Source organism: Chanos chanos, chromosome 5 (genome assembly GCF_902362185.1).
Source record: "Chanos chanos chromosome 5, fChaCha1.1, whole genome shotgun sequence".
Taxonomy (NCBI): Eukaryota; Metazoa; Chordata; class Actinopteri; order Gonorynchiformes; family Chanidae; genus Chanos; species Chanos chanos.
The window spans coordinates 5,627,483-5,699,571 of NC_044499.1; the positions used below are offsets into that span (position 1 = coordinate 5,627,483).

General features: G+C 41.1%; 1 protein-coding gene across 1 annotated transcript; it reads left to right on the forward strand.

Moving 5' to 3' along the window:
• Positions 1-9,521: 9,521 nt before the first annotated feature.
• On the forward strand, positions 9,522-39,629 carry cdh12a (cadherin 12a). Its single transcript, XM_030773539.1, has 11 exons — positions 9,522-9,755; positions 20,309-20,603; positions 22,229-22,348; positions 23,731-23,898; positions 24,833-25,020; positions 30,197-30,450; positions 31,691-31,827; positions 33,374-33,495; positions 35,070-35,184; positions 37,670-37,921; positions 39,121-39,629. Exons 1-11 carry the CDS (start codon positions 9,522-9,524, stop codon positions 39,627-39,629), a joined length of 2,394 nt encoding a protein of 797 aa, XP_030629399.1.
• The last annotated feature ends 32,460 nt before the right edge of the window (positions 39,630-72,089 follow it).

Genomic DNA, 72,089 nt, shown 5'->3' on the forward strand with positions numbered 1-72,089 from the left:
ATGAAAATGAGCGTAAAGTCGGCCCCGTGAGCGTGGTGAGAAAACGACACTGCATATTCATACGTTATTCAAACGATAGCCAGAGATCCAAAGCGTCCACAGACCGCATCCCTGTCTTTTTAATGAAACACTTAGCGGGATCTCCATGCATCGCACAGCGTGGTAAATGACTGCTAAGCATGTTAAAAAAAAAAAAAAGAAAAAAAAAAAGCCGCTTCAGAAGCGGAATTCAAAATAGGTCAGCTCACAATGAGGGAGTTATACATCAAAAGCAGTGAAACTATTAGACAGTAGGAGCGCTTCTATTAAAAATCAGACTCCCACATAAGGAGAGGTCAATTATCAGGAGAAATTTTACAGATTCAATGAATTTCAGTGAAAAGACCCCCCTACCCATAAAACCCTCTAATGCGCGCGTGTGTATATGGTGTGTGTGTGTGTGTGTGTGTGTGTGTGTGTGTGTGTGTGTGCATGAACACTCACAGACACACACAGACGCACAGACGGACTGACAGATAGACAAGACACTTTTCAATTCAATTAGAGCTGAAGATACAAGCTGTTGTACTAAAGTTTCTTCAAATGAGCAATGAAGTCAGTTCAAAACTTGCTGGTGTATCTGACATAAAAAGCTCTCCCATGAAAGACCTCCATCCCTCATGGGGTTTGCAGAACAAAGCTTATCTCTCGCTGCGTGTGTGTAGCTCTGGTGGGTCCTTCACTAATCCAGGGATTGGACAGAGGCAGATAGTGGATCTCTGAAGACCTTGCGAGGGTGTGTGTGGGGGTGGGGGGTGGGGGGGTGGCAACCATTCACATCATCCACGGCAACGCTGCTCTTTCAGAGGCAGACCTGAACGCACATGAGCTAGCGAGTAGTGTGAGAGAGAGAGAGAGAGAGAGAGAGAGAGAGCAAAACTCCAAGCCTGGCTGAACACTCTTCGCTCTCTCTCTCTCGGTCTGTCCCTCCTGACACTGCAGGAGTGAGGAGTGACTCCAGCACTGTGCAGTTTTCTCTCTTTTGCTCTCTTTTTTTTTCCCTCGCTCTGCCTTCACACACGCACTGATGAGAGACTGAGGGGGAAGAGAGAGAGAGAGAGAGAGAGATGAGAGGAGAAAGACCGTGTGAGAAGCTATGAGAATCAGAGGGTTATTTCGCTGGCTAGAGACAGTTCAACGCTTCTAGACATTCGAATGCTGGATTACTGTGGTCGAAATCTTTTGGATCAGGGAAGGACGTGGAGACGGTATGTACCAGTTTAAACATTTTTCTGCCCTTTTCCTTTGAAAAAAAAGAAGAAAAAAAAAAAAGCTAAAGTGTGCTTCAGTGTTTGCAACACGACAATAAGAAACTCATTTTCTAATTGAGTGTTTAGCACAATATCAGACACAAATCCATTGTTAAGATGGATGGATTTGACTGTCAAGATTGTCAAGATGAATAGATTTAACACTTTGTGTGTGTGTGTGTGTGTCTGTGTGTGCATGTCTAATATATATGTGTGTGTGTATATATATATGCATGCACACACACACACACACACACACAATATACATACTACATTAATTTTAGTTACTTTCAGCATATCAAAATGAGATTTTTTTTTTTTTTTTTTTTTTGTAACAGTGACTGAAATCCACTACTGCTGTTACTAATGAAACGTCACTTATCTCTGAAACATCTGCACACATACACACACACACACACATATACACACACACACACACACTGACAACTCAGCTCATTGGATTGCTAGACTGCTCTGTGGTTTAATCGTACTGACTTTGTATGTATATGGGTGCACACTGTTTAATGTGTAAGAGGAAAAGGTTTCTGAGCCACAAGTCAGGCATTGGATTGTTCTGTGTGGACAGTGGATTTGCTCATCAAAGCTGAATTTCAACTTGGACACTAGGGGTCACTGAGTTTTTTTTGGTGATGCGCTGACGTTGTGGGATGTGAAATATTTATCACAGTGGAATTGTGCTGAATAAAAAATGCTGGTAATATTAGTACCAGGAGAAAATTGACTCAGATAGAGAAAACCAGCCACAGGAAACAGACAGATGGTATTTGTTCGTAACTCTCACTAAGTTTGGAGGCTATATTTGTGTGTGTGTGTGTGTGTGTGTGTTTCTCTGTTTTACTATCTGTTTCTTTCCTTATCTGTTTGTGTGAGTATGTGTGTATACTTTGTTTCCTTATGCATGTGTATGTGGTGTTTCATTTAGTTTCCTTGACTCTGATCATGTGCGTGTGTGTGTGTGCGTGCGCGTGCATGTGTATGTGTGCATGTGTGTTTCTCTGTCTTACTGTCTGTTTCTTTCCTTATCTGTTTGTGTGAGTATGTGTGTGTATACTTTGTTTCCTAATGCATGTGTATGTAGAGGTGTTGCAGTTAGCTTCCTTGACTCTGATCGTGTGTTTGTGTGTGTGTGTGTGTGTGTGTGTGTGTGAGTGAGAGAGAGGTAGCGAGAGAGCCTGCCTGTTTTATCCCTTACTTCTGTGTTTACACACACAGACTGTGAAGCATGTGTGCTGAGGTATCCCAGCAGTATAACATCATGTATCCTCAGTTCTAATTGAATTGAGAACATAATATGCCACATCCAGCATTGTCTAAGGAGGCACAATACAACAGTTCCTCCAGGTACTGCTTTACCCTATCTTGCTTTCCCCTCTTTTGATGACAGTTCCCAGGTGAAGCCATTGTTTGCAGATTCCGAACATCACATGTTAGCACATGACTGCCAAAGTCGCTCCTGTGGGTTTGTGTTGGAGGCTCTGCTGCAGTCTCTGTGAGTCGGAGATTACCACAGCATAGACGCAGGCCACACAGACAAACACAATAAGCAACACCTTCTACCTCATCTGCCTTCCTGTCTCTTTGTTCAGAGAGAGAGAGAGAGAGAGAGAGAGAGAGAGAGGGCATTTTCCATTTCAAACGATGGGTGTGTTCTAGGGTTGTGAACTAGTTTAAGACAAATGGCTTTTGTTACATGTTAATTACTATGTAATTCAGTAGTAAGTACATCGTAAGTACATGCCAACTTCCAGAATATGTTACAATGTCCAGTATAACATTATAAAACCTGTGTAATTAACCGTGCATTTGTCCATAGTCCATAGATTTTAGAGATTTAAAATGAGCTGAACATTACATTGAGACAAGTTGACAATAACCTTAGCATTTTTATAATGTAAACACACAGTGGTCTATTATGCAAAGGAGATCTGGTCTATTTCATTACTTAATGGAAGGATTTGTCCTCAGTTACATGGTTTAGACTTAATAAAAATACACTCTCTCAGATGATTCATATGCCTATGAATTCTCCTCACTTGTGTTAACAATGCATGTTTACATCATATTACTGTTTCATTCCCTCAAGCAAAACGACAATGTACGTTCATTTCCGCGATTCTCTTTCTGTTGGTTAAGTTTGACAAATAGCTTCTCGCATTCTCATTATGCTAAATATGCTTTTATTCAAAATATGCGTTTACCACTCTAAATAACCGCTGTCTATTCACTGTAGCAGTTAATTTAATATTTTAGAGCAGAATGATCATGTGTAAATGACATTTTGCAGCAGGTTTCAAACCGAAAATGTTCTGTATTTTTTTTTTTTTTTTTTTTGAGAGCTTTGTGATGCTGCTGGTCTCCCCTGTTTGAAGAAGCACCGAACTCAGGAGGCTTGATAAATCACCAGTGTTTCCTTGACAAAACAGACCCAGAAATGATGGTGTCAGACAATGGAGAAGAGTGAGGCATTTAGCAAGGTCTCACTGTCTGACACTCAACCCCTCCAACCTTCAAAACAAACAGCCTGGGTGTTTCAAAGGGAAACATTGCATCTTAATGTAACTCATTTACTGGAATACTGATTAGGGAAGGCAGTTCAGATCTATCTGACAAAGATAGAACAGACTGGAACATGACGTGGAGTGTGGTGAACATTCAAATTATAGGGATATACAGTCGTCAATAACACGTACACATAAATTTGAAAAATAATAGGTGAATGATGTAAAGCATAGGACATAGCACTTAACAGTCAGAGGTAATCAATATGCTGAAAGCATACTGCTCTTGTTGCAATCTAATGCCAACTGAAATATAGATAGATAGATAGATAGATAACTATATAATTAAAGCTGTTGTTTTTGACTTTGGAGGTGGTTTGACTCATAGGGCGAGAAAAACACACAGACACACACACACACACACACACACACACACACGCACGCACGCACACACACACACACACACACATTTTAGACGGTATCGTTCTGACATCAAGAACTGCCCATCCATTATAGACAGAAAACTGACAGTTGTAAGGGATTTTGATCATAAACATGAATGAACGACAAACAAACTGAAAAACGCTGCCAAGTTTGGGTTTAAAACGGCGAGACAGTTATTTGTTTTCGGAGTAAGTTAGAAACAAGAAGAACAGATGTTAGGGTCGTGCTGAGCACGGATGAATGTGTTAAGAGCGGCTTACTGGGGTAAATGACGGTAAGTCTGGTACTGGTTTTATTTGTGATAAGTGGTCAAGATCTTGAAGGTGAGAACAAGGTCAAACTTGGGAAAAAAAACAAAAAACTTCTAGACCACAAGATGTTGGCTGTAAAGGCCACACTCTGTAGATTCATCGTGATAACTGAAAACTACCTCATAAATGGCTCAGCAGTTTAGAGACAATTTAGTCTCTAAACTGCACAAGCTTAAGTTGCTGAGGAACAGTGTCGTTGTGGAAAACAGCTTTTACTCTACTGAAAGTCTGACAACATACCTGAGCTGTAGTGGATAACTGTCACATGAACCAATTAGTGTAAATCAATGCCTTAAAACATTCGTGTCTATTTTGAAGTCGGTTTTTTGTGGTTGTCATGGTGATTAGCCTGCGAGGTAAAGGTCCTTGGACAATGTTTGCTGCAGTATTTTTAACTACACTAAACAAATCAGTAACAATGCATTAGACGTGACTTGCAGCAAGTCGTCCTTTTTCTGGACCAATTAAATTGTGAAAAAGCATCTTAATTAGCCAATGTCACTTCACAAGCACTGACACGACACGGATGAGCATACATTTAACATACACATTCGCAATTTAATCTCATTTTCCTTCGCCTCTGTTTGAAGCCACTGAATATCCGCAGACGTGAAGAATAACAAAGGCTCCATCAGTGTGTCATCGCTAGCTGGATTGTCCCCATTAGACTGCCTGTAAACACGTCTGCCCCGAGGCTGCTGGGAGACGCTACCATTACCCTTTGACCTTTCTAGTCATTCAGGCAGAAAAGATACCAATGGAGCATGAGGAGGAAGACACCCATATGTTGATTTTATTTATTTATTTATTTTTTTTTGGAACAGAGGCATATTTGTATAAATAGATTTCAACAAAAACACGAGCTTTCCCTCTATAAGCGGAGCTTTAGGGCAGGACTCACACCCACATTCTTGTCTGTAGAGAGTAAAGTAATCTCGTTGCTTTTTGTGTGAAGAGCTGAGGGTGAGATCAGTCAGCAAGCATGAGAGATTTGAAACAATCTTCCACTAGAATGTGTAAAAAAAAAAGAAAAAAGAAAAAAAAAAAACCTCTGGAAGCTCTAAAGAAAGCGCGTGAGCGTGAGCAAAATGAGCCGAACACAGGAAATACAAGTTAACAGGGCGAAATACATAGACGAGGCTATGAATAAAGAAATCATTATAAAGGTGGTCTATATACATTATAGGTCCCCAGGTTTTTATAGCTTATCATTTGGACAGCGTTTCTAATTTTTTTTTGGGGGGGGGGGGGGGGGGGGGCAAAAAGTATATGCTTGTCGTCATATTAACACATCCATTCCCTCACGTATGCAACAACGTGAGTAAGTTATATTGTCATTTAAATGATATTACTTTTGCTTAAACATATCAAAGACACTGAGGCCCAATGCTAATAAAAAGCGTAAAACCCAGTTCTATCCGTAATCCCAGTGTTTTAACATGATGCATGATAGACCATGAAATAGCATAAAAAATAAATTTGAGAAAGCCATCCTTTCACTACCACCTCCTCAAACACACGCACGCACACACACAATCACACACACACACATACACTCACACACACACATATACATGCACACACACACACACACACTCCTCAGTTTAATCATAGTCAAGGCAGAGTTAGCTTAATATAGTTGAATGAGGTTGCCAGATTTAATTAAGTCTTTCCCCCATTTCTCATATCTTGTACTCCTACAGTAAAAGTACACAAGGGAAAAGGTTTCGGAGGACGCCTGACAGGAGAATAAACCAAAATGACTGTATTGTTATTTGACTTAACACGCTGTGAGATTTGTGGGTTTTATCTGTATGTTTGCATTGCTCTAAAGAATCTCCTCAACCTTTAACTTACAGTAATATAGATCTCTTTTTTTCCTTTCGGCCTCCTCTTTCTGTTCTTTTTTCTCCCTCCTTCCGCCTCCCTCCACTCTACTCTGTCTCTCTCTATTCTTCCTCGTTCTCCTCTGCCTTCTCTCTCTCTCTCTCTCTCTCTCTCTCCCTAATTCAATCTGATATTCTAAGCTCAGTGATTCTGTGGGATGGGGAGTCATTGAAATGGGCCAGTGTTTATTCAGTTCAAATGTTGAACCGCGGTCTCTGCGTTCAGTGAGTGTAGGCAGTGTATTCTAATTAGCAGTCTAGCCAACCTACAGATTCTCTTCGGTATAAAAAAAAAAAAAAGAGAGAGAGAGAGAGAGAGAAAACAATCTGCTAAGAGAGATTATTTATAAAGATCACCTGCCGGGCCGGAAATTTTTCTCAGAGCAGGTGCCAATCAGCAGGATGTTCTAATGACCAGATTAACGCTCTGATGGGTCTCGCTGAACAGCTTCCCCGCGTGCCGTCCAAGTTTACTTAATAGCATTAGCGATTAATTAAACACATTTGCCTCGACGGTCTCGCTGAAAAATGAGACATAACGCATGACGTGTAGAACCCCTGGCGGATGCATATGTGTTACTCTCAAGGACCTCCCCCAAGCTGTCCCATTCACACTCTGACAAAAACATTAATGAATACTTGAGCTGTGTGGAACCATATTAAACTCCAGTTTATAAAACAGTTTACCACGTGGAATAACAAATCGGCTGGTATAAATGTAGCGATTAATGGTTACCGCTATATTGTTACAGCCAATGGAGTGAGAATGTGTACACCTGAGCATTCAAGTTTGTTGGAATGGAATATACACATAGACAGATGATTTCTACACACGGTATATATCACTGAAACTACATAAGTACAAACTTTCCTACGTAGCCAAAGCACACCTTCTCTTATCAAGATCTAAGCTAAAGGGAGCTGAAATTAATTAGTTTTCAGAGGCTGAAAATGTGGTCTTCTCACAAGTTTGTAACTGGCTAAAGGTAAAGTGAGAGATACTGAATGCAGAGAAAGATGTCATTTATAAAACTGTTTGTCAATGAACAGTTAAATAACATTTAATAATTTACAGTAGAAAACAAACGAGGTTGCATTACAGTAGCAAGAAAAAAAGGGAAAACCAAGTAGAAGTGTAATTAATTTTCTAGACCCGAACTAAACCGAACCAAAACATTGAGTGAGGGGCCAAATTCCATTACAAAAAGATATTAGAAAAAATACAGGAATTAACAACGACAAATGTCATTACCTTGTCACTCTGGTGTGTTGGAGTCTGTAGATTGTCCCTTTAGCCAGATGTGAGAACAAGTACAAGTATCTAAAGTGTTGGACATTGTGCTATAACCTCAGCACAAACATGGTGGTGTGAATAAATCTCGGGTCAAAACCCTCACAGATATCTCACCCTTCTGTGGGGGGGTCAGACAGGTTGTCAATCTCTTTGAAGTGTTACGATCTTTTGACTCTCCTTCTCCTGTGCTTTTTCATCAATAGCATGCGATTTGTGAACTGACAAATATAAAACAAAAAAACTCTTTTTTTTTTTTATCATGGGATTCATTTGTCACGTGATGCGCTTTGTGGTCTGACAGACGAATCTCTTGGCTTCCTCCAGCGTTACGGGGTTTTTGTCTTTGCAGATTCAATGTGTGAAGGAGGGCACCCCCGCGGGGAATCGCGCTAGAGATACACAATACCCTGCCCGTAAGAAGAAGCCACTGCGTTTGAGCGGCTACAGATGAACACCCAAACACGCAATCTTGTCATGACCTCCTCTGTGATGTGTACTGTTCTAGCAATTAGCGTAGTATTACAGCAAAAAAAAAAGAAAATCCAGCTCAGATCATGTGGGCTGGTCTTGTTTTCATTTGCAGATGACAGTAACAGAGGGAATGCGTGACGGATTGTTCATCTCATGTTATGAGTAAACCTTCGTCTTAAATTAGCGTTGCTAATTGGCTTGGAGAAGTGTCCACGTCCACAAGGTCTGGGTTTGGAAAGAGATCTCTTACCAAGAGAGCAAAAGGCTTGAGATCCTGGTCTAGTCAGTCAATGTTACCTTCTGATATCACAGCAGGTTTAGCAACACAAGTGTCCCTTTCTGGTTCACCTTTACTGGACTTACAAAAAACAAAACAAAACTGTGTGATCATAACATGTTATTATGGTCATTATATGATATGTCAAGTGAAGGTTATGATAGTATTTCTGTAAATTTGCTCTTATTTGCTTTTCTCCACTTGCCTCTTGTTATAATCTAGCGTACAACTGGTGGTATGACATATACTATTATGATTAATGAAACCAGAACTTTCTATTGAAAGTGAATAGTCAAAGTGAGAGCATAGTTGATTTTCTGACCCTGAACATCTGGTCTAGTTTTCTCTACATATGAAACACCATCTGTGCAGTGAAGCCACAAACAGCCCTTCTACTCATACAGGGCCACCTCATTTTAGAAATTAAAGCTGGAAAATTGGATACAGGATAGCATATCCAACACAGACCTGGAATTCTGCCAAAAAACCCTTACATCGCTGGATATTCTTTCCCCTTCCACTCTTTTTATATGTGGTTTGACAAATTTCAACATGCAAGAATATTTTTAATGCACTCAAAGTAGCCTGATGTGCTCCTACTTTTCATTCTCTACTCTGTGATCTGTAAAATCCTTCAAGTAAGATTTTGTTATGGTTGACCAGATTAACAAAAGATTTTCATCACCACGCCAAACAGAATGACAATCTGCATTTCATTTTATTTTATTTTATTTTTTATCAGGTATAAGGCAACTTTTTGTTTAGCTGTAAACGTGCAAGGTGTAGTTCAAAATGTAACCACATTTCTTGCTTAAAAAAAAAAAACATATATATATATGACAGTCTTTTCTATGGTTTCCACTAGGTGAGTCATTCAAAATTCAAACCAACCTGGATGTTCGCTTCATCAAGCCAACAGAGAGTTTCCACGAACCTTCCTCTCACATTTCGAATCCCAACTCCTCTCACGCGCTGACTATCGCTTCGGAATTGAAAACGAGTATCTCCTTCGAACTTCAAAGGTCTTCAAATGTTGATGGGGAACTGCTTTCTGCTGTTCCTCTGGTGTATCTTGGACAAAGGCTTTGTGGCTCCCCTACATTCTCCATCCCATAGCAGGATGGGGAAGGACCACCATAAGAACACGGGGGGCCTTAGGAGACATGGTATACCTGGGGTTCAGAGGGTCAAGAGGGGCTGGGTGTGGAACCAGTTCTTCGTTCTGGAAGAATACATGGGATCTGAACCTCAGTATGTGGGAAAGGTAGGAAAACACTCATTTGTTTGTTCTAGTTTCTCCAGTCATTCACAGCTCTTTGGACTGAGTATCAGTAGACTGAATTTGAACTGAATTTTCTTTTTTTTTCTTTTTTTTTTGTAATCAATTTCATGTCATAGAAGTCCAATTGCTAGAGCAGAGCTGTCGAGTAGTTCAAAGACTTTGTGCTGGAGATGCAATTAATATGTCAAATCTCACTGTTTTCAGTTTGTTTTTGTTTTTCCTCTCTCTCTCGCTCTGTCTCTTTGGCATCCTCTATTTTTTTAAGTGTGGTTTGCTTTGGGATCTCTCAAAATGATTTATTTTGAGTAGGCTACACAGCTCTGGGGGTTGTGTGCACACAGTATTACAACTACACGATGAGCAGCCCAAATGAGGTACAGGAGCTGGATAAGCTGGCTTTGTGTCAAACAAGGACAACTTTTTCACCCAGTGTTTTTTACCCGTCACATTAAATGGGGCCTGAACAGCAGTAGTTTAATTGCCTGGCAACCTACAGGCAGGCTACGCTGAGTACATAGCTAGCATTCAGAGTGTGTTTGATCTAAGGCTTCTCTTTTCTACCTTTTCCAAGGATCTATCAATATTTCTCTCGGGTCCCACCCCCCCTCCTTCCCCCCACGTCAGTTTTTGGTATTAATGATAAAAGAGAGAATTATTTATTTAGGACGTTCCCTTCTTTTTTTCTCTGCTCAATCAAATATGAGATGACAAAAAATGATTGAAATTTCAAAAGCGAGGACCACCACTGTTTTGTTTTTTTTTCCCCCTCTCTTTTCCTCTTTCTTTTTTAAACCAAGAAATCTTACAGTTTCCCATAGAGGTAGCGGGTCAATAAAAGTTTTCTCCCCTGGTGAATTAAAAATTACCTTTTGAACATACATTAAAATGAAAAAAAGAAAAAAGGGAGGACAAAGCACATTTAGCCTCAATGAATGGGATAAATGTTAAGCTGACTTATCTGCGATCAATGTTGAGGCCAATCAATGTGGCTTTGCTTTGTGATGTCTAAGTGAGGGACATAAACATAATCAGTTTGGAAAGGGGGAAGGCGGGGGGGGGGGGGGGGGGGACACACATCTCTACCAATGTTCAAAGTAGATCCACCCACCTCCAAACCTGAACAGAGTAGGCAGTTTGATTTTTCTTTTCTTTTCTCTTCTTTTCTTTTTTTTTTTCTGTAAATCCTACTGGTGTGCGGCCTCTGACGGTTTTCAGACCTCCTGTCGAACTCTTTCAACTGACCCGCCTCCTTGAAAAGCAAAACTTAGCTCCTCCAGCAATTTTACCCAGTTTTCTGGCTGTCATGAATTGAATTGTCAAAAAATTCGGAGGAAAAAAAGTGCACAATCGACCAGTTACATCTTCGAGTCATGCCTCAACATGAGTCAGTATAGCTTCTGTGTAACCGAAAGTGAGAAAGAAAAAAAAAACAGGATGAGAAAGTGAATTTTTTTTTAAGTAGGCCAGGTGTTTTTTCCTAGTTCTGTTCCTGAAGGCCCAAAGCACTGCACAGTGTAGATCTCAGTCTCCAAAACACCTTATTCAACTTATCAGCTAATTTTCAAACTCTTGTTTAGCTGAAGCAGTTGTTTTAGAGCAAGGGGAAACCTACAATGGGCAATGCAGTGGGCCTCCAGGAACAGAATTGGGAAACACCAAGCAATGCACAATGAAGGTGAATTTAACTGTTTTTTCAGCATTTTCCATCTTTTATTCAACTTTTAGCTCTTTTCACCAGAGCTCAGCATTCTTGATGACCTGTGCAGAATTCCTGTAAAACAGATTATCTGTTTATTTATTTATTTTTCATCTAAATGTTTTGAAAAAAGGGTACCCAGATCCCACATTCGATTTTGGCCTTGGAAAACGTGTCACATTAAATCATGCCACTGGTTGGCGCCGACTGGACGAGCCACATTTGCCACAGTCATAGATTTCCAAACAGATGTCACCTTTGGCTCCACAGCCTGAGGAACACCACATGACTCTCAACCCATTCTCTGCTTTAAACACAGACCAGATGACATGATGGAGCCTTTCCCACTACTGGTGATTAATCTAACCCTGTAAAGGCTGGAGTGGCAGCAGGGCAGGACACGGATATGATGGCCAGCAGGCAGTTTAAATCATCTATGAAGAGAAATCTGGTTCAAACACTGCGTGAAAAGAGGTGTATTCGGCCTGGAATACATCTGTATATTCCCGGATACTCCACAGATTATCGGCTGTATCCGGCAGTTTGCAGCTCTGTTACGCGGCATGGAATACTCCTGAATATGTACCGTGTTTTGGGGTCTGCCTAGAGCCCTTAGTTGCCATGGTGAATAATCCCTTGGGGTGCTTGGAAGGGAACATTTGCACTTCACACCTTGGACCACCAGGTATCCTGCAATTGGTCAAAAGTCTTTCTTTGGATTGGTGGAGCAATGTCTTGCCCCTCCTCTAAAACCCTTCCCCATTGGTCCATTGTGGGTCCCCAAACATGAATTCATATGGTTTATATAATAATAATAATAATAATTATTATTATTATTATTAATATTATTATTATTGGTGGTGGTGTTGTTTTATGTTCATAGGTAGATTGTATAGATAGTCTGGCAAACAAAAATGAATTACACAAATTTTATTATAAATAAAGCAAATACAGTATAATATAAGGCATATAAATTGACAATTTTATATATATATATCTCTCTATATATATATATATATATCTCAATGTACAATATATAACAGAATAGAATACATTAGAACAGAATATACTGTAATATCATAGTATATAATACAAATGCTTTTGGGAGCATAAATGAAACTCTAAATGTTGAGCATTCCCAAGAACAACCCAGCTTCCGTGGTCTCTATTCTGTAGCACCCCACACAGTGCAGACAACTCTGTGCTAGGCGGGAGGACCCACGCTGGCCTTCCATCCAAGATGGCGGCGTCCTCTTCAGAAATTCTATCTACTGATGCGGTCCTCCATATGGCAGCCTCTTCCTCAGTTTAAAGAACACTAGCTCTGGCCTTGAGCAGATGCAAAACACAATGAAAAGAGAAATTAGATCACTGAAAATAGCAAAGGGAGAAAAAGTCTAAGAACTACTAGGGAAATGATGTTTTGACTTACTCTTCTCCTCCTTTGCCTCGTTCGAGTGGCGATCCTGCCCCCCTCTTTGTTCTCTGGATTCACCCGGTAACTCTTTCGAATAGTCTCAGTAGGTCTTTCAGGATGCTAGAGAGAAAAAAAACGGAGGAGAAAGGAAGATTGATTAAAAGTTCGTTTAGAATTCCAAGCACTGCTATGAAACAATCGCGACGATATAGTCTACCAACAAAACACGCTGTCCTACCTTGTCCGTGGATCATATCTGTGCGTGTTGTTTTCAGCATTATGCATTATCCGCACAGCTTCCTGTAGAAGCAAAATTAATACAAGAGTTAAATTCAACCACATTAAGGGATAAAGCAGATAAAGAAATGTGAACGTATCAGAATGCGCGGCAGTCAAAGACGAAAGCCAGAAGGCTACAGAAATAAACTTACCGAAACAGAGTTATTTCCCACTCGTCTTCTTTTCTCGGGCAGACTCCTCTTGCGCCTCTTTGATGGGACTCCATCCTGTCCAACCGCCGAATAACATTCTCCATGAACGTTTACTGCTGTTCAGACATCTTCTTAAAAATGCATTTAACGGGGACACCAGTTGTTTGTTTTCGTTTGGACTCGCCGTTGGAAAAATTGGATATTCCCGGCGCACGCTGTTCGTTCGAAAACTTAAGTGTTCTTTTGCAAGCCATCTCCAAAATGCACACTATCGACAGAATACGGAGTAAAACTTCTGTAATCCTTCAGTGACTCGCTTCTCCTTACCTTACCACAGGTAACCCCTTCCCCAAAGCAAATTTCGCGCTGCAGTTGCACACAATGCTATTGGTTCCTGTCACCCTACGCCATGCACGCACAGAAAACTGATTGGACAGGACTCAACCTTAGGTTCTAAGTGGGTGGTTTGAAAACGGGGCGCGTCCTCATACTGAGGAGAAACATTCCGAACAAACAAGCGAGAATCAACAACAAAAACTCCTATGCCCTGTAAACTTTTTTTTTTTTTTTAAAGTCCTGTATCCTTTGTCCCGCATCCCTCATACTGAGATAATGTCCCGCATTTTCGCTGGTCGTTTGGTTTTTAACTGTCAGAAATAAAAAATATATGGATCCATTATTTTACCCGCCCGCACATGAGCATAGTTTCTAATCTATTTAATAGCGCTATGTCAAAAGCAGTAAAAATGCAACATAGGCGAGTTTTTTTAAAAGCCTTGCTTTCACCAAATGGCTGAGAGGAGAGCGTTGAGGGCGGTCATCAAGAGTCTGTGGCGACCGTCAATCAAACTGTGCAGCTGTGGGGCCGACGAATTTCTTTGCTACGTCACAGAAACCAAACTTAGTGAAACTTTACAGATATGAAGATAAACGCTGTCAGCCGACGTCATGGTCAAAAAGTTCTTTTATCCCTTCTGACCATGCTTCTCATCCAATAGAGATTTTGGCTTGATATAAAGATTTGCATTGAAATTGTTTTATTTTATGTAATATTTTATTTTGAGCCTTATTTATTCTTATAGTTGAATTTGGTCAGGGGTTTAACTTGAAAGACTTGAGCTGTATGATGCCTGCTGCTTTGCTTAAGTACAGTTGCCTTTGATGGGCCTGTAATGGCCAATGCATGTTGGATGTCTATCAATACAAGTGTATACAAGTGTTTCTTATACAGTTAGACTGACATTATATCTAAGTTTTACATCATCTCTCAGCATTAGTAACATGTCCCTCATTGTCCCACACAAACTTACTACTTGTCCCCCATTTGGTCTGTTTGCATCTGGTCACCCTGTATCTTTGACCCCAAGTAAAGGACAGTTGCATAACCATCAAATATGTAATTAATGAACCTCTCATTTAGACTTTTTTTAAATTATGTTTTCAGTGTGTTTTTGTATGCTCCATTTGAAGTGTCCATTGTAATTTAGCTGCACGACAGAGCAATGACATTAAAGGCTACATGGGCCTACCACTGCTGTATTATACACCATGCAACACCAAAGAAGTTTGTGAGGTTATCAAAATATCAGCTAAATATTACATATAGGCTAACTGATAGAAAGTTACAGCGAGGAAGGGGGGCAGGCTTCTATACCCAGTCCCCCCTAGACCATTGACTGTTATTAGCATTTGAAAGGCCAAGCCATCAGCTAACGACTGTGGTCACGCGGATGCCTGAAAACTGCCGTCTAACAGCTGTATTCGGACATTTGCGGGAGTTTTCAGGTCCGCGTGACAAAGTTCTGCGGGCATCCGAATACCTCCGGAAAACAGCAGGTTTAGCGGAAGTTTACTTTGTCCGGATATTTCCGAATACACCACTTTTCACGCAGTGAAACTCAAAAAAAAAAAGCCTCCTTTGACCCGGGCCAAACGAAAAGAGGCTTTTTAAAGATCTTCGCCTGCTGGCACCCGGACTGGACTTTTTTTTTTTTTTTCTCTTTGCATACTAATGCACAAGCAGATTCGCTTAAACACAATAACCTCCTCGTTTAATTAACTCGTTCATTTATTCACCCATTTTCATTTCCCTCTGCTTCCTTTATACATTAACTGTAGACCCAGAGTGGTGGATTTCACACTCAAATCCAAAGAAGACAACTCAGACGCTGGAAACAGATCAAAGGTGCAGGTTTTATTTCTGATGTACACTTGTGACACACTAGTCGCAATGCAGAACTGAGCCGCAGCCAGGGCAAATTTAAGACGACCCCATATTCACAGTGAAGGCTGCTATCACAGAATAGTCTTCACAAAAAAAAAAAAAAAAATCCCCCAAAAAGGCAGTATCTTACAAATCCATACATTCTGAGATTTTTATACTGTATGTTTTTGTTTTCATTAGTTATCCCCAGAGCCAGCGTTATGGCCAGTAACTGTTGAACGCACATGTCAAGCCTCGAGCATGCTAGTCATGAACTCAAGTAGCTTATGATATTGTTGAGCTTATGATGAGGAATGAACATTAATCTATTATAGTGCTATAGTCCTTGCATGAGCCAAAACAAATTGAAAGAAAACAAAACCAAAAAACAGACTTGAGGTAAAAAAAAAAAAGTCTTTTCTTAGTGCTTGAGACCATGGCATGAGAGCATTTCAGCAAATGGCCTTTTTTTTCGTTCACATGCGGCGTGAAGAGTGGTGTTTTTTTGGTTTCCATTGTTAAGCGAGTTACCAATAAGAAGGCTGTATGTGTTTATGAAGATGGTCGAGAGCACTGTTATGTCATCTCATTGAACACAATCATCCAACTTTCTTTACTGCATCACATATCCAAAGCACAATGCTATCTCTACATGCTTTGCCTTTCACTTCTCTCCGTGACATCGACATATTTATAGTATCTGTATTTGGCTCTTGAGAGCTCTTGAAAGCTATCGAGTGGGCTTGTGACGTGTGCTTTTCACAAGTTTGTCTGAATATCCTTTTCTGCAATTACGTATATAATAGAGCGTCCGCAGTGTAAGTGAAAATATCTTTTTCACACAGAAGCTGCTCTGTTCAGTCAAAAGTTTTATTGTGCGGAAATTTTAATAGAGGTTCTTTTGTTACTTGTAGAGAGAACATTGGAGAGCTCACTCACTCACTCACTCACTATCTAAGCCGCTTATCCTGATTAGGGTCGCGGGGGGTGCTGGAGCCTATCCCAGCGCACATAGGGCGAAAGGCGGGGAAACACCCTGGACAGGTCGCCAGTCCATCGCAGGGCAGACACACAGACAAACACACTCACACCTAAGGGCAATTTAGTGTCTCCAATTCACCTAACCTGCATGTCTTTGGACTGTGGGAGGAAACCGGAGCTCCCGGAGGAAACCCATGCAGACACAGGGAGAACATGCAAACTCCACACAGAAAGGACCCTGAGCACCCGGCCAGGAACCGAACCCGAAACCTTCTTGCTGTGAGGCAACAGCGCTACCCACTGCGCCACCGTGCCGCCCACATTGGAGAGCTATGTTTATAATTTATGCTATTCGCGTCATCACGTTTGTGAAATCAATTAACAATTACTTATACTCTTTACACGAGGTAATCAGTGAGTTAACCCCAGCTCTACTGGACTGGTGTGTGTTGGTAGATCAGAGACACTGATACATCTTTGGGTGAATAGCTGGAGCCGGATCATTTCAGTTCTCCCAGGTTGAGCCAGTTGGCCAATTAACCCATAACTGAGTTTGGTTTACATATTTATCCACGGAGCTGAAGCTTTCATATTTCCTCATTAGTCATGCAGACAGAGGGCGCAAGCTTGACCAGTCAGTCCTGTGAGGAGCAAAAGCCCAGCTGGGTTCTTTCATATGTGTGCTTTAGACCCAACAAAGACTGGACATCGCTTGGCACCAACGTCTACGGCATTCAATAACAAATTCAGATGGACCACATTTCAAAACCAGGCCTTTTCTTTAAAGGCCCGGGGGAGGGGGGTTGTCGTTCTAGGGCCGCATTGGCTTGCGGGCTGCTAATTGAATAGGCATAGTCTATATTACAATTTAATCATCTCAAAATGCCCCCAGTGTTTTATTAAAGTAAGGCCCCTGGTCTGTGTTAAAATATGAAGTTATACTGAATACTGTAGGAATATCTCATAAAATGTGTCTTTTTTAACTGGAACGGTTATTGTAAAATGCTATTTAGCCAGAGTTGGCTGTTACCCACACGATTTATGACTTTGAATACATGTAAATACATATTCATCTGTCCTTACCTTTCTCATTACGTCCTGGAGAAGGCTTTGTAAAGCAAAATGTGTTGACTCTTTAATTTCACATAGAAAGAGTGCCATGGCTTTTTTGTTTGTTTGTTTGTTTTTGTTTTTTGCTTAATGGTATGGCTAGACAATATGATGGTATTCACCAAGCATTTTCCCCTTAGCTGCAACTATTAGAGCTAAGGGCACAGGTATTGGAAAAGAATTTCTCGCTTGAGATGTCCAAGATATTTGTTGTTACAAATGTCAGACATTTTCTGATTTGAAACATTGGGGGGGGGGGGGTGTTTAAAGGTGACTCAGCCTCTGGGACCTTTTTTTGGCAGCGGCAGCCAGAATAGGTTTTAAATTATTACTAAACAATCAGTGCTAACCCCTTAGCATGCCAGGGCATGTTTACCTCCCCAGAGAGAATCAGAGGTTTGTCTGTCCAGAGAGGATCAGAGGTTTGTCTGCCCAGAGAGAATCAGAAGTTTGTCTGTCCAGAGAGAATCAGAGGTTTGTCTGTCCAGAGAGGATCAGAGGTTTGTCTGTCCAGAGAGAATCAGAGGTTTGTCTGCCCAGATTGAATCAGAGGTTTGTCTGTCCAGAAAGGATCAGAGGTTTGTCTGTCCAGAGAGGATCAGAGGTTTGTCTGCCCAGAGAGAATCAGAGGTTTGTCTGTCCAGAGAGGATCAGAGGTTTGTCTGTCCAGAGAGAATCAGAGGTTTGTCTGCCCAGATTGAATCAGAGGTTTGTCTGTCCAGAAAGGATCAGAGGTTTGTCTGTCCAGAGAGGATCAGAGGTTTGTCTGTCCAGAGAGAATCAGAGGTTTGTCTGTCCAGAGAGAATCAGAGGTTTGTCTGTCCAGAGAGAATCAGAGGTTTGTCTGTCCAGAGAGAATCAGAGGTTTGTCTGTCCAGAAAGGATCAGAGGTTTGTCTGTCCAGAGAGAATCAGGGAATCTTCATACGTTTTATAATCAGAATGCATCATTTTAGTTTAGTTTGCTATGGGTGACCTTTAAATTTACCAAATACAGTAAATTCAGGTGGCATATATATACATATATATATATATATATATATATATATATATATATATATATATACACACATACATATACATATATCTATCTATCTATCCATATCTATATATCTATATATCTATATATATCTATATATATATATAGAGAGAGAGAGAGAGAGAGAGAGAGAGATAGATAGATAGATAGATAGATAGATAGATAGATAGATAGATAGATAGATAGATAGTTAGATATAGATATAGATATGCGTGTGTGTGTGTGTTCTCCTTTTGACACAAAAGACCTAAGAAAATGCATCTCCTCTCAGAAATCCTGTGTGAATCCAAAGTGAAGCATTAAGATATCTAAATGTTCTTTTCTCTAAATCCCTCATGCCCGATTGTGCGATAGTACACATTGTAATATCAGTATAAACTGTGATTATTTCCTGTAAAAGAAGAGGAGGCAGTATGGATTGAATGGCTGATAGAGCTTCTATTGTACATGTAGAAGTCTCACTGACATTCTCCACTGAAAACACTTAGTGCCTGTGAAAAAAAGGCTTAGTCTTGTTCAGTTTTACAGGCTCTTTCATTGCCCTATTGAGAGACATGTATAATCTGACTCCTTAAAATATGCTCCTGTGACCTGTAGTAAGTAATGACTCTTTTTATTTGAGAGCCTTTTATTCTTCTTTTAATGGATTAAAAAAAAATTATTTCAACATTTTTCTCATGCTGACACTGAGAATATCATATTAAGAGACGGAGCTTATGTCTCTCGGGGTGCACCTCCACACTGGTTTTGATAGCATCCTAAAATTGAAATTCATAGTGATTCGCGCTGCTTTGTAAGGCCTTGATGGGTCTGGATTGCTTTCACTCGTCAGTAGAGCCGAGAATATCACAACGTCTAGGTCTGGGTGGTATCTGTGCCTGTTTTTTCCAAAGACGTTAAAAGAAAGAAAGAAAGAAAGAAAGAAAGAAAGGAAGAGGTCTACAAGGAGTTCTGAAGTTTCTCTTTCCTCAGTCACTAAGAGCAGATCAGTAATGTAACAATGTACTGAGCTGCACGTACCAACTCTGAACAGCTGTACATTTTGTTTAGTGTTGAAGTTGGAAAGCCGTTGGCGTAGTCCGAACAGAGAAAAAGAAAAACACCCCAGCAAACAAAGAACGTCAGTGCTTTTAGGATTTTAATTTAATCGTGCGTGTCTACCCTTAAATATCAGACAAAAGAGGGTTATCTCAATATATTCATGTATTTTCTTGAAAATACCCATACAGCACCAAGCTGGTCTCAGTACAGCATCGTACCGGATTATCCTGCTGAGTCAGAATACTGTTAACCTAGACAGAGATTAACAGAGAACCCTGCCGCCCCCCCCCCCCCCCCACCCAAAAAAGGAAAACAATCCATATATTGTATGTTAGAACTCACAAACATTAATCTGTCCAAAATCTGTCAGAATTCAGCAGTCTTAGCAAGCAAGAGAAACAAATCGTATTTGAGAAACAAATCATATTTGAGATATTATGGAAAATAAGGTCAATCAACTGGTGCGTCTCCATTTATTCAATGCCATTTCCCCCGCCTTTTTTATTTCTTAAACGAACAATGTGAGTCTTGAGGTGTTTTTTTTTTTTTTTTTTCAACACTCAACCTTTATATTGAATTTAACATTGAATCTTCTTCTTCTTACTATCGATATTGTAGCTTCACTCGGATCTGGATAAAGGGGACAGTATGGTGAAATACACTCTCTCAGGAGAAGGCGCAGGTTCAATTTTCACCATTGAGCCCACCACAGGGGACATCCACGCCTTAAGGAGCCTGGATAGGGAGGAGAAGTCTTATTACACGCTCCGGGCCCAGGCTGTAGACATACTTACGGGCAGACCTTTAGAACCAGAGTCCGAATTCATCATTAAGGTCCAGGACATCAACGACAACGAGCCAAAATTTCTGGAGGGCCCATACAAGGCCTCTGTGCCTGAGATGTCACCTATAGGTAAGAGGAAAGAAGCTTGTGCTCATTGCGATGTTACAGGTGATTGATTGTTTAGGTCATACTTGTACTGGTGGAGTGGCAGAGCACTGTGGTGTTGTTTACAATAATTGCAAACAGAAAGAGAGAGAGAGAGAGAGAGAGAGAGAGAGAGACAAACGGTACAGCTAAGCGCGACAGTGTGTTCTTTAAACAATTTACCTTTTTTTTTTCCCCCTCCTTGACTCTACCATGAGTCAAAATACAAACATCCTCGAGCACATTTTTTTTTTTTTAGTAAAGTCCCCGTAACTGTGTTAAAATAATACAGTTCTTCACCATTGTGTCAGACTTGCGATGCCCACGCATCCAAGGTCAGCGCAAAAGCCTCAAGTGAAAATCATCTGAGTGTGGCACACACAGCTCCCCTGCTGTCAGAGGCAGTCAGAAAGCCATTTTTGTCTCTTATTCCCAAGGGCAGGGTTTTCTGAGGTGGTCACTCCTTTTGGCAGAATGGCCGATGGATGACAATATTGTTCCTTTAAGTCGGCAGGCATCGCAGTTTCCATACAGATGATTACCCGACACCTAGGAATTCACACAGAACATGCAGAGCAAAATGAACATTGATCAGCTACAGCCAGTGAAATTCAATCACCACTAATCTATAAAATACTCTCCAGACTCAATCGAACCTCGCTCAGAAAAGTACTGGTTTTATGCGTTTTCTGGCGGGTGAATTAATGCAGAAGTGATTTTATATTGTGACACAATTCAGACCACCATCTGTTTTCTGCAGACTCCTACACTGCCTGGTGGGAGTTAATTTAACCAGATGGTCTTAAGTCTAATCCCTCAAGACTAATCTTAAATCTATATACTGTTTTTAGCATCTTCATATAGCAGCGCATTTCAAACACACAGGCACAATTCAAAGTGCGTTCTGCTTTGATGAATTTAGCCCCTTTGTTACACGGCCAGTAACTTTGTCGAATGTGGATTTGAGGCACATCAAAACTGACTCCTTCTCTTTATGATGTATCCTTTTGAACGATACCTGACAGCCAACTGGTAATACGATTTTAAATGTGTGGAAGATCAATAGAGCCATAACCCTCTAGTATTCCTTTATACGTGTCTTTCTCATGAGCACAGTGACGAAACTTCCTCACAGAAGTCGGCTATCAGCACAGACGCAGAGGATATTCCTCTCCTCACACGGCACCCTGCTTTTCAGCCATAGATCAAATTGATTACATGCCATGTTATTGCCAAGAATACGTATCATTTATTACACGTCCGAGTTATTTTAGACATATCTTCATGAGATAGCGCGTAGGATTTAAACTCTTTGACGTGTAGGATGGCTGATGGAATATGAAATTATTTTCTGTATATTAGCCTTCGGTGAGTTAAATTATATGTCAGTTTTTTTTTTTTTCTAGGAGGGAAAAATAAATAAATAAACTTCGAGAGTTGTTTCAAATTCTAGGCTCTAGATGGAGTGTATCTCACTTCCTCCGCAATTCCTCTGCATGTAAATATACGTGTAAATCTAATTTATGAAGGCTTTAACAGATACTTCTGGGTTATCTGCTGCACAGACATATATATATTTGCATTAATGGATCAGATCATGTTTTTAAAAGGTACTTATGTGACGCAAGTGACCGCTACAGATGCCGACGACCCTACCTATGGAAACAGCGCTAGGATCGTGTACAGCATTCTGCATGGGCAGCCATACTTTTCCGTGGATGCCAAAACAGGTGAGATCTGATGATGCTTATGATGTGAACCTTGAGACACACAATGATGAAGTTCTCAGAAAATCAGTCCACCAAAATGCAATTAAACTCTTGATTTCCTCATTGTGACTAGCATTTATAATCTTTTTTTTTTTCCCTCAACAAGTCCAACTTAGTCATGACCTCGATTAACAGGACTTTTGGTCTCTAAAATGTCCTTGAGGATTAATAATAGATGCGAATTTCCTTACAAGGATCCAACTCAAGGTTACTTACTATATGACAATGGATCAATTCTAGAACTCTGTCCATTGTTAGCATGCTAGTTCTTTTGAATGTAAGGGCTATATTGAAATACTCATGTTTGTTTTGTGGCGAACGGTACTGTGAGACTAAGATGCTGTTTACACTTGGTTTTAAAAAGCGTCCTGGCCGATCGGATCACAAGCGGATACCCGAGACACATTGCCGTTTATACCTGTGTCTCCAAGGTATCCGGCTGACCACTTGTATTCAGATTTCGTTACTGCTACGTCATTTTCGCTAGAAGGTTATTATGTTAGTCTCTGTCCGGGACACATCAGGACGCATTAGTGTTTACACTACACAAGATATGTCGTCGAATGCGTCCCGGACCACCTCGGCAAGTGATTTGACTGATGGGATCACAATGCGTCTTGGTGGTTGTTTGCGCTTGTATTTAGCGCCATCCCCTTGTGATCCGATCGCCCAAGATGCATTTTAAAACCAATGGTAAACAGGGCCCAAGTTAAAAAAAAAAAAGACCTTAAAAACAACCAAACAAACAAAAAAAAGCAGATAGGAAATGGAAATGGGAGAGATGATACTGTATTCAAGTAAGAAAAGCTATGTTTTTTATTTATTTATGTATTTATATTTAAAGCGTATTTCTTCGGTTAGGTATTGTGGTCTTGAAAAGCTGCACACATCAGAGTGTGTCCACACACAAACCTTCTCTTTTTTAACGTCTTTTTTTTGGGGGGGGGGGGGGGGGGGGGGTTGCTTGTTTTTTGGGGGGGTTTTTTCCAGTGTTTTTTTTTTTTCAGTGTTTTTTCTTGCCATCATGCACTGCAATACTCCCCCCTGATCAAAAGATACTCCCTCCGAGAGAGTGGGAACAATTAGTGTTGATTAGCCTTTAGCAGAATGTCAGAGGTCTGACCTCAGTGGCCCTGTTCACAGAGGGGCTACACGCAGATTAATGACGGAGCTATTAAAAAACTCTCACTTCTCTCTATGAATGCAGCCATCATCAAAAGAATATTGATTCCTTCACAAATCCACAGCCCCTCCTCCCCACACCCTGTTACCAATACAACTCTCTGTATCACTCTCTCCTCTCTCTCTCTCTCTCTCTGTCTCTCTCTCTGTTGTTCACAAAGGAGTTGTCAGGACTGCCCTACCTAACATGGACCGGGAGGTCAAGGAGATGTACCAGGTCCTCATCCAGGCCAAGGACATGGGGGGCCAGCTGGGGGGTTTGGCTGGAACTACCATCATCAATATCACCCTCACTGATGTCAACGACAACCCACCTAGGTTTTCCAAAAGTGTGTTTATGGCCAGACACTGCTCCATATAGCTTTTGTTCTCGCTGGTCTTCTGGTGTCCTACCCGCATGCTTGTTAACACTAGTTAGATCTGTCTTGATACTGCAAGGGTGTTGCATTCTAAAAGAAAAATTAAGATGTTAGCTACACCAAATCTGTTTTAACATATTTTTCTGATATTAATCATCCACAGCATGTGAGATTTTTTTTTTTTTTTAAGAATGAGAATTATTATCATTAGTACAGTTAATTAGATTCTAGATAGATCATAAACATTTACACAGATTTAAAAGTTTAAAATTTCTCCTGTTCACTGATCCTACAGTTCAGAGCTTGACTCCCATTGGGATAAACTAGGATGTAGTTTTTAGTTATACTGCTTCATGGAAAACATTTCAGGTCCTACTTTTAAAAATCAATGAACTCAACCTTTCTAATCAGCTTAAGGAAATTAAGCCAAACCGTTGTGTTTAGTGAATAATTAGTCTTGATTTGTGAGTCAGATGTTCCAGACATACGAGTGATCAGTCATTTAGATTGACCCAGAAATGTAATTCATCCCCCAGTCTACCACTGTCTGTAATTAAGACAAGCAGAGCTCCTACCATACACAAACAACAACAACAACTTAATTGTTACGGATTTGCAAATGTGATTACTGGCACAGTTCTCAGTTTCATGTCACGACAGCTGCTTTAAGTGATTAACAGATCATTACAGGATAATTTATGTGTAATATTTTGAAGCATTAGTCTGTCTTTTGAAGGTCCTTTGAAAACACATTCTAAAAGAGGGCCAGCAAGGAATTTACTGTGATTCCTTGCTGGCCCTCTTGTGGATGTTTGTCCGTTTCTGTTTTTTTTTTTTTTTTTCTGTTTTTTTTTTCCTCCTCCCATTTGTCTTCAGGGTGCTTTTTTTGCTAACTGCTTGACAGGTATCTTTCACCTGCGTGTTCCGGAGTCTTCACCAGTGGGGTCAGCAGTGGGGAGCATCAAAGCCCATGATTTAGATTCCGGAAAGAATGCTGAAGTCGAGTACAGTATTGTTCCAGGAGACGGAGGCTCCATGTTTGACATCCACTCTAGCGAACATACTCAGGAGGGAGTGGTGGTACTGAAAAAGGTATGAAATTGTAAACCATTTTTCTTTTACTCACCATACAGACTGCCAACACACACATTTGTATTCCGTGTTTATCGTTCATATTTTTGATTATAAAGCTATCACTTTGCAGTTAACAGTTATCCTATGGGGATTCTTGTCTAAACTGGAATACTCCAGTTTTATTTAAACCAAATTTAAATATTAAACAGTGGGACATTCCAGTGCTAGAGGGGAGATTAGACTCAGCGAACGCGCTTTGGAGAAAACATTTCCTGTTGATTTTTTTGAATTTGCACCATCCTTGTGCATGCATGCTAATGTTAGATATGCTAACATTAGTCCAAATAGAGGCTCCTTTGGAGTGTTTACCCTGGGGTGAATCATCTCGTACTGCGCTATAGTAACACTGTCATCCATGATGAAGAAGGCATTAATGGACACTAAAACGTGTTAACACCCAGCTCACACAATGAGCTGCCTTCCCCTATGAAAGATCAGATCCATCAAATCATTAGCGTAGGTCTGTGCCTGTCCTCTGGATATGGCTTCTCCAACCCTCATGTTTAACCAACATTTGAAAAGCAATGATGTTTTAGGGGAGGACAGGGTGACCTCCTTCAGTCACTTTCAAAATACATTGTTTTAGTTTTCTGGTTATAAAAAAAGGAATAATATTTCTTTTCTTTTTTTTTTTCTTTTTTTTTAAAAAAAAGGGGCCCAATCTTTTTGATTTAGAGGGCATAAATAAATAAATGAGTTTGCCCCCTGGCTATCACAGCACATACCTCTTGATCTGATATGACAGGCCGAAATCCCTTCAGACGCTGGGTAACAGGCCTGTTCACAGACACTGGGTGTGTTCTCAGAAGTGCTTAGCTCCATGCGAAGGCGCTGGTAAAAGCTTTCAGAGCAGGCTGGAGTGCCCCCCCCCCCCCCCCCCCCCCCCGCCCGTGCTCTAGGGAGAGGCCAGCTTACTCAGTCATTACTCAGAGCTCGTGTGGAACTAGTGGCCAAGCAAAGATGCTCCAGTGCCCCTGACTGCTCACTGAAAAGGGATTGTTCTCCCGCTCACTGAGCATCTCAACCAGAGCATCACACAGCTCCACATCTGAAAACATGCAATTTCTCTCTCTCAGAATATATATATGGGGTTTTTTTTTTTGTTTGTTTGTTTTTTTAATTTATCACCAAGCAGTATCATGTAAAGGAATTCATATTGTGTATGTACATCTATATGTATATCTTTATGGAGCTATATGTGTGTATATTCCTGTATGTCTACATAAACAATATATACTCTATCTATCGATCTATCAGTCATTTATGCCTTGACAGCCATTATTTAGATAGATAGATAGATAGATAGATAGATAGATAGATAGATAGATAGATAGACAGATAGATAGATAGACAGATAGATGGATAGACAGATAATGACTGTCAATGCAAATATTAGTACTATTCCATACATATGTTCATAACATTGGATGTCAGAAGTACAAATTGTGAAGATACAGTGTGGTCCCTTCTGTGTCTCTTTGTGCAGTGTTTTACTGGACTACTCCCCTCACTTTCAAACTCCAGAGCACAGTACAAAGTCACATAGTCCCTTACATTGCAGAATGTGGAAAGCCATGTGCGCTGACCCAAAAAAAATAAAAGGAAAGGGAAAAAAAAAAGAAAAACCCGGGATCCTCAGCATGGGGTGTGGAACAAGGTCAATGACAGTATACGTTCCTCCATGTGTCCTCCATGGCCATGCTGCCTCTCCACCCATCCTGCTGATGGTGGGACTGTCCTATTCTCACCTCCAGCAGCGGCGGATAACCACCGGGGCCTAAAACGCTGAGCTAGACGGATCTGGGTGCGTTAAGTGTCAGGAACTCGGCCAGGGCTGTTGTTAAGAGGATCTGGTGGAGTAACTGGTTTAAGGGATAATCTTCATTGTGTTGACAGCGGAGCAAAAGGTGAGCTTTTAGGTTCCAGTTAAGCGAACGAAATCATTATCCGTGGTGACGGACAGATGGTCCTACTTTGGAAAACGCAAGTCTCATTTCTGAATGGCGTTCCGTTACAATGCTGGCCAAGGTACGAAGATTAGTTAACGTGCAAAACGGCACGTGACAAAAGTGAGAGGCTGAATGATGGGCGTTTAGAATGTAGGTAAACAAACAAACAAGCAAACGAAACATGACCATACTATATCACAGTCCAATATAATGTGCACACACTCCACCTGAGTCATAGATATCCCCTTGACTTATGAGGAAACCCCAAGTTAATAATGCCGTGATATTAGGCGGATTCAGTTAAGCTTTGATGTGGGTGCTTTATTGAATTACAAATCAGTACCATCATCTCCCATCTGTTGTTGGTCTGTTTGAAATGCATAGGCGCAAATGTAGAAACTCTGAAAAAAAAAAAAAAAAATCCACAGACTCGTCTACAAGGAATAAGTAATAAGGGGATGAACAGTGCCACCTACAGGTCACCCTTGCCCCAATCTTTGAATAATAAGTACGTTAATGGGCAGTGGAGCAAATGGCTTTGGCGTGAAAGCATTAAGTGCAGTGTGTCTTTCACAGCCATAAATTTATACATTAACAAAGGATGAACACTGCGTTTGGCAGAATCTGTAACACTTCATTCATTAAAAAAAAAAATGGCACCCTGAAACAGTAGTAGCCAATAAGGCACTTTACGTATGACAGAGTGACAGAAATACCTCAGGTTATAGGCTACATACCTTTTGAGTGATAATCTAATTCTGCCATGTCGTGGAACACATAACACAATTACACTCACACCGCGAATATACCCAACGCTCCAACGGGCCACAAGCACAGAAGAAGAAATACAAACCTCAGAATCTCTGCAGTTTCGGTTACAGAGCTAGGTTCAAAATTTCACTGCATAATCCCTGCATACATACATATCTTTCCTTATTTACATCCAAAGTGCTTTCCGTCTAAATTTGTTTTGGAAACTGACGCAGGCCATTTCCATTAAAACCACAGAGCCGGGCCTTTTCGGGTGGGGGTGGGGGAGGAGGGCAAGTGAGTTTGCGGTCTGTCACCGAATGCAATCCTGTGCCCATCAGGATGATGACGGGGGCGTCTGTCTCCTCTCGAGTCATCTCAGTGGCAGTTCTGCAGTCAGTAGGGTGCACCAGCCAACACGGCAGACAGACGTCCACGCCGCGGTGTCGGCTTGGGCCTGCCGGGAGCTTGGCAGCCGTGGCTGTTGGGCTGTCACCGGTAACAAGACGACCCGTGGGGTGAGTGCGGACACAGCACGGGATCTCAGACATAATGGAGCCGGTGCCCCAGCGCAAGGTCTCGGGCAGTTGACGTGTGTGTGTGTGTGTGCCATTAGAGGCACTCCCAGCGCAAATCAGCTGGTCGCAGTGGCAGAATGACAAGAGGGAATAACGACCTGATTTATTTTAGAAATTAGATCGGAAAACCGCATAGGATATATTTCTGTTCTTGGAGGGAAAATGCAAAAGGATGAAACCAACTTATGGAACATGTTTAGAAATCCCTCCGAACTGCACGAAGGAGCTTTTACGTGGCGGCCTGTTGGATGTTCGTTAAGTGTGGTGTGGATTCTTTTACGATCCTTTCAATTCATTTTTGTTCATTTATTTCGCCAGCAAGGAAATCTCGCACGGATTTAGTTAAATAGGTCCCAAACTTGTGAGGTCTTGAACCTTTTTTTTCATGATCTTGCCTGACTTGCAAAACAAACATTTCCATATCAAAGTGCCCTGCTCTAGGATGAGGGATGTTTTTGCATTCTCAGTTAGGAGCTAGTTAAGGTGAATGAAAGAGAATCTGACCTCATCATCATGAGTCATCCCAAAGTCATTAACCGGAATGTTGAGGAACGCATTCACAACGTTTCTATTGAAATAAGGAGCTTCATAGCCTGTATTTTACCCTCCGTCTCATAATTATAGCTTTACGTATCAGCAGCTGGTATGTCCTTTGATTTGTTGGTACAAAAGATAATATAATATGAGAGTACACAAGATTTTATTGCTTTTACAAAGCATATTTCCCCTAATTTATGACTGCAAAACAGACCTGTCTGTAATGCTTTGAATCTACTCAGAACGAATGGCTGTGTAAACAGAGTGATTCATTTTTGTGGCCCTGTGCCCTGTGGCGTGATTTGATGCGGAGACAAAAACAAAAAAAAAAAACACGTTTAAACAAACAATAACTCAAGAGGAAGCTGATGGATTCTCTGCCTGATAAACAAAAAAAAAAAAAACCAAAAAATTAAAAACATGCGCAAACTTAACCCACTGTAGAGATGGTTTAGATAACTAACCACTTAGAGCAGTCTGCTTCGCTCTCATTGGCTGGTGTGTAAACTGAAGTATCGATAGAACCTCGTTTATGAGTAGTATTTATGGTGTGGTGTAGACTCTCTTATCAACTGAGTGAGAGCAGAGCTAATTGAAACAATTTAGTCAGTCCACTCCATTCCTGTAGTGTTATTGATTTGTTTGTGTGCTCTGTCTAAGGCCACTGAGGACGTTCGTTCCAACGCTTTTTTTTTTTTTTTTTAATCGACACATTCAGTGTAACACCAGCCTGCCACACCTCATGGTTCGATCGTATAACTGACGGAGATTATGATTTTGAATGCAAAATCTAATTTGAATAATGGAGGGGTTGCAGCAGAGGCGAACCGTATCAGAGTCCAGCTAAAGCATAGGGTTTTCAAATCTAGAGGTCTTGTTTTTTTTTGTTTTTTTTTTTGTTTTTTTTTTCTCTACAGGCCGTTATAAATCACTAATTGGCTGAGGGGTTCACATACACTTCATAAGGGGAAAAAAACCCGCCTTAATTACAGATCAAAGAACCAACAGAAAAACAGCCAGGCCTTTGGATTCGATGGCACCTCTGTTCATTTGGCATCCCATCAGCATTGATCTGCTGGCTGTGTTGGCCAGATTTCGATGAAGGCCTGAGGATTCTGACCTTAGCGCAAAGTCTGATCAATTAGATCGATCTGGTCGTCTTTTGACCAAATCAAATCAAATGTCAGTTAATCAGTGCCAGGTTGTCATGCACCTGCCTCCGCCCGCGTGAATGTCGCTCTGCGTTATGCCGACGCACTGTTAAGTGGACGTGCATCTTAAACGCATATTCATAGCCTTCAACGCTCTATTACGTCACAGGGTTTGGATTACGAGAGCAGAAAGACGTATTCTTTTAAAGTGGAGGCATTAAATGCTCATCTGGATCCACGCTACCTCCACCTGGGCCCCTACAAGGACACAGCCACTGTTAAAGTCAGCGTGCTGGACGTGGATGAGCCGCCCGTCTTCAGCAGACCCTCATACACCATGGAGGTTTATGAGGACACGCCAGTGGGCATTGTCATAGGAGCAGTGACAGCCCAGGACCTGGACGCAGGCAACAGCCCCATCAGGTGAATGCTGGGTCGCAGACACACACGCGGACACACACACGCGCACACACGCATGCGCACGCGCACACACACACACACAAACGCAGAGTGCACACACACACACACACACGCATGCATGAGCACGCACACACACACAAACACACACACACACACACACACACACACACACACACACACACACACACACACATACACACAAACTCTCTCTCGCTCACTCTTGCTCTCTCTCTCTCTCTCTCTCTCTCTCTCTCTCTCTCTCCCTTTCTCTCTGTGTGTGTGTCTCTCTCTCTCTCTCACACACACACACACACACACACACACGCAAAGTATAACCACTAAGGAAAGCTAAAAAGATGACAGTATGAATGCAGGTAGTCCTTTGCTGGATTAACACAAATGTCAAAGTTGTTTTGGGAACAATAACAGAGTAGACACACATACTGTTCTTTTCTGACACAATCCACTCTGACAAACTTCAGATGCAGTTTGTATGTGGCTACTTTATTTGTTGTGGCAAGTCTCTCTCTCTCTCTCTCTCTCTCTCTCTCTTTTTGTCTCCCTCTTTCTCTCTGCAGGTAAGTGATGTCGTTTGTGTTGCTGTGTTGATCTTAAAAGCATGTGATGTTGAAAACACAATGCATCGAAGAAAGCATTTGTTTTAAGATGAATATTTAATAGGTATATATGATGACTTTTATGGCTCTAGCTGTTTTGTACACTCAAAAAGCTAACTTTGTGTTTCACGTTTAATATTTCACAAACATATTTGTCAACATATTCGTCTACTGGGAGATTAAATTACACACGAAAAAAAGGGAAAAAACAAAAAAGCATTTGTGCACTGTTGCGAAAACAGAGACCTGACAGATCTCTATAAATAGAGAATGATTCTTTTATAAGGGCTGAGTTTTAATCAAGTCAAATCATCTTCGTTATACCTTATCATTTACGTTTAGCCTGTGTTTATGCTACATGTTTTCATTTGATCAAAGTTTGATTAATCTAGGAGACATCAAATTGAGAAGAAAAAAAAACCTGAAAGAAACTGTGCCAAGGAAGAAAAAGAACAGAAAAGAAGAGAAGGAAAAGTTCAGCATGTTTAACACTAAACAAATGTCAAGGGTTTTTTTTTTTTTTTTTTGTTATAACCGTGAGGAAACATTTAATCTAGCCGTATTGGTGTTCACGCTTTGCTTCTTTTTCAATCATTTCTTCTCTTTTTTGTTTCCATGGATGACAGATATTCTATTGAGTGGCTGAGGGACTCTGAAAATTACTTTGAGATCGATCCTGTCGAAGGAACAATATCAACCAGTGAGCCGTTGGACAGGGAAGGTGTCGCCCAGCATAACATTTCTGTTGTTGCAACTAAAGTTAGTAAGTATGAAAATACGTCATTGTTTTCTGTGTATGTTTGAGGAGATAAAACTTTCCGAAACTTCATGAAATATGCATTAAAAATTGTAAAAAAAAAAAAAAAAAAAACCCATATAAGCAAACATAAAGTTGGTCTTATTAGCATATTCTTACTTAAAACAGGGAAACCAATTCGTTCAGTCACACGTGCTTGAAAAGCATATTCTCAACATGGAATGACATCTCCATCTAGTGGACAGATAGTGGATTACATGTGAATCTGGATTGGTGTATTAAATCAGTTTCAGTGTGACTTTTCCATCACCTTTGATTAGCCGAGTAACATTGGTTTTAAGGGATGAAATGACCTCTCACGTTTGTGGTCAGAGGTATGGACCGGAAGATGGTTGGTCTGCTTTGTAACGACCTGACGCGGTTTTAATCATATTTCCTCACGTCACACCAAAACGCGTGGTTTTGCATTATGTGAATGTGATGATTCATTCCCTTCACTGCAGCACACCAGTTTATAAGAGGTCATATGTGTGGGCAGAAAACAATATGCACCATTCACTTATTTTGTTTCATTTTTATATTTTTTTTTTTTTGCCCATAATCTCATAGTTATTAACATTACTGAGTAGTTCAGTGTGATTGAAATGTGCTACCATTGACATCAACACTAATTAATTGCTTAAATCATTAAACAGTATTCACAACAGATTTCAATGCAAAGGAGTGAGACAATTTAAAATGCGGCTTAGTTTTTTTAATTGAAATTGTTTTAGAGTAAAATAGTTGTAGTAGTCATAAGCCCTTTCAGCACTCACAGTTCTTTAATAAATAGGTGCAAGTCATTCTACAATAATTCTGGCCAGGAGAATATTTCATGGATTTTAACAGTGGATTGGATTTATAGATTATAGCTTAAGGTGTTAAAAGGAGTCGGTATAACCAAACCTGTCAGAGAGCAATGGAAATCTTTTTTTATACGCTAGAAATATTGCTGCATTGTGAACCTTTACTGACATGTTAAAGTAGAGGTTGTCAATAAAAATGATTAGAACGAAAGTGACAAAACGGTAGTTGTTAAATCTCTGAAATTTGCGGTTTCAAGTGAAACAATGAGTATCAGTAGATTATATCTTAAAGGCTTCATGCCCAAAGCACTGCTCTCTGGTTATCATTCTGTGATACAAGCATGAAAGGCACACGCGCACCCCCAAACACGCACATACACACATGCACACTCATACACACACACATACACACTCACACACACACACAGGCGCACGCGCACACACACTCACACACACACACAGGCGCACGCACACACACACACACACACACACACACACACACTCACACACGCGCACACGCACACATGCACACACGCACACCCCCAAACACGCACATACACACATACACACTCATACACACACACGCGCGCACGCGCACACACACTCACACTCGCACACGCACACACACAGATTCTGTCAGATCTTGCGGTGTTTCTTACCATGAAACATGCATTGATGCATGGATTCCTCCTCTTTTGATCTTTCAGACAACCCCCTCCTGTTCAGTACAGTCACTGTCATAGTCAACGTGCTGGATGTCAACGAGTTTCCTCCAGAACCTGCCTTTCCATATGAGTCATTTGTTTGTGAAAATGCAAAAGTAGGACAGGTAAGAGAGAGAGAGAGAGAGAGAGAGAGAGAGAGTATGTGTACGGACATTATTCATGACTGTTGTGGTTTAAATGCTAGGGGAAATTAGCCTTGATCTTTTTTTTTCCATGCTGAAAAAGTGGCACTAAGACATTTCTGACTCTCCTCTTCTCTCCTCTGCAGTCAACATCTCTTACACAGCGTGAAAAACGTGCGTGTGTGTATGTGTGTGTATGTGTGTGTGTGTGTGTGTGTGTGTGTTCACTGCGAGTTGCTTGAAAGCCCTCACTGATAATTGGTTTATAACATTGCTCCAGAAAGCACAAAAGTCCTGGAGAAAAACAGTTTGAGAGAGATATTCAGTCAGATTCTCAATGAAAAGATGAATTTCTGTGTCTCAAAATATCTTGACTGCTCTAATTGTTTGCTTAAACTTTTTAATAACAATTCATTTAATTTAAAACTTTCCCAAAAAAGCATCAATTTTCTTAATCCATTGAGGCCATAAAGCATCAATTCTCTTAATCCAGTGAGGCCATAAAGCTGACAAATGATGCATCAAGTCCCTAGAATGTGATACAGCTCATATTGATGCTGACTAATCAGTACCATAAACTATTGTAAATCTTAGATTGTTTTTTTTTTCCCCTTGAAAATGTCATTGTACTAGAAAGATTTATGGTTGGAGAGGTGCTCACTGATACCTCCTTACATCCAGAATCAAGCCCGAACACAAGCCACTTTCCTGTCCTGTTTTCTTTAACATAGTATATTTCTATTATCCATATCTTTCAGACTACATCAAGCCTATGTGTCATGTATTATCTATACTGAATATATCTATAGGCATATGTTAACAGTCTGAACTGTAGGACGATAATTGGTTTCACAAAATGAATGTGTCAAAAAAAAAAAACAAACAAGAATAAATAAATAAACACAACACTTCCCGGAGGGGCTCTGACAGTAAGCAGTCGTTATTACGCCAACAAAACGCGTCGTAGGCAGGAGATGACTGCTGTCAAGCACACTTTTCACAACGCGTCAAATCACTTCAAAAAAAAATAAAAAAAATAAAAATCTGAGAGCTTGTCTTTGGAAATGACAAGGATATGAATTCTCAAATGCTCAGATGTGTGTTAAGTGTGTTCTTTGTGATCCGGAAGAGGCATGTGAATCTGACATATTGAGAACTGCCTGATGGGCTTGATGAGCAGCGTTAAAAACTGATTGAGTTTAAGAGCTGGGTTGTCTCTCCCATCTTCTTTTTTTCTTTTTCTTTTTGAACCAAGAACAACATTAAAATTTGATCATTTAAATAATTTAAACACATTCAATGGCTCTTTTTTTTGTGGGGGGGGGGGGGGGGGGAGTTACACTATTTAGAACTTAGCACTGAGACTCCTTGAATAATGATTAAAATTGAACTAGAAGGAATCTTTTGTTTGTGTGTGTGTGTGTATGTGTGTGTGCGCGTGTGTGTGTTTGTGTGAGTGTATGTGTGTTTGTATGTGTGTGTGTGTCTCTCTCTGTGGTTTTATACAAATGTGTATCTCCTTTTTTTTTCTTTCTTTTTTTTTTATTCCTATACAGTTGATTCAAATAATCAGTGCCACAGACAAAGACTTACCTGCTGTAGGACAAAAATTCTACTTCAAATCCCCCAGGGACATCCGAAACCGGAACTTCACTGTCAGAGACTTCGGAAGTAGGTTTCACACTTTTCTAACACACCTCATTAGTGTCAAGACGTGCAGAAATCGAAAGAGACCCATTATATTGCTTAGGAACCGTTTATTACACATTTATTAATGTGCTACAAATGATTAACAACTCTTAGTTATACCTTCTCATTAGTAAAGGAATGCAAAGCAATTCCAGTCTAATCAAAGTTTACATTTTACAAAAAAATAGGTGTTTTATAGCTGGAAAGAAAAGCTATTTGGGCGGATAGGTACCGGGTTCTGTTTTTCAGGGAAGACATCACATTGCATTTACTTTAACAGCTGAGCATTCATTTTATTTGTTTTTCCACGTCATGTTTTCCCTCTGAGAAACAACCTGAGCTAACAGCATGCTTCGCTCGGTTCTTCAATTTCATATCATGTCTGAGTAACAAACAGATCTTTAACCCTCTGCTGTCTCTGACAAACCAATTCTGTGCTGCTCATTCCTGTCTTTAAACTGAATTTGTGGAGGGGTTTTTTTGTTTTTTTTTTGTGGGGCAGTGGTTTTCTCCCTAACGAAGCATGTCTGGGCATGATGGCTTTGTACAGACGCCTTCAGCCTTGCTGCCTGTTCCCAAGCTTTGGCCTCTCGTGTTCTCTGTGTTCTCCACACATGAGGATCATCAGCTCTGATGCACAGAGACAAGGCTTCTGTGGGTCGTACCAGGGGGGCGGGGGGGGGGACAAACACAAGGTGTGCTCTAATGGCTTCTAACTTGTCAGGAGAGATCCCCCTTTCTTCACCCGGGCATTACTAACGCCCGGTGACAGGGTCGGGTGACCCTCCAGAGGAGGACAAGCACGTCTCAACACGTTGGCTCAACGCTGTGAACACCACCTAGAGTCTTTGTCCCACCCCCCCCAACCCCCCTCCCCGTTCTCTTAACAGACCAGTCTGGAACCTGCCTCTGGCTGTAATCGTTTTCACAAGCGGTTGAGAAAAGACAAAAAAAAAGAAGACAAAAAGAAAGAAACTTTCAGTTTCCTTTTGGTCGTGTGAAAATGTACCCAGGGCTTTGATGAGATGACAATGATGATGAAATCCAGTTTGAAACTGAGATGTAAGTCGTTCTTGTCCTTTTGAGTGTTAATCTGACCTTGACACAAATGTTGCTGTGAGATAGTGGTTTTCTTCTCTAGACATGGGCATTACATTGATATTTGAATCTTTATACACTGTACTGTCCCCAGTAGCTCCTATTTTTTCAACCATTTAGCTATGTTAGCTAGTGCTAACCATGCTAAAGTAGACAGCCACTCTTTAACAACTTAACAGTAGCAGGAAAAGACAGTTTTAGACAATCATAGTGATTAATCTATTAAACTGTTTTATGATACCTAATAAAATGATTATAAACTCATAGGAAGGGGAAGGATCCATGGCAGAATTCCTCTGCTCCACAGGATTTATGCCGTTGTATCCGGCAGAGAACTACAGGAGTGGAAATGACTGGATTTTTGTTTTAAAATTCTCCTAAAGTCATTTTTCCTGAACAGAAGACCCAGGTATCGGAGGAGATGGGGAGTAAACTGAACAACAGATATACAGAGAATTAGAAACTTAACAGGGATACAAAGACTTAAAGGAAAAGATGTTACAGTGCAACCAGCACAAGTTATTCATTAGCGCCTCCCTACGACTCCCTGGCCACGTACACCTACGGGGGCCAGGGGTCAGTAACAGAGTCCCTCAGCTCCATAGAGTCCTGGCCCTTGGGTCCAGAGGAGGACTACAGGAGTATGACTGAATGGGGTCCTCACTTTAAAACTCTAGCAGGAATCTTTGCAGACATGTCTGGTGAAATGAGCCAGATGTTTGGTAATAGGGCGTTTGATCTCAACAGAAAATGCGCTGTTGTAGTAGTATAATAGTATTGAGACACTAATTCAAAACTAATTAAATTAAATTAATGGGAATTTTTGGTTGTGTTAAGTCTGTATGGATGAGCACCCAGTATAACGATATGGTTCCTAACAGTAAACAACACAAAAGGTAAAGCCATCAATCTCTGAAACAAACCTCCAAAAACAGCCTTAAGTCACACGTGTGTGAAGTTTCATGTACAACAGACTTATGTCGGCTTCCTCTTTCAGGAAGGTAGCAGAGCCCAGGAGTTACCAGTGTAAGCTAGTAATCCCTTTACGCAGAACCACTTTTCCTCTTCTTACCTCAGCATCAAAGGCATACATTTCTCTCACACGCTCTGGAATTAAGCTTGTTTTAGGGCCATTTTCACGGTTCATGAATCCATAATTCAGAAATTTAAATTAGGGCCAAACATGGCATTGATCCTAATGATAACGAACATTTTTTTTTTTTCACAGTCAGAAGAGTTTACAGGGGCCAAGGGGAGTAACAGGGGGACATTTAGATTCTAGTTCAGACTTCCAAAGTGGTCAGTGTTATCTGAAGTGTGTTTGTAAATTTCTGGCCAATTGTCATGGTCCACCTTCGTTTGGTTTCAGATAACACAGCCGGTATCGTGACCAGACGGGCTGGGTTTTCGCGGCGTGTGCACAATCTGTACTCGGTTCCGGTGGTCGTGGAGGACAGCGGTTACCCGATCAGGAGTAGCACAGGAACACTTGGGGTCCGGGTGTGTGCCTGCGACCCGGATGGCACTCTCCTGTCCTGCAGTGCACAGGTGGACTTCTTATCTGTGGGTCTCAGCACCGGAGCCTTAATTGCTATTCTGCTGTGTGTGATCATACTCCTAGGTATGTTGGCTCTTCGTTTCTAGCCCATCCTCTCTATTATAAGGGCTTCAATCCTTAATATGCACTTTTATATTCACCAACACACACCTAGGCAGACACACACGCACATGCACACGCACAGACGCTCACACACGCACACAGAGACATACACATACACACACATGCATACATGCACACATCCACATACACACACACACACACATATATAGACAGAAGCATTCATTTAAAAAAATAATATAACAATATAGGATAAACAGAACACTGGATAAATGTCAGCTCTGTGATCATTTCTGCCAATACGTCATACAGAGAGACGCAGAATGAAAGAGAGAGTGTCAGAGAGAGAGAGAGAGGGAGAGAGAGAGGGATATATAAGCAATCAGTCTTTACAGAGACACCCACCATCACTAAAACATGACAGGCATAATCGCCTCTTTTATCATTTACCACTTGGGGGAGCTGAAGTAAAAATAACCGAGAAAGAAAGGGAAATAAACATGAACCAGAAAACTCAAGCACAAAAAGAGAGAGAGAGCGAGAGAGAAAAAAAATAGCCTCTTAATTACAGACATGGGTTTATTTAGCCAATTTATCTTGCTGCTTCCTCTTATTGAAAATGTGAGTATTTAAGACTAATTTTATGCTCCCTCTCTCTCTTTCTGTCTCTCTCTCTCTCTTTCTTTCATAAGCACCATAAGCATACACACACACACACACACACACACACACAGAGTGGAGACTGGTGTGTCTGTATTGTCTGCCTCTAAGGACAGAGATGAAAGCTGAGGGGAGAGGAGGGAGAGAGAGAGAGGGAGGGAGGGAGGGAGAGGAGGGAGGTGGAAGAGTGAAGGGAGGAGAGAGCCTCCTATGCTGTCTGAGAACTGAGGCCTTACAATGGTGACAGACAGCATGTCAAAACTGAATTACGTCTGCCCTCGGGCCGACTCTCTCTTTAGTTCTGCTCTGAATGCCAGCCTCACTAGAAAAGAGGAAATAAGCTAATGGCTCTCCCACCACGTGACCCCCTCCTCCTGGTTTTTTTTTTTTTTTTCCTTTCTTTCTTTCTTTCTTTTTTTCTTAACTCTGGACTGTTTTCATCTGAAGCCCCCTCTGATTCTGTGTCAGTGTACGTTACGTTTCAAAGTAAGCGAGTGCGTAAAAAGCGGGGAAACTCACGCGTGACTCGCCATGTCTTTCAGTGATCGTGGTGCTGTACACGGGTCTGAAACGACACAAGAAGAAGGACGCTCTAATGTCGTCCAAGGAGGACGTCCGCGACAACGTGATTCACTACGACGACGAGGGGGGAGGGGAGGAGGACACGGAGGCGTTCGACATGGGGACGCTGCGGAACCCCAAAGCCATGAAAGAGACGGCGTTCCACAGGGACGCGCAGCCCGAGGATCGTCCCAGGACGCGGACGGTCGAGTCGGCCGAGGACGACGAGGACATCAGGGCTTACATTAACCAGAAGCTGCACGAGAACCACATCAGCACCTCGGCGCCTCCCTACGACTCCCTGGCCACGTACGCCTACGAGGGAGAAGGGTCAGTAGCAGAGTCCCTCAGCTCCATAGAGTCCTGGCCCTTGGGTCCAGAGGAGGACTACAGGAGTATGACTGAATGGGGTCTTCACTTTAAAACTCTAGCAGGAATCTTTGCAGAGCAAAAGACTCAGGCATCAGAGGACACAGAAAATAAACAGTAAAAAGAAAAAAAAAACCCACAAAAACAACAACAGCGACAAAAACCTGATACACAGAGATGTCAGAGTCTAAACTGGTGAGATCGGAGTTTTTCAAAGGGCAATCTGGTGACATTTATAGAACTTTTTTTTTGTTATTTTTTTCCCCCTAGGTCCAACACCCAAATTATAGGATCTACTTCAGATGAAAGTTTTTCTGGGAAGTTTGTTTTTCTTTCCTTTTCTCTACTCCTCTACTATCTTAAATAAACTTTGCTGAGGGAAATTGTAAGTCAAATGTAACATACAAAGATGTTCTACTGGCATTTTATGATTTGAGTTCTTTTTTTCTTTTCTTTTCTTTTTTTTCTTTTTAACTTTTCTGTTTATGTTTCTTGATAATTAGAGGATAGAAGTTTTATCTCTGGGATTCTAGACACTCCTTTGATTTGAAAAAAAAGTGCCTAAAGAAATGTTCTTTTTGTAGATATACTGAAAAAATTGAAGATATTTTAAAGATGTGGTATATGAAAAGCTTTACAAAAAAAAAAAAAAAAAGAAAGAAAGAAAAAAGAAAGAAAAGAAAGAAGTTAAACACCAAATCATATCTCTGACCATGTTCCTTGCTTGTGTATGTTTGATTTTAACTGATTTTGAGTATAGCTAGTGTTGTTACATCCAAGGACAATGTTAAGTCATTATCATTAGCAATGAAACATTCAAAAACATGGCCTGTTTTAAAGTCGCATTTACAATCATTTGAATTTTAAGAATCTTGAGAAAAATTTTTGAAATAATAAAGCAGTTTTTTGTTTTGCTGGAAATGTAATCCATGTCCTTCTTGTTAAACAAGACTTGAATTCCGTATCTACCCGTAAATTCAGAGATATGTTCGTGACAACTGCAGTGTGAACAAAATCATATAATCTTGAACTGTGTTTTTAACATATTCATTAGAGGAGAGGTAATGAACCTCAGCTGAGACAGTAATTCATTATTACTATACCAGTGGTTTGTTAGAAAATGCCCTTGTATTCTAGCTACCTGGCAAAGGTAGCCTCTTAGCAACTCTTGTGCTGCGATGTTTGGTTACCTTAGCTAGTTAGCATTACCAACTATTCACACGTCTATTGAAGAACGAAGGATTTTACCTTTGTAATATATATGTAATAGCAAACAAAAAAAGCTTCTTTACATAGCATTTTGAATTTCCGAGATGTTGTCATAGATGTTGTCAAACTACGAACCTTCTACTATCTACGACGATAGTGCTATCAATATCGTGTCTGCCACTCAGGGACAAGTCTACGCTGCTTTGAGCATTTAGAGAATGAAGGATTTAGAGGACGAAAAATGAACCCAAAATCATAAATGAAAATCCGACAGCAGCGACAGGACAGGTTACCATGGTAACCTGGTACCGCTCCCCGCCGCAAAATGAGGCGGTAGGGATCTTTTTTTTTTTTTTTTTTATCACAGTTGTCAAACTGTTTTTTTGCAACCAGCAACAGGCTTATGGTCTAAGAGGGATCCTCACAAGTAGATTATTCTTTTCTGCAGCAGAGCAGTGTGTGATGGAGCACGTTCTGAGAGGAAGTGTTTGAAGTTTCTTTGTTCTGGGAGGGCAACGAACAAAAAACGAACGAACTGTTTTTAACATGACTGCAGATTACTCACGGTATTCTGCCCCAGTCCTCAATATCCATGCATGCACATTTATGGTCCATATACATCTTTGCAAATAACAAATACTTAGAAATACTTTTAACTAAGAAATACTTTTAACATTTAATGTCTCTCGGATAGCTATATCTGTCTTGCTTCTGTTCATATTTTAATTAGACATTGTGATGATAAATAACAACAAGACATTTATTCAACCTTCCCTGGAACTTTTAAGATCTGTGAATAACAAACACATGAAAGGAAAACAGTGTGTTCCAAACACTGGGCCTCATTCACCAACCGTTCTTAAGAAGAAATTTCTTCTTAAGACCGGCTTACGCAGTTTTCTGACATTCACTAATGTTTTCTTGTTTGGGATTTGCTCTTAGGTAAGAACAGAGTCTACGCACACTCAAGAGCACACTTATGCACATTTGAGTGCTGACATGTTTGCGCAAAATAATTGTTTATTGCGTTTTCAGTGGTTTAATATTATAGGATTTAAATTTCAAAAATATTTTTTTTATCATTGATAATATTTTTTAATAATTATTTTCATTATTTTACAAAGCATTATGGTCTTTTAAAATAAATAAACACTATAGTAATGCTTCATGTAACACTCCAGAATGTAGTGCATATTTATTCAGACAATTTGTACAATGAACAAAAAGAGCAATATGAGAATATAACAGCTGATGGAGACTGTGATAAGTGAGCAGTAGTTTTACTTACACTACTTATGGGTTATCCCATCTGAAACCTGACAAGTTGTAAAGCAGGTGTGTGAGAACCAGTCGGTTTTACTTTTATACGTATGGATAAATATTAAAATGCCTGTACAGAGCATACACAGCCATTGTAGCCTTTGCTCCTGACTGCGACTGTACACACAGTGCATTAAACCATTAAGGCAGGAGCAGAAGTGATGGCTCAAGCTACTTGTTGGTTCTTAGAAAAGAACTCAGAATTACGAGAAACAGAGTCAGAATTGTGAGGGGAAAAATGAAGATTGCAAGAAAAATGTCAGAATTGCAAGGAAGAATAGTCAGAATTGTGAGTAATAAAGTCAAAATTGTGAGAAATAAAGCCAGAATTCCACAAAATAAAGTCGGAACTATGAGAAATAAAGTTGGAATTCCGTTAAATAAAGTCGGAATTAGGCAAACTTTTTTTTCTAATGTGGCTTAAATGGGTTTTTCCATAGATTTTTGTGTGTGTGCACACAGCCCTGCAGTCTAATGCCCTTTCATGGGGATTGGCGGGGCATTTACCTATGCTAATTAGGAACAACTAGCATGCGCTTTCAATTTACATGGACAATGGGATTCATCATTATAAGAACAAAGATGCGAATAATTCTGCGGTTTAAGAACACGTCATGAATCTGACGCAGACTTTTTCTTATGAGCTTTCTCAAGAACATATTTAAGAAAAAACTTAGGAAGATATTGGTGAATGAGGCACATTGTTTTGTTGCGAAATCAAAAAACTAAGACAGCTTAATGTGATTCTATATTATTTCAACAGAAAATGATGCGATCAGCCTAATGTACAGGTCCAATCTGACATTAAAAAAAAAAAAAAAAAAAAATCAATTGCAAAAAACAAACAAACAAACAACAAAAACTCTGATGCTTAAACTGCACTTTAACATTGTCCACTTACCGCTTCTCTGCTGTTCGATTATGATCGGCCAGGGAGCCATTATATTGTACTTTCTGTGAAACTGCACTGTCATGAGTTCAATAGTACTGACCATTTTTTTAGTGTGTGCAGTTAAGTCTGAGGTGTGATTGGAAACTGAAACAGACAAAGAAGCGTTGCATTTCCAGAAAAGGTAAAAAATTGTGCATACCATGGATACCAGGAAAATATGAAGGTGATAAACAATCAACAAATATAGAGGATTTGTGATATGACAGATCATCAGTATGATTGATATTGGTGTTCATATAATATGATGTCAATGCAGAAATCAAAAATGCAATAAAAAAGCTATTATACATGATGAGTGTTAAAGCCAAGGACAGCATTCAAAGTTCTCAAATGAATATGCAATATAAGGCTTTAAATTGTGTCATAAACCCTTATTAACAACCTAATATTTCAAAAGTAAGTTGTAGTATAGTTATGCTGAGGAAAAAAAAGAAAAAACTTAATGGAGAGTGATAAATTTTATTGGACCTGTTTCTTTCTTTTTGGTTTCTTGGACTTTTTCCCTAACAGACTGGGGTGTTTATAAACTAGATTTCCTAAAAATGATTACCGCTGACCACAACCATTTGTCTCATTCTCACTCTGAGAGAAGACAGAGAGAGAGAGAGAGAGAGAGAGAGAAAGGGGAGGGGGGGGGGGGAGAGGTCTTAAGCTCAATTTCCAGTTGAGGTTCTGCTCTAATAATCTCTTCAGGTGGCTGATCTCTGTACCTTAAAATACTGTCCTTTATAAATATGTTATAAATATCATATCATCCATGTGATCATATCATATCATTCATGTTATTTAGTTCTCCAGAGCACTGAAAGAACTCAAACTCTTGGTCTTATACACTTTTCTGTTATGATTTGTGATTTATATTTGTATGCACTGCTTAGAATTTTCAGTGTCCCACATTATATATATATATATATATATATATATATATATATATATATATATATGTATGTATATATATGTGTGTCTGTGTGTGTGTGTGTGTGTATACATATATACTGTGTGTATGTATATAAATATGCATTTATGTATGTATGTAAGTATGTACGTGCATATATAAACTTAAAAAACTTTAACTTCTATATATATATTTATATAGATATAAGTTTAAGGGTTTTTTTTTCTTTTTTTTTTGTCAAATGATGTCTAAATGTCAGATTCTGCTTGAAGTTTCACTATAATGAGTCTAGTACCTTCTTACTTTAATTATATTGGACTGAACGTGTTATTAACTCAGTAAACCCAAGGATAATTATAAGCTTTCAGTTAGATCTCCTTGAAAAAAATAACTCATGACATCAGATGAGACCTAGTCTCTGTTCTTTTCTTGTTTTGTGTTTTAAATCATATGCAACTTTTTTTTTTTTGTCTTAAATCTAGTAAATTAAGAACATAGAGGGGGATAGGCTACCTTTGGAGTGGTAATATGAAGGTGTGTGGGGGGTGTTGCTTGTTTGTTCGTGGTCTGCTGTGAGAGAGAAATGCAGTAATTACGTATTACACCTGCTGGATGCGGCAACGGTGAGTGAGAGGAAATTGGCAAGTCATTGTAACAGCCTTGATAGACACAGACTCGAAAGATCCCAGGGGAAAACTGCGGTTTTGTTCAGCAGTATTTTAGTTTTATCGAATCTTGGCGTGACACTGATTTTCTTTAGTTTACGCCAGTTTCTTTTTAAATGTGTTTGGACGCCGCAAATTGTGCTTTGAGGGGTTTTTTTTTGTTGTTGGGTTTTTTTTTTTGCGTATTTTGCATTGTAGATTTCACTTTAACACATCCTGTGGGAACAGAGCTAAGTGGCAATGTTAGCCCCAGTATCTGTACAACCAACACAGAATGCGTTGAGTGTGGCGTCACATTCCTTTTCTGTGGGTGGTCCTCTTCTGGCGAGAATTTCATTCATTCATTCCTTTTATTTGGATCTGGGCTCTGCTTTCGGTGCACAGTTAACACCTTGCTAAGCAGGTCTACGTGTTTTAAAGGTGTTCTAGTGTCAGCATTGACTCAGTGGTGGAAATGAGGGTGCTGCACTCTACTGCTACACAGATTATTGCTTTTCTTAAAACGCTTTAAGCGCCCATTCATTCCTTTATACAGTATCACGTGGTTATGCTGACAGTTCAGACCCATTGTTAACTGAAAGTCTGCAGTGACATTTAAATGACGTGAGCTGAGACACAACTGAAAATCTATGGTGGATGACAATAAAGACATACTCTAAATGGTCTGTTTGTGGCTAACATAACATCATTACATTCTCTTTTTTTTTAGTTACTTTCTAATTACCTCTTAGTGTGTTCAGCTTAATTATCAGTGACTAAACACATTGTGATTATTTAGTTATGTTAAATATGAGTCTGTCTGCCATGGTGAAACTCTTATCGAGGATGTCGGCTGTCAGTGTTACGATAGGTGGACTAGACTCATGTTCCCTGGGATACATTTTTTTTTCTTTTCTTTTTACAGAACAGCTTATGAATGGTTGTTTCTATATTCGTATTCTTTGCTTTCCTTGCTAATTATATTTTGTTACGTCCGTGAATGTAACGAATCACCAATGGGAGGACGCAAGTGCAGAGTTGCAGGTTTAATATCCAAAAGAGTATGAAAGATACAAGAAAGTAACAAACGAACAAAGTACTAGAATAAGCAAAGGATTTACAGAACTGAATGAAGAACGCTCAGGTAAGTACTAACGCTTAGCAAACACATTGACTAGTGTAGACTTCGCGGTGAGCAAAGGAAACAGAGGGGTTTAAGTAAGGGAGAGTGACTGTGTGCATGTAAGTGACGACAGGTGCAGGTGATGAGTGAATAGGCCGGTGATTAGAAAACCGGCGACGCTGATGGCCGAATGGCTGAAGCCGGCGGGGGAGGAGACGAGCTCGTTACAGTACCCCCCCCTTGACGCACGGCTCCAGCCGTGGAGCGTCGCCGGCCAGGGGGACGTCCACGAGGGCGAGGAGCGGGACGATCTGGGTGATCCCGATGGAAATCTGTGATCAGGTTGATGTCCAAGATATCTGATGACGGCACCCAGCATCGCTCCTCGGGACCGTACCCCTCCCAGTCCACCAGATACTGAATGCAGCCTTGACGGCGTCTGGAGTCGAGAAGAGTGCGCACCGCGTAGGCAGGTGCGCCTTCGATTTCCAGCGCCGGAGGTGGAGTGTCACGGGGGACCGCATCAGCCAGTGGACCAGGAATCACCGGCCTGAGGAGGGAGACATGAAAAGAGGGTGAGATCTTGTAATGGGGAGGTAGTAGGAGAGTGTATGTGACTGGATTGACCCTCCGGAGGACTTTAAATGGCCCCACAAATCGCGGACTGAGCTTCCGGCAAGGCAGGCGGAGTTTGAGATCCCGAGTCGAGAGCCATACCCTGTCTCCGGGGTTGAACACTGGAGAATCCCGGCGGTGGCGATCGGCCTTGATTTTCTGTCGGCGGACGGCTCTATGGAGGTGAACATGGGCCATTTGCCAGACCCTCTCCGCCCGCCGAAACCAATCGTCCACCGCGGGGGCTTCGGTCTGACTCGGGATCCAGGGACACAGGGGAGGCTGGTAGCCCAGAACACACTGAAAGGGGGTTAGACCAGTGGACGAATGGCGCAAGGAGTTCTGCGCGTATTCAGCCCAAGGCAAAAACTGGGACCAGTCATGTTGACGGTTATGACAGTAGCTACGAAGAAACCTCCCCAGGTCCTGGATGGTCCGCTCTGCCTGGCCATTGGACTCCGGGTGGTAGCCGGATGTGAGGCTCACCGTGACACCCAGTTTCTCCATGAATGCCTTCCAAACACGAGAAGTAAGCTGAGAGCCACGGTCAGACAAAATGTCCTCCGGAAGGCCAAAACAGCGGAAAACATTGTGAAAGAGGGCATCCGCAACCTGGAGAGCAGAGGGAAGAGACGTGAATGGGATTAGACGACATGCTTTGGAAAAACGATCTACCACTACCAAGACCGTGGTGTTACCGTCTGACCGAGGGAGGTCCGTAATAAAGTCCACCGCAATGTGCGACCATGGTCTCTGCGGTATGGGTAGGGGCAATAGGACCTCCCTCGGGGACTTGGTAGTGGCGCAGATGGAGCAGGATTTGACAAATCTTTGCACGTCAGAGGCCAAGGTGGGCCACCAGTATTTAGCTGTTAGGAGTTGGGTGGTGCGTGTAATGCCGGGATGACCAGAGGAAGGGGATGTGTGCGCCCAGGTGATGATCCGATCACGGAGAGCCGAAGGGATGTATGTTTTGTCCACGGGCCGGTCAGATGGTGCGGGTTCTCTGGCGAGTTCCCTCCGGATGTCCTCCTCCAAGTTCCATTGGATGGGCGCTACGATCAGCGATGAGGCGATGATTGTCTTATCGGCAGCAGGACTCCCACTCGACCCGTGGATGCGTGACAACGCGTCGGCTTTTCCGTTCTTAGATCCTGGGCGGAAGGAGATCGAGAAATTGAATCTGGAGAAAAAGAGGGCCCACCTGGCTTGACGTGGATTGAGTCGTTTTGCTGCTCTGATATACTCCAGGTTGCGGTGGTCGGTCAGCACGATGAATGGCTCCTGAGATCCCTCTAGCCAGTGTCTCCACTCCTCAAGTGCCAACTTCACCGCCAGCAGCTCTCGGTTGCCCACGTCGTAGTTCCTCTCAGCTGGGGACAACTTTCTAGAAAAAAAGGCACACGGGTAAAGTTTAGAAGGCTCACCATGACGCTGCGACAGAACCGCCCCCACACCTGTGTCGGAAGCGTCCACCTCCACGGTGAACGATTTTTTCGGGTCAGGCATTTTTAGTATGGGAGCAGAGGTGAAACGCTCCTTTAACAGGCGGAAAGCAGCTCTGGCAGCGTCACTCCAGCACAGTTTTCTAGGCTGTCCCTTAAGGAGGGCTGAGAGGGGGGCAGCCACAGAGCTAAATCCGCGAATGAACCGACGGTAGAAGTTGGCAAATCCCAGGAAGCGTTGGAGTTCCTTGACGGTGCTGGGCTCTGGCCATGTGGTGACTGCCAAGATATTCTTCTCCTCCATCCTCACTCCCTCAGGGCCGATCACGTATCCCAGGAAGGAGACGGTGGTTCGGTGGAATACGCACTTCTCTGCCTTCACGTAGAGTTGGTGTTCTAGGAGGCGTGACAGGACCTGGCGAACGTGTGTGATGTGTTCTGAGAGCGTGGCGGAGTGGATGAGGATGTCGTCGATATAGGCGATAACAAATCTTCCCAAAAAGTCTCTCAGCACATCGTTCACCAGGGCCTGGAAGACAGAGGGTGCGTTAACCAAACCGAAAGGCATGACCAAATACTCATAATGACCTGCAGTTGTGCTGAAGGCCGTTTTCCACTCGTCACCCTCCCGGATACGGATTAGGTTATAGGCGCTCCGGAGATCCAATTTGGTGAAGAATCGGGACCCCCGGAGTTGTTCTATGGCCGATGGGACTAGAGGGAGTGGGTACCGGTACTTCACCGTGATGGAGTTCAGCCCTCGGTAGTCGATACAGGGACGTAAACCCCCATCCTTCTTTCCGACGAAGAAGAAACCCGCCGAGGCTGGGGAAGTGGATGGGCGAATGAAGCCTTGTTGGAGAGCCTCTTCGATGTAGTCCTCCATAGCGCGGGTTTCGATCAATGAGAGGGGGTATACGCGCCCACGAGGAGGTGAAGTACCGGGCAGGAGGTCGATGGCACAGTCCCAGGGACGATGAGGAGGGAGACGAGTGGCTTGGTGTTTACTGAAGACTTCTTGTAAGTCACGGTATTGCCTGGGAACCTCAGGAGCGATTGAAGTGGGAGGGCTTTCAATGGATGTGGCGGCACAGAATAGACGGAGGCAATGTTGACGACAGGACGGTGACCAGGAGGTGATCTCTTTATCGGACCATGAGATGCTGGGGTTGTGACGCTGGAGCCAGGGAAGACCGAGGATGAGGGGGTAAGTTGATGATGGGAGAACGAGAAGCTGGATGTCCTCTCGATGGAACACCCCCACGGTGAGTTGAACTGAGGTGGTGATGTGGGTGACCAAACCACTTCCCACGGGGAGGCCGTCGAGAGCATGGATGGACACGGAGGTGGACAGACAGTGCAGTGGTATGTGGAGAGTCCGGACCAGGGAACGGCTGATGAAATTTCCTGCCACCCCCGAATCTAGCAGGGCTGTAAGAGAGAGGGAAGAATCACCGCAGCGCACCGTCACGGGAAGTAGGAAAGGCTGGGCAGACATGAGGAAGGAGGAAGCGCTTACCTCATGGCGTGGGGCTGTGCTCCTGGGGAGCGCTCCTCTCCCACTCTCACGTGGACGGACCGGCCTAATTGGGCAGCTGGGAACCAGATGACTTCCCTCTCCGCAGTAGAGACACAGACCCTGCTCGATCCGGCGACGACGTTCTCGGACGGTAAGATGGGTGCTGCCTACTTCCATGGTTTCGGGTGGACGGGAAGGGATGGGCAGTCTGGTGACTCCGGAAGTGCGACGGCGCTCCTGCAGCAGGCGATCCAAACGGATGGAGAGAGCCATGAGAGAGTCCAGACCCAGGTTTTCATCGCGGCAGGCTAACTCCATTTGTAGGTCTTCTCTTAGTCCACGGCGGTAGATAGAACACAGGGCTGACTCGTTCCACCCACTGGCGGCGGCAGCGATGCGGAAGGACAGGGAGTAGTCAGCTGCTGAGTCGGTACCCTGGGTGAGTTGGAGCAGCCGCTCTCCAACCTCCCTGCCCTCTGCAGGGTGGTCAAACACAGCACAGAAGAGACCCTCAAAGCGCGCATAGGTCGCCACCTCTTCTCCCCTTCGCTCCCAAACAGCGGTAGCCCACTGCAGGGCTCTTCCCGTCAACAGATTGATGATTGTCGAAATTTTCGTCTCATCTGGAAAAGAAGGGTGTTGAGCGAAATATAATTGACATTGGGTTATGAAGCCACGACAACCTGAAGGTGTGCCATCGTAATGGAGAGGGAGTTTCACAGGTGAATCCTGGAGACGGAGAGGTTCAACCGTGGGCGCTGGAGGGCGTACTGGGGCAGGAGGAGGAGGAGGCGGCGTGACAGTAAGTCGCTCCAGGTGGCGCATTACCTCACCCAGGGTAGTGCGAAGATGTACGAGCTCGCGCTGTTGGTCCGCTACCACCTGGCTGAGGGGTGGCCTCGGCGAGGATGCTCCGCGGGGGTCTGGACTCTCGTCCATGGGGAGAGGAATCTCCGCTGCGTCCATGTGCTGGCGAAGTCTTCTGTAACGAATCACCAATGGGAGGACGCAAGTGCAGAGTTGCAGGTTTAATATCCAAAAGAGTATGAAAGATACAAGAAAGTAACAAACGAACAAAGTACTAGAATAAGCAAAGGATTTACAGAACTGAATGAAGAACGCTCAGGTAAGTACTAACGCTTAGCAAACACATTGACTAGTGTAGACTTCGCGGTGAGCAAAGGAAACAGAGGGGTTTAAGTAAGGGAGAGTGACTGTGTGCATGTAAGTGACGACAGGTGCAGGTGATGAGTGAATAGGCCGGTGATTAGAAAACCGGCGACGCTGATGGCCGAATGGCTGAAGCCGGCGGGGGAGGAGACGAGCTCGTTACAGTGAAGCTCGATTGTTCTGCAGGCTTTGTATGAAAAGGGTTCTAGAAACACAGCCTGTTCATTAGAAACAACCTTAACAATATGACCATCAGCAATGAGTCAGTACAACAGATAATGGATGATATATTGTTTGGTCAAAAAAAAAAAAAAATCTATATATATATTTACTGTCAATATGTGCAACAAATAGTATAGACCACTCCTGAGTCTCCTGAAAAGAACCCTTCAGTCCTGAACTCTTTGGTCTTCTTAGTTTTCTTTTATGCTTCTGCCAATGCCTATTGACAAAGAGAAGATAATGGAGATTAGAGGTGAATAGCCTTCACGTTTGCGGGTCAGTTGACTGACACTAATGGCGCTAATCAACGTTACTGTAGATAATTAACCGTTTATGACCTCTGCCTAAGCTAAACAGCACGGAAGTTCCCTTTCTTTCACCAGCTAACCTAGCGAACATTAGCCATAGCTTTACAGCACTTTACTATTCAAAATACAAACTGCATCTTGCTTATGTCATAGCAGCAGTTGTATTATAGCACATCAAAAAAAAAAAAAAAAAAGAGTGCTTGTGCTTACACGCAAACCGATCACATTATTTCATATCACACCCATGGACTTTTCCCCACTAACCTGCAGTCATCTGGTTACTATAGGAGTTTTTAAATAGTCACTTTAACTTTAATAAAAAAGTAACTAAAGTAAGCTCCAGGGACCTCCCAATACAGTCAAGTTCAGTTAAGGGCACGTGTTGCAGGGAGTATAGGATTGCATGGTATAGCAATCTGAGATGTATTCCATAAATTTTGCTATTTCATTCCTCTCGGTATGTTATTGATGGACGGTCATATTGATCTGTTCCAGCTGTTGGAGGGGAACTGCTCTATATCTGAATGGGAGAGGAGGGGGGTGCGGGGGGGGGGGGTGGTCTAGTGTATTTCTGTGGCTGTGAGCCTGGTTTGAGTCAGTGAGAAAGAACCTCTCACAGTATCGCTAATGACAGAGTGGAAGCCCCTCATATGAATCACCACTGACACGAAAAAAAAAAAAAAAAAAACCCTGGCTCAATTCACTTTTAATTTTTATTTATTTATTTATTTGTTTTTGTATGCATTGATTTGAATTAAAGCTCGTCTTTCGAAAGTAAAAAATTTTAGTCAAAGGCAAAAAAAAAAAAGGCAAAAAAAAGAGAAAAAAAAGAAGTAAAATGCTTTCCTCTCGGTCCAACATAAAACCCTGCTTACATCAATCATGAGAAGTCCGACTGAGTCAGAAACTCAACTTCAAAAGGAAGAGCAGCAGCCATGTGTGTGTGTGTGTGTGTGTGTGTGTGTGTGGGATGAAATGGAATCCTGTCTGAAATGGGTACTGACAGACGCGGGCTCTATGCACTGGGAGAGTCCTCCTGCTTTTTTTTTTTTTTGGAAGGTTTTTTTTTTTCTTTTTCTTTTGGTCTAACATGATGAATATAAACTCTTTTCGCTGAGAGGATGTGAATACGTGACCAGTTTCACTTAATCGTCCCAATTTCCCATCCCCTGGCCAAAATGCTGATGTCCCAACTGATAAAAACAAAAAAAAAAACAAAAAAGATGGCAGAAAAGCCTTGTTAAAAATAATTAGACTGTTTAGAACAACCTGTCAAATAGGTTGATATGTGCGACCTTTTGTTTCTGTGTCGCAAACACTGAATCACACACACAGACACATGCACAACACGCACACACAGACACACACATTCTCAGGAGGCTGAGACAGAAACCTATTGTGAGACTCCTGATCTATATGAAAATTTTACTGAATGAATACTTTCAAAGGGATCAGGGTTATCATATGAATTCATTCATGTAGCTAACATTTGCCCAGAGTAACATTTGACTATTTTCTATGTCACAGGTTAATTGTGGGTTACCTTGCTCAGGGGCCAATCAGCAGAGACTTATCCCTCACAGGAACCGAACCCACAGCCCTGTGGATTCTTGGCTGCTTCTCTGAGTGTGATGACACAGTTGCTCAGCTGGTCTTTGGGGTTTGGGCCTGCTTTTCAGTTAACAGGATAATGTAAAAACAATAAAAGAGTGAATGAATGAATGAATGAAATTGCTGCTGCTCTGTGTTTCTCCAGTGAAACAGAAACAGAGGCGTACTATCATTTTGACTTTTCAGTTTCTGCCTCAACCTGGCAGAGGCCACGGGGAAGTTTAACACCAAGCAGATTTTGTTTGCATCAAATGTCTGCTTGACATTCTGGCATTTAAACAGAGCAAGAAGACAAAAAAAGAAAATGCTGTCAAAATTCATGCACGCACACACACACACACACACACACACACACACACACACACACACACACACACACACACACACACACAAAAACTCCACCATGACTAAATGTTCTCTGTTTCAGAGCCGGCTGATAATTATGTGTCTAATACTTCTTTGAGGCGCCCTGTGTATTGGTACGATAACAATCCTTCTAGACTTTTCTGTGCTCCTGCTGTGAACCCCACGCTCGCTCATTTAACTGTAGATAAATGGGTCATGATAATAAAAAGAGGAAAGATAATCTGGAATCACTGGAGGATCTCTGAGAGTAGCCTACTCTCCCTCCTTCTTCCATTTCACAACCCCATCCCCGGACTCTGCGTTCTTCGTACAGTCACCACATATCACACGGGTGTCAGTAATGTGGTTTTAATGCAGCAGAGGCAACGGCTGCGATTTTAATGTCGTTACGTCTCGTAATTGTGGAAACGCGGGAGGATTGCTGCAATTGTACTTGCTTTTTTTTTTTTTTTCCTTTTCTCAAGTATTTGAACATAATTAGCAGTTTTAGGAATATTATGATTCCTCAATTACATTTATTTTATTTCTTTTTTTTTTTGCAGTGGTGCACAGACAGGATGTGTGGTGTCATGAGGTACTATGGGAGATGGGCCCCAGTTTCTTTGATTTACAATGCTTCTTAGAGTCATCTTTACACACAAATGGAATTATTTGGAAAACTTTTTTTTCCCCTAAAAAAAATTTAATGGCATTATAGTCTTATTTCAAATTTTGACAGATACTCAGATACTATTATCTGTTCAGTAATCCTCAAACTCATTGCTCCAAATATGTCAGAAGAAAGCTCTCTGAAGAGCCAAGATATGTTCTGCCTATACTTTCACTGTATGCTCATGGGTCCCCCTCTCTTTTCCTCTCCCTGTCTGTCTGTCAGTTCTTCTGTCTCTCTCTCTCTCTCTCTCTCTGTCTCTCTCATGAGAGAGATCACCAATGTCTCTATCAGTGATAGATCTGAGAGTGTTTTTGACATACTGAAATATTCATTAGACTTTTCATTGAGATTTGTTTTCACTGATGAGAAATAAATGTGCTGTAACTCGATGTTACGGTTCCCCTGTGCAAAGATTGTCAATGTTCGTTTTGTTTTCCTTTTTCTGCCCCCCCCCACGCCCCCCCTTCCCCCCCTTGGGCTTGTATGTTTGAATACACAGTGGTTTTTCAGATGATAATTGGCTGTAACCTCTATGTTCACCATCATTCCCAGCAGCCGGCTCCATTCCGGCTCTCACCGACGCAACAGTCTTCATAGGCGGGAACTTGTTGGAATACTAAGCAATTCTTCCGGAAGCTTCCTCCAAACACCCCCCCCCCCTCCACTTCTACCTCTTTCAGACAACAGATCAATTTCCTACAGTTCCAGGTTCCAGGTACCCATTAGTGTAAAGAGTTACTTAATTTGTTGCAAGTTGTTACTTTTTCTGGTTGGGCAATCAGATTAGTCTGTAGCAGTTTCAGTTTCGAGATGTGTGTGTCATTTCCATTTTTTGTGTTTTACTGTAATTTTGCTAACAACTCTGATTCAAACAGTTTTGAATGTTGTTTAACGTTCACTAGGATTGGGGTAAGTGCATGCAACATATCAATGTTTTATTGTTAATTAGAGGTTTAATCTTGTGCATTCTCTGGGAGAGGTTTATTTGGCTTTTGCCTTAATCCCTTCTGTGTTGTACTCTTGGCTGTCCCGGGGGGGACATGTAGGTTTCTGCATTGGAGTTCTTTTGGATACATGAACTCAACCGTATTCCTGCTGCTTGAACTGCATGATTGTTGCAGGAAAGTTGATTTTGTTTGTGGCTCATGTCTTTCATATCTGCGCTCACTCTTGGGTATGGCACATAGTAAGGTATCAACACTCATTCGTCAGTGGATAAAGTTAAGTGCCATCCTGGGAATAAAAAGACTCAGCAGATTTGACTAACACTTTGTTTCTGGCTACATTCAGACAACTCAAGTGAATATTAATGTCCTGGATCTCTGGATCTCTCTCTCTCTCTTTTTCCTCCACTACTGAAAGAGTTCGATTTACAATTAAAATGGCAAGAACTCAGAGATCATGAATTGAAAGTGAGGGAGTGAGAGAGAAACAGGCTGAGTTTGAATGAAAAAAAATATGAGCACTTGAACTGAATCACAAAGAGCAGTGCTATTATGTGACCTCTAAACTGAGGCCTTGAAACTTGAAACTTCCCCCCTTAACTAAACATCTCATCTGACATCAATGCCAGTAGTCCCGTATGCATGATCCTTACACTTAGAGAGACCCTGGTACATACTCACTATAGTGTGTTCAGATGCACCGTGCACTGTAGTGTGTGCAGACATATTGCAGCATCCAAGATGCTCGTGGCTTTAGTAGTTTAAGCTCACATTAAAAACATAAAAGCTATTTCCTCACCCTTGTTGTAAAGCTTTATCTATGGCCGTGTTAAAGTTGTAGTGCCATTAAATGTGTGTTACTAAATTGCTCCACTTTGGTAGATCTGTCTGTCCGTCTGTCTGTCTGTCTGTCTGTCTGTCTGTCTGTCTGTCTAGATAGATAGATAGATAGATAGATAGATAGATAGTCACTGTGAGCAAAACAACTGTTGTTGGGGTAGGAGGTTCTATCCTCGGCAGAAAAGTCTGTTCTCATGCATAAGAAAGTGTCGCCTTCACCTGCATACACTGGTCAGACCCAGGACTCTTTAATGAAGGCTAAAAGCCTGGGACAGACAGACACTCTAAAACAACTTTCAGAGGAAAGCCTAGTAAAGTGCAGGAAGGTAAGTCTGTCTACCGTCAAAGACCTGATTGTTTGGTTGCTGTGGCGGTTTCGTTATGTGACGCATGTAAAGTAAGCATAGTTTACATTTTGTATTGGCTGCCATTTTGTTAATCACGATGACAGTCATAATTGTCAGTGCTGTGTATACTCACCAGATTAGGGTTGAGTGTTTCCAAATTCACTGTTCACAGTGTGTGTGTGTGCAATCACAGAGACTTTAAACAACAGTTTTGTTAAGTCCTTTTCTTTTATTATTATCTATTATCTCACTCCCACACAATGGCCTCATCTCTTACTTTTTTGATGCGTTTGTAATTGGTGTACATAACTGAGAATGAAATCAACTCCAATTCTCTTTCTGCCTCCACATCTCACTTCTGGTTGTATTGCCTCTACAAACAACCCTATGTCAATTCACCATAACGTTACATCACATCATCATAAACCTGTCACATCACCATAACCTTACATCACATCATCATAAACCTGTCACATCACCATAACCTTACATCACATCATCATAAACCTATGTCACATCACCATAACCCTATATCACATCACCATAACCTTACATCACATCATCATAACCCTGTATTACATCACCATAACCTTACATCACATCATCATAAACCTATGTCACATCACCATAACCCTATATCACATCACCATAACCTTACATCACATCATCATAAACCTATGTCACATCACCATAACCTTAAATCACATCATCATAAACCTATGTCACATCACCATAACCTTACATCACATCATCATAAACCTATGTCACATCACCATAACCTTAAATCACATCACCATAACCTATGTCACATCACCATAACCCTATATCACATCACCATAACCTTAAATCACATCACCATAACCTTACATCACATCATCATAACCCTATATTACATCACCATAATCTTACATCACATCATCATAAACCTATGTCACATCACCATAACCCTATATCACATCATCATAACCTTACATCACATCATCATAAACCTATATCAGAACATCATAACCCTATATCACATCATCATAAACCTATGTCACATCACCATAACCTTACATCACATCATCATAACCCTATATTACATCACCATAACCTTACATCACATCATCATAAACCTATGTCACATCATCATAACCCTATATCACATCACCATAACCTTACATCACATCATCACAACCTTAAATCACATCACCATAACCTTACATCACATCATCATAAACCTATATCACATCACCATAACCCTATATCACATCATCATAAACCTATGTCACATCACCATAACCCTATATCACATCACCATAACCTTACGTCACATCACCATAACCTTACATCACATCATCATAACCCTATATTACATCACCATAATCTTACATCACATCATCATAAACCTATGTCACATCACCATAACCCTATATCACATCACCATAACCTTACATCACATCATCATAAACCTATATCAGAACATCATAACCCTATATCACATCATCATAAACCTATGTCACATCACCATAACCTTACATCACATCATCATAACCCTATATTACATCACCATAACCTTACATCACATCATCATAAACCTATGTCACATCATCATAACCCTATATCACATCACCATAACCTTACATCACATCATCACAACCTTAAATCACATCACTATAACCTTAAATCACATCCTCATAAAGCTATATCACCATAACTTTATATCACATTATCATAATCCTATATAACATCATTATAATCCTATATAGTATTATGTGCTGACATCTGACTGTGAAAAAAACTATATTTAAAAGAAAAAAAAAGAAAAAAGAAACTCTGCTGTCATGTCACATTACAGAACTGATAATAGATACTGATAATTCCATCATCAATCCATCAATTTAAGTTTCGCTATGCAGGTATTATTGGATTTTTCTTATTTTAGCACTAAACAGACCTTTGTGGGCCTTCATTCTGCCTCCTGGGGTCACCTGCCTTGTACACATGTGACATGGATTGATTGTGGCCCACTTTCATCCGTGCTTCCACAGGTAAACTGGGGTGAACACTCTCCAAAGGTGGCCCATTAGTGAAGAAGCAGTGATAGGTTCTTAAGAATGCCTGGTGCCTGTTATTAGATTCCCAGTCTGTCATTTACAGTTGAAAAAACACACCTCACACATCCTGCTGAGGTAGAAAGCTAGTTCTGACCGGCCGTTAGTGTTTCGGTGGGCGTCTCATCTGACACGGTTCCCTGTAATTTCAAGTCTCTGTATTCTCACACTGTTTGTCAGAGTGGTTCGTGAAAGAGTTTGGCTAGACGGTGTACCTCTGTTTCACCGGAAATGATCAACTCTTCGTGCAGCTGTGACCATTAGCACTTGCCAAGGGGTCTAAGTACCAAGATCATCTCTTTTTTTTTGTCAGGCAAGTGTAACGTCAGGTCATCTGTCACCGCTTGCTGACACTGAAAAGTTTTCCTTTTTTTGTGCTTTTATATAAAATTCCCCATCTTTATAATGGCATGTTGCACTTTGCTCTTTGGCCTTCAAAATGGATTTTCCAGGACGTCAGCTGTCTGCTGATATGGTGACTACTCTCTGTAAAAGAAAGGAGTTCCTCTTCTCGGCAGTTTAAGTGAATGGCCCTGAACATCAACATAAACATGAACATGAAATGTGTCAGGAACACAAAGTCTGTGTGTTGATCCACTGTTTCGAGGGAGGTTTGGCAAAACTGACTGTTGTCTTTGACTGTAGCGAGTTGTTGTCGTTTATCTAAACTTATTGTAGCAGTTATCATCTCGAGTGCCATTGGACTGTTACGCTTTCTTTTTTTGATAAGGTCAGTTTTTTTGATGGACAAGTTTATTTGGTTGTCTTTTTTCTAATGCCCCCTACTAAATAAGAAAACATGTATGTACCTGTGCTTACTGCCATGCTCAAGGTGTGGGTGGCAACGATAAAAATAAACAAAAAAGTGTTATGATACAAGTACAGGTACAGGTAACACACACACACACACACACACGCACGCACACTCTCACACACACACACACACACACAAGGATGAGGACAAGGACGAGATTCAACTTTGATTTGTCAGACCACCATAGGTTATGTTTCACTTCATTGATATGCCCATCATTTTATCACATTCAGTATAGTTTGTCAGTATGCAATATTTTGACCCGAACGGGCAGAACTTACAGCGAGCCACATCATGGTAAACCATCACTTTTGGAAAGTTTGCATATGAATGAGTTTGCAGCATTCCTGGCTGTTTCTGCATAGTTACAGAGCTGTTGCCCAGGTGGTAGGGTGTTGATGACTTTCAGAAGAGCAACGTTTTTCACAACATGACTCCTGGTAAATCACACCACCAAAGGTAACAGATGAAAAATAAACCGTAGGTTTGAAAAGTGATGGAAGTGTTTAATTAGGCTGTCAACATTTCATCGGGCTCCTATAATAAAAGACCAGAGACCAGTGCAATTTGTGCACAAAAAGAAAATGCTTTGTGCCACCGAATGAAAAGAATCTGTTAGTTATGCCCTGATAACAGCAAATACATGAACCTACAATCTTGGTCAAGTTGAAACAAAAGCAAAATCTTGCATTCTTAGTTTGAAGGTTGTAGTTGACCAGTTTACAGAAAAGCCTTTGTGTGGAGAATGTAACATTTGAGTAATCTTTCTTGATTGTGATGCTGCAATGATATAATGTTGTTAAAGAATGCAAAAGCCATCAAATAAGGATGAAGTATCTTAAAAATGATTTATTTTAATTACCCACACACATGGTGAGAGAAGACAAGACTCCAAATGATTTTGAATCTGAGAACAGATGTCCAAAAACTCTTGTTGCTTTATTCCCAGCCATTTCTTGAGTATACAGCTTACTATTCTATATAGTAACTTTAACACGGTTATACCATGTATTGTTTGTTTTTCCTCTATGGTTTAAAAAAGCAGTCATATTTATAATATTTATACACCGGCTGTAGCTGTGTAGCTGTGGTCTTCAGGTATTGCAAATGCAGGATGAATGTAAATCAATTCCAGTATAACAAACAAGTGTTAGCTGTTATAAAAATAGATAAAAATGGTTATTACATAACCTCAATGATCATATGCTCTCTCTGAGGTAGCTGAGCTGTATTCCAATGATACTTAAGAACTATAGCATTGGAAGACAGTTTCGAAGAGGAATGACTGGCTTCCATATTTTTAATTAAATCAGGCGGGAACTTCATTGTAATGTGTGTTCTTTTTGACCACAGCTGGTTTTAGAGTTGTTTCTCCTGATCCAATAAACCAGTCAAGAGAGAGAGTGGACTTCTTTGTTCGGAGAGGTCTGTTGTCGTGCCCCCCCCCCCCCAAATGAATATTGATTCTTGGATCACCCCGTAACAGTTTCATTTCGGTGATGGAAGAGGAGGTCCCTATCTTTGCCTTCTCACCAGCTGCCGCTCTGATTCATGAGCGCCAAAGAGCCGTCAGCATACCAGCAATAAACATCAAATTTACTGTTATTGAACAGATACAGACGCGCCTTGATGTAGACACACGTCGACCAGCAGATGTAAACACTTTATTCGGATAGATCTGTTTTATAAAATCATTATAAGAAAACTGATGATGAGCTCATTGACTTGTAAGTATCCCCCCCCCCCCCCCCCCCCCTTGCTGTTTTCTGTTTTCCGTTTTCCTTAGTCGCCCGGATTTTTCTAGTCCAACGTTGGCATTCCTCGTCACTGACTCTAAACAAACTGTACAAGTGATAACTGTAAAAGCAAATCCCAGTGGCTGGAGACCGCTGGGACTCGGCTGATGCGTCTTCCTGAAAAGGTATCTGCTGCACAAAGAAAAAAATTCAAAAAAAAAAAAATGATAATAATACTGTGGCTATCCAGAAACGTAAAGAGTCTGGTTGAGAATTTTGATCTCTTTGGGGATCTACAGATTCAGGGAGAATCAATACACCCAGGATTAGAAGTGAATAGAAGTGGAATTAAAAGGTGAGATTCAAACTCTGATATCTAAACACAGCAGAAATATCATTTCTTGTGGTCAGTAGATGTAGCACTGTTACATGTGGGCATAGTTTGGGCACTGCGTGTGAACTGTAGATTCCAAGATTCCAGTTCACACCTCTGGGCGGGACTATGTCATGTTATGTGTCTGTGTCTGGACGCTGGATTTGAAGACTACTATAGACAGATGAATGGATAACCTTCTTGGTAGAGAGAGGAGGAGGAGAAAATGGAGGAGAGACTTAAGAGTGTCGCTCTGACCTTATGCTGTTTTTGGGAACAACTCTTCAAACTTTACTTAGCATGAACTGAAACACTCTGGTATGACCTTAAACTGCTCAATACAGCTTCACTTTGTAAGGCTGTTATGTATATTTTTTTAGTGTTCATGTTACATATAACTAACTACAGTATGTACACAAACACAAGTTTGCCATTTTTCTTGCGGATGTAAACGTGTTTTGACGAACTCCTGTGGGTATATTGTCTTAAAAAACAGTCTCAAAAAGCTAATGTTAGCTGAAAACAATAGGAGTGAATGCAGCCAAGATTAAAACCTGCCAAACTGTTGCCCTATATCACACTATTGTTCTCAGCAGAGATCGCACATCTGTAGTCCTGCATGTCAGTTATCACAGCCAGTGGAATGAATCAAATACCAAATGAGGTTTCAGGAAACGACTTCATATTGAGGACTTGAATATTTCAGCTTTGGAATCCCGTATTATGTTTTGCATGTATGTTTAGGACTTTTTTTGCTTGATCACTGTAAAAAAGGATTTGGGGGTTTGAGTCAGGTGAACTAGCGCAATCAAGCTGAGTGAACTCATTACACATTTCAACAAAATATGATGAGTTACAACAAACTCCAAGTTGAAAAAAGACTTGAAAACTCATAGTAATTCGTTCAGTTAACTTCAGAACATACGTCAGCCTCGGCATCACGTGTTACATGCGTGTGCGCCCGCAAAACCTGACATCATTGCCACAGGCACAGTTTTGCACGCTCCAAAATCCAAACGAAACATAAAATATGCATCAAACGTTGTGGTGACAGGCTGTCTGAGACAGAGACTAGATGATTCATTCGCATTACCTACTGATGAACTGGCTGGGCTAAAGTTACTTATGTACTTACTTGATAACGCTGATTGAACATACTGTAACAGAGTTCTGTCGCTGTTTACTTCCTGGTTTGTACAGGGCATGCCGGGGGAGGAATCGTGTTGTGCAGTAATGTTTGTTAAAGATTTGTTTGTTAACGTTGTGGGAACGTTACCTGTAGGTTGGCTATAAGGGTAGTGAAACGTTGTGGGAACGTTACCTGTGGGTTGGCTATAAGGGTAGTGAAACGCTTTTCTTGTTTAAAAACATTACTGTTCTGTAATGAGCTTTGTCTGAGTGCTTGTTATCTGCAGTTTATCTACTCAGGGAATAACTTAAACGTGTGTCACCATTTGGAAGTTGACTAGTGCACATGGTAATGTCTAAGTGGAGTCAGAGTTGTAAGTTAAACCTTATACATAATTTGCTATGCATTTGAGGCAATGCAATGCAATGCAATGCAATGGTGTGTGAAAGGCTCTTAGCAAACAAGACTTGTATTGTTATGAAACTTGTGTTTCTGACTTTGTTGCCGTACAACTGAAAGAGGATGAACCTCTGATGTTAATTGAGCTGCTACACAAGACGAAACACTGTTATTCTCAAAGAACTGAGGAGAGGACAGTGTTTTATGCTGAACAAACTTGAATCACATTTGTACAAGTTTGATAAAATAAGATCAACAAACGTCTTTTTCAGTTCTCTTATCTAACCTTTTCTAGTCCAAATTATTTGACACAGGAAGTTGTGAGTGAACTAATGAACTAATGCATGAACTAATTTAAGTGTAATAAACTTGGTACTACATGTTGACATAACTTAACTCAGTCAAAGCAAAAAGATGAGTTGACTGGGTTGAGTCCACTAATCCTATTTTTAAAGTGTAGAAAAGGGCTTTTGTCATGTTAACTTAAGTGGTGAGTTAAGAGAACTAAGATATTTAAGTCAACCAAGTCAATTTCTTGAAATGTTTATACAACAAGCTATATCTGGTTAAACTGAGTAAGATCTTAGTCAAGACAAATTAAAAATACACATTAATACAACTACAAATGGACAAATAGAAATGTAATGTTTGTTGAGTTAACGTAAACTTCAGAGTTAACCCAATGCATCTCCACGCTCAAATGAGTTGATATAATGTATAATTTCAAGTCACATTAACTAAAGATAATGTTGCGTTAATAGAAAAGTCTTGAGTTGATAGTATGTTGATCTGACTAATATTCTAAATCAGACAGTGTTCTATCTTTATTTGATGCAACTTGATTGCCTCACTGTGCTAACTCACTATATGATTTTCATAGAACTTCAGTTAAAAAAGTGAGTAACCTGTCAGCAGCAGCTCCAGATAAATATATTAGAGCACACATTTGCTTATTTGTATGAATGTATAAGTCTGTCTGTCTGTCTGTCTGTATGTATGTATGTACGTATGTATGCATGTATGTATATATGTCTCTATTTGCACATGTTAAAGCAATAAAGTCTTCCATTCAAAGTCTCCCCTTCCCATTCAAGGTCATCTTAATTTTCTTCACAAGAATCTCAGTGTCTATGGACACCCCAGTTAGACTTCATACCATCAGTCATGGAAGGTGCTAGCATGTGCTATGTCCTTTCCATGCAGATTCTCCTTCCTGTCCGCCGGTTCGTTCGCTCTCCGTGTGGATTTATGGAACGCTTGCCGGAGCCCCCCCCGAGGGTGACCACGGCGACGGTAAGCGGAGATGACAAAGTGTGCTTTGTCTGAAAGGGCGAGGTCAAGGTTCTTATTCTGCATCACTGGAGAAGAGTGTGTCATTGTCAAGGCCCCTGTTCCTCAGCTCTGCCTCAAATGGATAAATGGATGATGACAGGTCCGAACGGACATGACGTTACGGATCCATCGGAGTGGCTTAAAGGATTGATATCAAGCAATTCACCCCCACCCCCCACCCCAGCCCCACGCCAACCCCAAGCCCATTTTGGATAATACAGTCTCAAATCTTTCTACTGGACCGATAAAGCTGATGTGGTTTTTCTTTCTTTCTTTCTTTCTTTCTTTCTTTCTTTCTTTTTAACTGCTTTAATTCTCGCACATTCTCTCAGACGCTGTCCCTTTACAGAGCATAATGATGGAAACTCTCTCACTGCCAAGGGCTTGACATAACTTTAAAGAGGCAGCAGTCCAATTAAAATCTCATAGGTGGAGCAGTGTGTGTCTGAATGCTACACATATTCTCACTAAAATGACCTGAGGGAAAGAGAGAGTGTTTGTGTTTGTGTGTGTGTGTGTGTGTGTGTGAGAGAGAGAGAGAGAGAGAGAGAGAGGGAGGGAGGGAGAGGGAGAGGGAGAGGGAGGCAAACCACATGAGGTGAGAAGTAATGCCCAGGAGTAGTACCTGTCACCGTGTCTTGTCTCTAGACCAAGTCTTTTTTTTTTTCAGCCTGTTATTTTATCCTTATTTCTACCCTTAGTTTGTTGTTGTTGTTGTTGTTTTTGTTCAGAGAGACAAAACATGCCAAGTCATTCCAGTTCATCGTCACCTGCGTGAGCTCCACCTTTCAAAAAATCATTAACAGCACGAAAAACTTCCATCATCACCTCATCACCTGACCCTGTTTAACAGCCTGCTCCTAGCACGATGCATCATCAACAGCCTCTTTTTGTGTGTATGTGTGTGTGTGTTCTTTTGTAGTCGTTAGTAAAAGTTTAGACTGAGGGAAGGCATTTAATTAGACAACATACCTCAACATTTTTAAGATGCAGCGTTAGCTGACACTAACTGAAAGTGATGATGAAAATGTTGAATAATAACAAAGACAAAACTGATGGCCTGCTCTCATTTAAACAAATTAAAAGAACTAATTCATCATTAATAAACAATAACTACATTCATTAATAAATAAAATAGCAAGGGTATTTAAACATTTTTATGTACCACCTTGGTATAACTGTGTTGGAAGGGATATCACCCATCAAGTGGGTTACCGGGCAGCCGTGGTACCGGGCAACCGTGGTTTACCGGGCAGCTGTGGTCTAAAGGTTAGAGAACCGGGCTTGTGACCGGAGGGTTGCCGGTTTGATTCCCAGGCCATGGCTGTGTGCCCTTGAGCAAGGCACTTAACCCTAATGCTCCCCGGGTGCAGAGGAATGCTGCCCACTGCTCCTGCGTCTGTTGTGTGTTCACTACTGGTGTGTTGGATGGGTTAAATGCAGAGACAAATTCACTGCTCGCTGTTCACAGTGTGTGTGTGCAATCACAGAGACTTAACTTACTGATGCTGGGGGTCCACAAAAAAGTGTCAGTTGAGAAAGCGTGTCAGCCGGCCCCCTTCTCACACTCAATCGGTAGTCACTGAAAATCAGACCAGATGTGTAATTATGGGTGTCTTTGTGCAAAAACAGTGCTGTCTTCCAAGCGTGCAGTGGCATCCGTATCTTGCAGTGGGTGGAAATGGTGGAGATGTTCTCTTGTCTCACTCAGCCAGACTTGTCTGTGCTTGGAGGGTAGGGTGGGGGACTTCCTCAAGGTTCCAGATAATTTGGCATATTCCAACCTGAGGGGACTTGATGAAGGCAGCAGAAACCTAGTAGGTCTCTGCCTGTTTTGAAAGAAAGAGTGGATTTCGACGTGTGTCAAGAATACCGAGAGATTCTGGATTCACGTGCAGAGCAAAAGTTTATTCCAAAGTGTAATCCAAATTCAAAATTCAAAACAGGTAGGGCTCAATACACACAAAACAGACCACAGCAAGAGTCAAACAATGAATCAAAAGTCAGGAAACCATAGTTACAGGCTATGATCAATAACCATAACAGCTACCCAAGAACGGCGAGGCTAACAAGGAACAGAATCAACACAGCTCTGCACACTGTGATAAGTGAGAGACTTTACAAGGAACTGACTGAAACCAAGTGTTATTTACACAAGTGACTTAATGAGACAACAAGCAAGGAAGTGGTGAACATGATGATTAAATAATGAGCTAGTTGGACTGTGGGCAAATGAGCTGGTAAACTGGGGCTCTAATTGGCCAAGAGAGAGGGTGGTAAAGACAGAGGTGTGGCATCATCGCTAATGACGACCTCCTGCCACCATGAAGGTCATGTAGGTATATAATTATGTTCAAAGCTCTTGCTATACAATAACTATACAAGAATAATGTAATACATAATTGTAATTGTACGTAATAAATGTGAGACCTGAGTGGATTTTTACAGTTGATGAAAAAATATGGTATACTATGGTACCTTACATACAAAAATAGTTGCATTCATTATCTACTGCTGATCCTGGAACTGTTATATAATTGTATAACTTGTACACGTTTATTGTAGCCACATAAAAGTACCCTGCTTATTGCTTTAGAAAAGGTCATAATATGTTCTAAGCTTTATTGACAACCAGCATTAGTCCCTTGCACTATGGTAGCAGCAAGCACTTATCACTTGGAAAGACTAAAAAGTAATGACTAATTATAACAAGGATAAATAAATACAGCATATGATATTGCGATTGTAAAACATCAGCACGTAATAAGGTTTTACTGGTGTTCAATGTTAGGAAGGCAGGAAAGCATGCAGGCAGTTAACCGTTATCAAATTCAGCTTTGTTGCCCTGGCGACCTCTTGCTCATTTTGCTTAGGATCATCTCATTGTTTCGCATGGCACAGAGACAAAAACGCCGCCTCCTGCGACGAGCGCTACACCTCCAGATATGATAGAAACGCGTGTGGTGGGACCTTCTCGTGTCTTAGGCTGAAAACACCATCTGGACAATCTTATAGTCCTCTCTGCCTGGGACCAAAATTACTACGGTTTATTTAATTTGACCCTCACCTGCACGCACAGGGGTTTCTGGTGCAGGCAATTAAAACAGGTGCAGAAGGGACAGGGGATACAAAGTTCTGCTCCGCTAATGAATACTAGCAATATCACAGGCAACTTTTTGACCTCATTACAAGTCTAAAACATGATATTTATTTATTTATTTATTTATTCCACTCCTCTGCATCTGAATCAAGAGAACACGTTCACGCTCCCACTGAAACACTGCAGAGCGTTTGTTCAAATATCTGAACCAATCAAAAGGAAGAAAGAAAGATAACATACAGGCACAGCATTGGCTCACAGCTCTTTAACCCAAATCTGTGAGGGGAAAAAAAAAAGAATCAAGATAAAGGTTTTCTTTTTTTCTCCTTTTTTTTCTTTTCTTTTCTTTTCTTTTTTTTGGGGGGTGGGGTGGGGTGGGGTTGAGTACAACTGCTATGTACTTCTCAAACTAAGGTCAAGATGTCATTGTACGCATTATATCAGAGCTTTTCCTCCTTCCCTCAGGCAAAGGAGCTGGATGGATCACCCTGTGGAATGAGGAAGATTTCTTTAAAAGCAGGAATAGTAGTGAATCCGTCCAAATATGTGTATCACAGATGTCATGTCGATAGCACGGCGGCAAGAAAACATGACCATTAAGGATGAGAAAGTTCTTTTAATGTGTCTGGGTAGCACTGGTTTAACAGCTAAAAAAAAAAAAAAAAAAACCCAACCAACCAAACAAGACAAACAACACATATCGATTCTAGTGAATCTATTTAAGGTTTTCAGCTCAGAACTTCATAGTCACAACTAAAGAACATATAATTCCAGTTATATTTGGTTTTCAGGCGAGAAAATAGTATTTTATACTATTTTAAAATAGTATTTTAGATGAATGAGATTACACAAGCTCAAACATAGACACATTGAGACTACATGGAAGAGACAGGCAACAAGGGAAAAAATGAACTGTCAACAAAATTAAGCATGAATATTTGCTGCAGTGCATAATTCATGTGATTGTGTTACACCGATGGTCTGACTACCTTTATGGGGGTGTTTGACTTTCCATTTAAATTGCTGTTTTGTAAATCGTGCTCACCAAACATTCTTACCAGTTACGAGTCCAAAAAAAAAAAAAAAATGCTGTCCGTGGCACCCTGCTGTGCATGCTATTATGCCCTCAGACCATTTCTAAGCAGTAATCCCGTGTTCCAAAGAGACAGCAACCAAGGGCAGCCGAGATGGTGAAACATACACAGATGGCTCGGCCAAATAGCTGAATAAATAATCAGGAAATGCAGAAATTAATGACTGACTAAAAAGGATAGATAGGTAGATAGATAGATAGATAGATAGATAGATAGATAGATAGATAGATAGATAGATAGATAGCGTGTAATGTAAATGGCCTTTAATGAATAGGAACTCTGAATAATTCTCGTGTGCTGTGTATCTCTGTATTTTCTTGGAATTGCTGTGGAAACTTATAGTAGGTTGAAGTTGTTAAATTCAAAACCGGTTATGCTATGCTAAACACGTTTCTTTCACTTACGTGTTAGCTTCCAGTGGTTTGACTCTGCATGTTGTTTGATGTTAGATTTATTATTCCTCTCAACAGTCGGCTGTCTTCTCTATGTGTCACCATAAACTATAAGGCACAGGCACCGGCTGTATCGAATCCTGCCTTTCCTCCGTTCATCATTATGTGAGATGTTCGCGTCTCTGGTTTGGAAAATCTTCAAGCTGTTTTCTCACAAAACAAATTGTAACCCTGAAACAAAGCATGGACCTCAAAATCTTCATCATCTTTGTGTCAGAAACTTCTGCTTCATGGCAAACCAATGCCATTTTCCATTTGGCCTTGGTCAGATGAGACAAGCAATAGGTTATACATGCAATATCTAAAGTCTTAAACTGCAGTCAGTGTCTGCAGTCTTCTGTAAGAGCATTACAACTGAATAAGACGATCGAGACCACAATATTCGTGAAGCTCTGAAAACCCAAGTACTAACGAAAGCATTTACTAAAAAAAAAAAACCAAAAACCAACAAACATGTTTGACAAACTCCTGAGCGCCCTAATGGCTTTCGATTATACCTTTCGTTGTGTTTTTCAAAGCTTCAGTACTTCAGCGTTGAGCTGTAATTCCACCGAATGACTGAGTTGATTGTGTTGATCGCTAGGAATGCCTTTAGCTGATCTATGGAAAACATCACTGACATTATTGTCTGTGACTTTGCTCAACTCCTTAATTGTTTCTTCCAGTACTAGAACAGTGAGAAGGGAGTCCTTGATATTGCTGGTTCTGATTAGGTAGGGATCTGTTTTTTTTTTTTTTTTTCCAGGATGAATTGATTATACCACTGGAGCAATAACGAGACAGAGCCGGGAAGAAGGAGAGAGAGAGAGAGAGAGAGAGAGAGAGAGAGAGAGCACGAGAGGGAGAGGTTCTCAGTTTTTCCCCTCTTTTCACTCTTCTCCTCCTCTGTTTCTCTCCGGTGGGCTTGGTTCTCGTCTAAGCTGTGTGTTTGATGCACATTCACAGTTTTCAGTCTACAGAGAGACGGCTGAGACTAGGGAATTCCTCATGCATCTGGAATCCTGATTCCGCATCCGATTTGCATGTCATTTGTGTGTCTACACTAGACCTGCCTCCAGGTGCCTGGAGACTACACTATGAGTGATCAGGTAGGGAACGCAAGCTTTACAGCTCTTCTTTTGAAATAAGGAACTACTCATTGTGAATTATGTTAGAAGGCTGTCGTGTGTAACCAGACGGTAAAATAAGAAGAATAAGAATGTGTTCTTTTGAATATGCTTGATATTATGCGTGCTTTACAATGTAAAAGGGACCTTTGAGGTGACGGCGGTCTGCGCTTTTGTCTCTGGAACCCTTCGAACCACGGAGAACAGACCAACCTCACTGCTATAAATGAGACATTTTTTTTTCTCCACCTTGAACCACTGCAGAGAAACAGGAATCACAGAAAAATAAGAATGTATACAGCACTCACTTAAGTCACAAAGTCTGGGCACTGTTCGGTACCCTAAGCACTCTGACACTTAGAGTGATAGTGATGATGATGGTGATGATGATGATGATGATGATGATGATGATGAAGGTGGAGCAAAGAACTGTTCACCAGCCAGAATAAGCTTCTGTAAGAGGATGTATTATATGATCCGTGTTCAGGACATGAAGACCATAGTTGTAGCACACGCTTACTGACTAATGAGCTTACATTTCTCTGGGAAATTGTCTTTTTCCACTCACGCCTTGCAATGCAGTTTGTTTTTAATTTGCTGCTGAAACACTTGAGTTATACTCCAGAAATACTCTCAAGACATGGATGCTAAGAGAAACAATTATTCTGTTTATTCAGTGATTACATTTAAAATATTTGGCAGTATGTGAACACACTGTATGGCTTTGTTGCTGGAGGCAAAGCCTTATGTAATCTTTCTCACAGGGAAACACTGGTTTACAATAAGGCAATTTGATTGAAGAGCAATCTGAAGAAAAACTGTAATAAAACCCTAACTGACTTTTACAGCTTGCTATGGTTACTACAATGACTTGTTATGATTCTGCTATGGTGAGCCACAACTTTGCTGTTTTATGGGCTTAGCTTTTATTAAATTACAAAATGCATTAAGATTTTGTCACACAGAGTACTATTTTCTGAGTTTTTATGAAGTGCTGTCATTGTAGTCAAAACAGTGCATTTATGATGTCATAAGTCATTCCAACTTGACAAATATTCCAATAGGAATTAGCTCTATTTTGTGCCCAGTTTACAGATTCTGCAGCGCAGTGGTTTAGGGTACATGGTAAATGTAATCTCTCGACATGGAACAACTTTTCAGCTGACCGTTTTATAACAGCATGATCTGTGCTAATGGCCACCCATTACCACCCAAGGAGGTAAATCCACACTTAAAGAGTTCTGCTTGATTTTTTTTTTTTTTCCCCCCCGCTTGGGCTCTGGCTTTCTGTGGCTGTTGACAACCTTCCTTTTTGAGTTTTCTCTTTTCTCTCACAAGATGGGAAGAAAGTTCAAGGGAAAAGGCTGTTCTCTTATCTCACCATCCTCACATCACACAGATAAAACCTCAGCTTGCTTAAATGATTTGTGAAGAAAACACTTTTCAATGCCATTTTGTTGTCTCTCGGTTTTCGCCTCGCCTTCTAACGTAAGGATTATTTTGTTGATAAAGTTACAAAGCTAGCTGGGTAACCATGACAACAGCACACAAAAAAAAAGCAACAGAAAACCGATTAGGTGGCTGAGTTAGGTTGGCATTTGAAATTCTTTTTTAAAATTAATCTTTTTTTTTTTTTTTTTACACATAAGTGTTTGTTGTTTATTATCATTGCTCCTATACCCAATGGGGTTGTGCCTACCCCCACCTGTAGGGGGGCACACTCTGAACTCTAGAGCTAGAGGGGCAACGTGTGAAGAAGATACACGCACAAGCAACTTTGGACTAATTTGCATGTTTGTCTCAATTACCTGAACTTATCTGTAAAGAAGAGGAGACTTTGTTAGTGAATAAAATATTAAATTAGAAAAAATGAATTAAATAAGACACTGATATAAATAAATACGAAATTGCTGTGGGAAAAAAAGTAAAGATATCTTATATCCTTTGATAAAAGCTTCTTGTGGTTGTAATTGTGTCCGGATGTTAATGACTGTACCCCCAGGCTTCGATATGGACCTGTCCCTGTACCTCCTTGTGAGAAATATAACCTTGAGAGAGAGAGAGAGAGAGAGAGAGTCATTTTTTCATGAGCATTTGTTTTATGGCGTGTTCAAGTAATTCTTAACTTCAGTGCTGGGGACCCCATGCAGTGCGTATCTTTATTTTAATCTTCCATTATTACAGCTGATAGAGCTAATCAACAGTTTGACGTTCAGTGGACTCAGGTGTCCTAGTGTTGGGATTAGACAAAAATTTTGCGGGGCAGGGGATCACCAGGGCTGGATTTGAAAACCACTGATGTGATATATATATCATGTGGCTACATCAGAAGTGAATTTAAGTTGTAGACTGACTGGTTACTCCATATTACATTTTTGACAATTCTCCAAGACAGATTTGGACATGCCGACTCTGCTGAATCGCGTTAATAAAACGGCTGCAATTTTTCTTAGCATGACAGAGTAGCAACAACAACAACAACAACAACAAAAAGGTTTATGCTCTGACCTCTAAAATTATTTTGTGTTTATGTGTACTGGAGGTGCCATGAGGAATACTAAACACTCTGGTGTTGGAAAAGTGCAGGAAACAGCATTTAGTAAGCATTCATTTTCCCAGGGGAATCTTTCCTGGCTAAAATGTTCCATAGACTTCTAAAATTAAAACCATACCTGTACCTCCATCACCTTCATATGTGATGATCCAAAACATTTTGAGTATTTTCACTCAAATGTATCCTTGAGATTTTCACGTACTACTTAAATAGGATA

Bases quoted from the DNA above. Each gene is read 5' to 3' on its own strand.
- cdh12a (XM_030773539.1), top strand. From the start codon at position 9,522: ATGTTGATGGGGAACTGCTTTCTGCTGTTCCTCTGGTGTATCTTGGAC. The intron at 20,604-22,228 runs GTAAGAGGAAAG...TGTTTTTAAAAG, and splicing joins GCCTGAGATGTCACCTATAG to GTACTTATGTGACGCAAGTG. The intron at 31,828-33,373 runs GTAAGTATGAAA...TTGATCTTTCAG, and splicing joins TGTTGTTGCAACTAAAGTTA to ACAACCCCCTCCTGTTCAGT.